This window comes from Salvelinus fontinalis, chromosome 2 (genome assembly GCF_029448725.1).
Source record: "Salvelinus fontinalis isolate EN_2023a chromosome 2, ASM2944872v1, whole genome shotgun sequence".
NCBI lineage: Eukaryota > Metazoa > Chordata > Actinopteri > Salmoniformes > Salmonidae > Salvelinus > Salvelinus fontinalis.
Genome location: NC_074666.1, coordinates 59,493,091 through 59,546,762, shown reverse-complemented (window position 1 = coordinate 59,546,762; position 53,672 = coordinate 59,493,091). Strand labels below are relative to the sequence as shown.

Genomic DNA, 53,672 nt, shown 5'->3' with positions numbered 1-53,672 from the left:
AATATGAGAAGCATATTGAAAACCATGGTAGCAATTGGAACACTTTGGAGATTATGGGTAAAGTATTAGACCAATGGTAAGGACAACAGTTCACCTGACAAGACTGAATCCAAACATTACTCTTGATTTTATGTGCATTTTACATTTACTGCACTTTGGATTCATTTCGTTATCGACAAACGCTGCAAACTCTGGAAACATTCAGTAGAATAATAATTAATGGAAAATTTGGGGGTAGGTGCAACATAAGATGAAAAAATTACAAGGGTTTGAGTAAGAAGTTTAACTGGTGTCTCCAAGTGGCCACACACACACACCTCTCCAAAGTGTGCACAGTTTAAGTAATTTTAATGCAAGGAAGAGCTCGAAATGGTTGTGCTTCTATAAGCTCTCCTAGCTGTGCTGTTGAGGAACTGAAGCAAGAACACTTTGTTTGGAACCCAGCCCTGCATCCCCACCCACCATCACACAATACTGTTGCTTACGCAATCCAAAAACAGTCTACTATAAATCGCAATCTGGGTCAGGTGGGCATAATTTGATAAAATAGGCTATAGCCAATATGGAATATGAAAGTTATGAAATCTGATCTTACACGGTCTTCACAAGGCACTTCAGAGAATAAGATTGCAATTTTGGTGCACATAAAATGGAGCTGAGTGTATTCAGGTGTGTGTTCCACCGCAAATTGTCTTCAGAATGGAGGAAGACAGGTTTGTGTCAATGACGTGAGGCCCATTGTTTAGTGGGCTCACAAGTGGCACAGCATTCTAAGGTACTGCATCTTAGTGCAAGAGGCGTCACAGCCTGGATACGAAAAAGGGACTGTAGTATCACATCCGGCCGGGATTGGGAATCCTATAGGTCGGCGCACAATTGGCTCAGTGTCGTCCGGGTTCGCCCATCATTGTAAATAAAAATTTGTTCTTAACGGACTTGCCTAGTTAAATAAAGGTAAAATGAAAAAAATAAAAATAAGTTTAGCTTAGCAATGACCATGAAGGGTAGAGAAAGTTTCAAACGTTGGAAAACCCATTCACTTACATGTGTTTTTCTTGAAATTAACATGCTATATTTTTTAGTTTAAAATCATATTCATTCAACTTGAAGAATGTATTTTCTGTACTAGAATTAGCTACCTAGCTGATTAGATGGGCAGCTAGGCAGGTTGGTACTGCATAGTTAACTAGCATTACAGCTCAAACAACAAGGCAAAAAGTGTAATGCAGGCTAGATAAAGCAAACTTAGCTAGATGGGTTATGAAAGAAATGCCCAATTTGAAAATAGTTAGCTAGCTTGCTTGAAAGTTCTCACGTTCAAAATGCTCAATAGCTAGATCACTCACTTTAAGCTGCGCAAACCTGATCGGTCAACGACGACAACTAGCTGGCTCGGGTCTTCGAATTGCACAAAGTGGTGCTGTCGTTTTCACATAAATATTTTTTGATTGATGCTGATGAAGAGTAACACTGCTTCTGCCTTGACTCAAGCTATATAGTAGGGTGCCCAATCAAAAATACATTTTGACCAATGTGTAAAAATGTTAAGTGTAGATAATCCTGTAAGAAATCCTATAAGAAAACCAATGGTACATACGTCTATCATAATCCATAACAAATGTATTGAAGTTTTTACCCTTTAAAATTAGGTGGACTAAATCAATGGATTCCAGATGGAGAAAAAAAAGTGATCAGAAAACTATAATGCAGTAAATTGTCAAAATGAGCACAGTGTACCGCACGGTTTATTTTCAAAGCCTTTAACATTTAAGTCAGTTCAAAAATGTACATTTTTGCGACCGCGGAAACAACTTAGAAGACGACCATAAAATGTGAAATCCACAAAGGTTTCGTCAAGAATGCTACACCGTCAATAGAGCTTGGTGTTTTATTATCAGATTACTTTTTGAACAAAAGGTTAATGATATGTTAGAGAAAGACCCCACTGAATGAGTCAGAAAATTAACCATATTTGTCTTGTTAAGATGTATTTCATAACATAAGGAAGTGAAATGTTATCAAAGTGCATTTTTCGCCAACGCTTGGCAGAGTGGGTGGACACCCTAAATATAGCTAGGTATACATAACATGCATGAGTCATGACACTTGATGAACGTTCCTCTTTTTATAGTTTTGCCTCATCGACATTAGCTAGGGAAAGTTCAATTTACTGGGTGGGAGGGTTGGTCCAAAATATGGGCAGTTTAACAAGCTATATTTTTTGCTTTGGGGAGGGTTGTGTTTAAAAAAAATAATAAAGGCACGGGAGGGTAGGGTGTTTTTTCCTCTGGTTAACATGAGCTTTTACTATATAATTTTCTCCATCCTAGCCAAATTTCCTCATCAGCTTGCATGCGCTTCCCCTATATCAAGGTGCTTTGGTACTTCCCTTCGCACACGGAAAAGCATAGTGTATAACTTTTACTATACCACAGGTCAGTATAGTCTCAGTCTAACGGTCTATCCTGCCCTCTATCCACCATTCATAGTAACAATTGTGGATAGTTTGTCCAGATATGCAATAGGCTAACTACCAATTATACCACACAAAAGCATTCAAAGCTGCATCAATTTTCAATTTGAACCGACAAGATCAAATAGGAATAGCTGATAGGCAGAGGAGAGTCCAGGTGATCATTGTGCAAGAAAGAACAGTGAAGACGTGACACACTGCTCAAAAATCTGGGGCAGTTATCCTACAACACCACATTGCATTATTGTTTAAGGGAGTACGAAATGTTACTCTAGGCTGCAGTGAAAATGTCGACAAAAGCCCTGTGATTTGAATGTTTCATTCGATTTCAATCAGTTGTGGGGCAACAGTGTTAAGTCTAGAAAGGCACAGTAGCAGGCCAGTCAGGCTGTACTTAAGTCACTGAATGCACTGGCTGTTTTAGATCATAATTTCTCCCAAGTTGTCCTATAATAAATAATATGTAAGGCCAAATATGCACCCAGCAGGCCCAGTTATTAGGGAAGGATTAACATGCGCTCTGGCTCATCTTCAATCCGAGCAGCTATTCTTCGCGCACCTAGAACCTAACACTTAAATATTGCCTAAATAATTATAATTTATATTTGAAATGCATTACATTTTATACACTACCGTCAAAAGTTTTAGAACACCTACTCATCCAAGGGTTTCTTTTATTTTTTACCATTTTCTATATTGTAGAATAATAGTGAAGACAATACTATGAAATAGCACATATAAGGAGACATGGACAATCCACATTTTTCTGCGTCTTCCCCCCCCCCCCAACGCAGTTAAGGAAAAACCACGCCGGTTATTCCGAGAGGCATTCTACTACGCTCCCATTGGCTAGCTAGCATTGTCTCACTCACAGGTGATCAGCACAGAGACAGTGACCTTCCAAGGTAAGGATGGAAAATGTCATTTAACAATTAGCTGCCTACCGTAATGCAGGCCTATTATTATCATGTTTGGCAACATAATTATTATTTTTTTCACCTTTATTTAACCAGGTAGGCCAGTTGAGAACAAGTTCTCATTTACAACTGCGACCTGGCCAAGATAAAGCAAAGCAGTGCGACAGAAACACAGAGTTCCACATAAACAAACGTACAGTCAATAACACAAAAGAAAAGAAAAATAGAAAAATCTTTGTACAGTGATTAGGGAATTAGGCAATAAATAGGCCCTAGAGTCAAAAATTATTGCAATTTAGCATTAATACTGGAGTGATAGATGTGCAAGTAGAGATACTGTGGTGCAAAAGAGCAAGAAGGTAAGTAATACTATGGGATGAGGTGTGCTATTTACAGATTGGCTCTGTACAGGTAGTGATCGGTAAGCTGCTCAGACAGCTGATGCTTAAAAAGTTAAAGGGGGAGATAAGACTCCAGCTTCAGAGATTTTTGCAATTCGTTCCAGTCATTGGCAGCAGAGAACTGGAAGGAAAGGCGGCCAAAGGAAGTGTTGGCTTTGGGGATGACCAGCGCAATATACCTGCAGGAGCGTGTCCTATGGGTGGGTGTTGCTATGGTGACCAGTGAGCTGAGATAAGGCGGGGCTTTACCTAGCAAAGACTTGTAGATGATCTGGAGCCAGTGGGTTTGACGACGGATATGTAGTGAGGACCAGCCAACGATAGCATACAGGTCGCAGTGGTGGGAAGTATATGGGGCTTTGGTGATAAAACGGATGGCACTGTGATAGACTACATGCAGTTTGCTCAGTAGAGTGTTGGGGGCTATTTTGTAAATTACATCGCCGAAGTCAAGGATCGGTAGGATAGTCAGTTTTACGAGGGTATGTTTGGCGGCATGAGTGAAGGAGGCTTTGTTGCGAAATAGGAAGCCGATTCTAGATTTAGTTTTGGATTGGAGATGCTTAATGTGAGTCTGGAAGGACAGTTTATAGTCTAACCAGACACCTAGGTATTTGTAGTTGTCCACATATTCTAGGTCAGAACCGTCCAGAGTAGTGATGCTAGTCGGGCGGGAGGGTGTGGGCAGCAATCGGTTGAAGAGCATGCACTTAGTTTTACTTGCATTTAAACGCCGTTGGAGGCCACGGAAGGAGTGTTGTATTGCGTTGAAGCTCGTTTGGAGGTTTGTTAGCACAGTGTTCAAATAAGGGCCAGACTACTCTGAGAAGTAGTTGGTGAACCAGGCAAGGCAGTCATTTGAGAAGCCAAGGCTATTGCGTCTACCGATAAGAATGTGATGATTGACAGAGTCAAAAGCCTTGGCCAGGTCGATTAAGATGGCTGCACAGGTCGGTCTTTTATCGATGGCGGTTATGATATCGTTTAGGACCTTGAGCGTGGCTGAGGTGCACCCATGACCAACTCAGAAGCCAGATTGCATAGTGGAGAAGGTACGGTGGGATTCGAAATGGTTGGTGATCTGTTTATTAACTTGGCTTTCGAAGATTTTAGAAAGGCAGGGCAGGATGGATATAGGTCTTTAACAGTTTGGGTCTAGTGTCTCCCCCTTTGAAGAGGGGGATGACCGCGGCAGCTTTCGAATCTTTGGGGATCTCAGACGATACGAAAGAGAGGTTGAATAGGCTAGTAATAGGGGTTTCAACAATTTCGGCTGATAATTTTAGAAAGCGAGGGTCCAGATTGTCAAGCCCAGCTGCCCATGTATTTATTTTCAGTTTCAAAAACAAATGTCTCAGAAATCTACTGAATTCCCTCAATTGAAGGTCAGCTACGTTAACCTAGGCTACTTAACGTTACTAGCTCAGTATTTGAAGTTATATGCTTATGCATATGCTTATTATTCATAATTTCTCAAATATTTATTAGCTAATTATTCTGTCGAATACGCTATGCTACAGCCATTGAATCTGTCTTTGAGCGTTAAGTGATGTTAATGGCTAGCTCGGGCCACGACATTGTTATATAAAATTAATATATATATTTTTAAATCGCACTACGTGATATTCACTTCCGGACTTGGAAAGAGCTCAGGTGCGCCTCATACGTTAGAAGAAGAGAAGCCCAGTGGAAAAATGGCTTTTTCCCAACGCAGTTAAGCCAAAACCATGCCCCGTTAGCCAAAACCACGCGGTTTTGGCTGCAGCTAACAGTTCAAATGTCTGCCCCTAGTTGTAGCGCTACATAAATGTTGTCAACAAACTTTAACTTCAAAATATGGAAATGTATAGAATCTATCACAGTACATGTTTTGTAGTTATAAGAGTAATAATAAGCCAGATAGGCCTATCACGTACATGACCATATGTCAGTTATAAGTCCCAAAGAGGGGGTTTTGTCCTGCTCCTGCATTAATCAGCGACAAACCATTGGGCTCGGCCCATATTTGACATCAATGTGTTTACAATTACAACAGTAAAAAAATTGCCAATTTTAGTAAGTGTTATATAACATACTATTTACACGTAGAATGGAATGGTTTGCCTTGTGTATGATTTGTTGTCTTTGACACTCATAACCAGCCAGAAAATATTAGAATATATATCACAATGCGTATAAATGTGTCATGAGAGTGTTGTGACTTATATATTATGGCATGGTTATGACCGTGTTATGCTAGGAATCAAATAAAGTGTTACCAAAAGTAAAAAAGGCCTGCTGGAGGTCATTTTGCAGGGCTCTGGCAGTGCACCTCCTTGCACTAAGGCGGAGGTAGCGGTCCTGCTGCTGGGTTGTTGCCCTCCTACGGCCTCCTCCACGTCTCCTGATGTACTGGCCTGTCTCCTGGTAGCGCCTCCATGCTCTGGACACTACACTGACAGACACAGCAAACCTTCTTGCCACAGCTCGCATTGATGTGCCATCCTGGATGAGCTGCACTACCTGAGCCACTTGTGTAGGTTGTAGACTCCATCTCATGCTACCACTAGAGGGAAAGAACCGCCAGCATTCAAAAGTGACCAAAACATCAGCCAGGAAGCATAGGAACTGAGAAGTGGTCTGTGGTCACCACCTGCAGAACCACTCCTTTATTGGGGGTGTCTTGCTAATTGCCTATAATTTCCACCTTTTGTCTATTCCATTTGCACAACAGCATGTGAAATTTATTGTCAATCAGTGTTGCTTCCTAAGTGGACAGTTTGATTTCACAGAAGTGTGATTGACTTGGAGTTACATTGTGTTGTTTAAGTGTTCCCTTTATTTTTTTGAGCAGTGTGTGTATATATATATATATATATATATATATATATATATATATATATATATATATATATACACACATATATATACATATATATACACACACACACACACACACATATATATATATATATATATATATACACACACACACAGTGGGGAGAACAGGTTTTGGATACATTGCCGATTTTGCAGGTTTTCCTACTTACAAAGCATGTAGACGTCTGTAATTTTTATCACAGGTACACTTCAACTGTGAGAGACGGAATCTAAAACAAAAATCCAGAAAATTACATTACTTAAAAATCATACAATTAATTTGCATTTTATTGCATGACATAAGTATTTGATACATCAGAAAAGCAGAACTTAATATTTGGTACAGAAACCTTTGTTTGCAATTACAGAGATCATACATTTCCTGTAGTTCTTGACCAGGTTTGCACACACTGCAGCAGGGATTTTGGCCCACTCCTCCATACACACCTTCTCCAGATCCTTCAGGTTTCGGGGCTGTCGCTGGGCAATACGGACTTTCAGCTCCCTCCAAAGATTTTCAATTGGGTTCAGGTCTGGAGACTGGTTAGGCCACTCCATGACCTTGAGATGCTTTTTACGGAGCCACTCCTTAGTTGCCCTGGCTGTGTGTTTCGGGTCGTTGTCATGCTGGAAGACCCAGCCACGACCCATCTTCAATGCTCTTACTGAGGGAAGGAGGTTGTTGGCCAAGATCTCGCGATACATGGCCCCATCCATCCTCCCCTCAATACGGTGCAGTCGTCCTGTCCCCTTTGCAGAAAAGCTTCCCCAAAGAATGATGTTTCCACCTCAGTGCTTCACGGTTGGGATGGTGTTCTTGGGGTTGTACTCATCCTTCTTCTTCCTCCAAACACGGTGAGTGGAGTTTAGACCAAAAAGCTCTATTTTTGTCTCATCAGACCACATGACCTTCTCCCATTCCTCCTCTGGATCATCCAGATGGTCATTGGCAAACTTCAGACGGGCCTGGACATGTGTTGGCTTGAGCAGGGGGACCTTGCGTGCGCTGCAGGATTTTAATCCATGACGGCGTAGTGTGTTACTAATGGTTTTCTTTGAGACTGTGGTCCCAGCTCTCTTCAGGTCATTGACCAGGTCCTGTCGTGCAGTTCTAGGCTGATCCCTCATCTTCCTCATGATCATTGATGCCCCACGAGGTGAGATCTTGCATGTAGCCCCAGACCTAGGGTGATTGACCGTCATCTTGAACTTCTTCCATTTTCTAATAATTGTGCCTTCTCACCAAGCTGCTTGCCTATTGTCCTGTAGCCCATCACAGCCTTGTGCAGGACTACCATTTTATCCCTGATGTCCTTACACAGCTCTCTGGTCTTGGCCATTGTGGAGAGGTTGGAGTCTGTTTGAGTGTGTGGACAAGTGTTTTTTATACAGGTAACAAGTTCAAACAGGTGCAGTTAATACAGGTAATGAGTGGAGAACAGAGGGCTTCTTAAAGAAAAACTAACAGGTCTGTGAGAGCCGGAATTCTTACTGGTTGGTAGGTGATCAAATACTTATGTCATGCAATAAAAGGCAAATTAATTACTTAAAAATGATACAGTGATTTTCTGGATTTTTGTTTTAGATTCCGTCTCTCACAGTTGAAGTGTACCTATGATAAAAATTACAGACCTCTACATGCTTTGTAAGTAGGAAAACCTGCAAAATCGGCAGTGTATCAAATACTTGTTCCCCCCACTGTGTGTATATATATATATATATATACACACACAAAATAAATAAAACAATAATATTTATTGATTAGAGAAGTATTCAACTCCCTGAGTCAATACATGTTAGAATCACCTTTGGTATTGATTACAGTTGTGAGTCTTTCTGGATAAGTCTAAGATCTTTCCATACCTGGATTGTGCAACAATTTCCAATTATTTTAAAAATTCAAATTGTTTGTCAATCATTGCTAGATAACCATTTTCAGGACTTTCCATAGATTTTCAAGCATATTTAAGTCAAAACTCTAACTTGGTCACTCTAACTTCGCAACCCAGATGTTGGTTTGTGTTTAAGGTTATTGTCCTGCTGAAATGTGAATTCATCTCACAGTGTCTGGTGGAAAGCAGACTGAACCAGGTTTTCAATTTTTTTTATCCTGGATAAACTCCTCTGTCCTTAACGATTACAAGCATACCTAAACTCAGCAAAAAAATAAACGTCCCTTTGTCAGGACTCTGTCTTTCAAAGATATTTGGATTTTTACAAATTAACTTCACAGATCTTCATTGTGAAGTGTTTAAACACTGTTTCCCATGCTTGTTCAATGAACCCTAAACAATTAATGAAAATGCAGTTGTGGAACGGTCGGGTCGTTAAAGATACTAACAGCTTTCAGACGGTAGGCAATTAAGGTCAGTTAAGAAAACTTAGGACATGAAAGAGGCCTTTCTACTGACTCTGAAAAACACAGAAAGAAAGATGCCAAGGGTCCCTGCTCATCTGCGTGTTAGGCATGCCGCAAGGAGCATGAGGACTGCAGATGTGGCCAGGGCAATAAATTGCAATGGCCGTACTGTGAGATTTTTTATTTTATTTTTTATTTTACCATTATTTTACCAGGTAAGTTGACTGAGAACACGTTCTCATTTGCAGCAACGACCTGGGGAATAGTTACAGGGGAGAGGAGGGGGATGAATGAGCCAATTGTAAACTGGGGATTATTAGGTGACCATGATGGTTTGAGGGTCAGATTGGGAATTTAGCCAGGACACCGGGGTTAACACCCCTACTCTTACGATAAGTGCCATGGGATCTTTAATGACTTCAGAGAGTCAGTACACCCGTTTAACGTCCCATCCGAAAGACGGCACCCTACACAGGGCAGTGTCCCCAATCACTGCCCTGGGGCATTGGGATATTTTAGATTTTTTTTTTTTAGACCAGAGGAAAGAGTGCCTCCTACTGGCCCTCCAACACCACTTCCAGCAGCATCTGGTCTCCCATCCAGGGACTGACCAGGACCAACCCTGCTTAGCTTCAGAAGCAAGCCAGCAGTGGTATGCAGGGTGGTATGGTGCTGGCAAAGATGCCTAAGACAGCGCTACAGTGAGACAGGACGGACAGCTGATCGTGTGTAAGACTATGTGTAACACCTGCACAGGATCGGTACATCCGAACATCACACCTGCGGGACAGGTACAGGATGGCAACAACCGCCCGAGTTACACCGGGAACGCACAATCCCTCCATTAGTACTCAAACTGTCTGCAATAGGCTGGACTGAGGGCTTGTAGGCCTGTTGGAAGGCAGGTCCCCTATGGGCACAAACCCACCGTCGCTGGACCAGACAGGACTGGCAAAAAGTGCTCTTCACTGACGAGTCGTGATGTTGTCTCACCAGGGGTGATGGTCAGATTCGCGTTTATTGTTGAAGGAATGAGCGTTACACCGAGGCCTGTACTCTGGAGCGGGATCGATTTGGAGGTGGAGGGTCCGTCATGGTCTGGGGCGGTGTGTCACAGCATCATCGGACTGAGCCGGTTGTCATTGCAGGCAATCTCAATGCTGTGCGTTACAGGGAAGACATCCTCCTCCCTCATGTGGTACACTTCCTGCAGGCTCATCCTGACATGACCCTCCAGCATGACAATGCCACACAGCATGATTTCTTACAAGACAGGAATGTCAGTGTTCTGCCATGGCCAGCGATGAGCCCGGATCTCAATCCCATTGAGCACGTCTGGGACCTGTTGGATCGGAGGTTGAGGGCTAGGGCCATGCCCCACAGAAATGTCCGGGAACTTGCAGGTGTGTTGGTGGAAGAGCGGGGTAACATCTCACAGCAAGAACTGGCAAATCTGGTGCAGTCCACAAGGAGGAGATTCACAGCAGTACTTAATGCAGCTGGTGGCCACACCAGATACTGACTGTTACTATTGATTTTGACCTCCCCTTTGTTCAGGGACACATTATTCAATTTCTGTTAGTCACATGTCTGTGGAACTTGTTCAGTTTATGTCTCAGTTGTTGAATCTTGTTATGTTCATACAAATATTTACACAGTGAGAGGACGTTTCCTTTTTTTGCTGAGTTTCTCGTTTTGAAGAGTTAGTGAGGAAGACAGTAATGAGGGAAGAAATCAGCCCAGCACAGAGATGGTCAGTCACCTTGAGATTTTTGTCCCCCAGGGAGACATTCATCTCCCTGTCCAACATGTTTAGAATCAGCCGGCAAGCCATTCTGAAATAGTGATGGGAACATGCACTAGTGCAAAGTGCTAAAAGGTAGCTAGCTAAGTATGAGGAGCTTAGGCAATTTCAACACTGCATAGGATCTTTGGACAGGAAACACATCAACATCCAAACCCCCAAGCACAGTGGATCCCAGTACCACAATTACAAGGGCAATGCTAGGGACACTCACACACAAACAGTGCTTTTAACATGGTGTTTTCAACTTATATACAGTATATCACAAAAGTGAGTACACCCCTCATATTTTTGTAAATATTTGAGTATATCTTTTCATGTGACAACACTGAAGAAATGACACTTTGCTACAATGTAAAGTAGTGAGTGTACAGCTTGTATAACAGTGTAAATTTGCTGTCCCCTCAAAATAACTCAACACACAGCCATTAATGTCTAAACCGCTGGCAACAAAATTGAGTACACCCCTTCCTCATACACCCCTTTGTCATCCTGACATGACCCTCCATCCAGCATGACAATGCCACCTGCCATACTGCTCATTCTGTGCGTGATTTCTTGCAAGACAGGAATGTCAATGTTCTGCCATGGCCAGCGAAGATCCCGGATCTCAATCCCATTGAGCATGTCTGGTACCTGTCGGATCGGAGGGGGAGGGCTAGGGCCATTCCCCCCAGAATTGTCCGGGAACTTGTAGGTGCCTTGGTGGAAGAGTGGGGGTAACATCTCGTAGTAAGAACTGGCAAATCTGGTGCAGTCCATGAAGAGGAGATGCACTGCAGTACTTAATGCAGCTGGTGGCCACACCAGATACTGACTTACTTTTGATTTTGACCCCCCCCCCTTTGTTCAGGGACACATTCCATTTCTGTTAGTCAGATATCTGTGGAACTTGTTCAGTTGCTGAATATTAATGTTCATACAAATATTTACACGTTAAATTTGCTGAAATAAACGCACTTGACAGTGAGCGGACATTTATTTTTTTGCTGAGTTTATAACATGATGCAGCCACCACTATAATTGAAAATATGGAGTGGTACTCAGTAATGTGTTGTATTTGCCTGCGCTTAGCTCCATTCCATGTTTACCCTGAAAAACTCCCCAGTCCTTAACAATTACAAGCATACCCATAACACAGTGCAGCCACCACGATGCTTGACAATATTTTTTAGAGTGGTACTCAGTAATATGTTGCATTAGATTTGTCCCAAGCTGACCACTTTCTATTCAGGACAAAAACATAATATTTTAGCAATTTTTGGGCATTATTACTCTTTAGTGTCTTGTTGCAAACAGGATAAATGTTTTGTAAAAAAAAAAAATTCTGTGCAGGCTTCCTTTTTACTCTGTCAATTAGGTTAGTATTGTGGAGTGACTACAATGTTGATCCCGGCTCAGTTCTCCCATCACAGCCATGAAACTATAACTGCTTTTGATCACCATTAGGCCTCATGGTGAAATCTCTGAGCGGTTTCCTTCCTCCCCGGCAACCGAGTTAGGAAGGACGCCTGTATCTTTGTAGTGACTGGGTGTATTGATACACCATCCAAAGTATAATGAATAATTTCACCACGCTAAAAGGGATATTCAATGTCTGCTTTTTTTTTTTTTTTTTACCCATCTACCATAGGTGCCCTTTGTGAGGCATTGGAAAACCTCCCTGGTCTTTGTGGTTGAATCCATTTGAAATTCACTGCTTGACTGAGGGACCTTACAGATAATTGCATGTGTTGGGTACAGAGATGCAGTAGTCATTCAAAAATCATGTTAAACACTATTGCAGAGTGAGTCCATGCAACCTGTGACTTGATATGCACATTTTTACTTCTGAACTCATTTAGGCTTGCCATAACAAAATGGGTTAAATACTTGACTGAAGACATTTCAGCTTTTAATTTGTAACAATTTCTAAAAACATAATTCCACTTTGACATTATGGGTTATTGTGTCAAGGCCAGGGATTTTTTTTTATTGAATCCATTTTAAATTCAGGCTGTAACAACAATCTGGAAAAAGTCAAATGGGTGAAGTCTTAACATTGAGCCAGCAAGCATTCTAAGAAAAATCTACATACATTTTTCATACATCACATTCCCATTCATTTGATACAGAACATCATCATGATTTACATTCATGCATAAAATGGGGTTGATTCCTGAATTAAAAACAGAGGAAGACAAATACTCAGCCAAGATCCAGTGAGGTTGGTTCTGGTAATAATCTGATGTGGTCTTCTGAGCATTGTAGTTGTCATAAGACACAGTTCTGAGTTGTGGGTTTGTCCCCCATACAGGGTTGTGTTCATTAGGTACCAAACAGAACAAAACAGAAGGACTACCTGGACTTGTCCAATAGCTAAAATGTTTTGTTACGAAGTGAGTGTATTTGCACTAATGAATACGACCCAGGTGCATCAGGGGTACCTAGCTCAGAAGGGCAGTAGGCCCGTCTCATTGGCCAGCCTCCAGTACCTCTCTCTCAGGAGGAAGGCGCCAGCTTTGGGGTGTCTGTGCCGACTGAAGATGCCCTTCTTGTTGCCCACCACACGGGTCACCGCTGCAGAGATGGGAAGAGAAAAGGTTAATTTCCTGAACAAAATGTGTATGTTTGTTTCAGCCGTTTAAAAGTATAAAGCCTATAGATCTGTACATTACTTTCTTACGGTCGCCAAATCCAACACCATTGTTGTATTAGGTGGAAAAGGAACAGACAGCTTCTGCTTTCTCTTGGAGATTGTCTACACGGGATAAGGTCTTGCTTCAAACAGTACATTATGTTCACTCCCCTGTATACACATGGTGCCAGACCAGCATGTAAAGTGAGGAGTGGGTGGGTAATATGTTTAAGACCAGCAGTGTCAACATGGTATTCTTGAATGCTGGTCTAACTTGGCACTGGGGTAGTGGCATGTTGATGTTTATGGTCATGATTCTTGTCCTGGAAGCATAACTGATTGGTTTCCACTAGATGGGCCAGCTACAAAGTCAAAACTGTCTATACAGTAAAAATTCATGAAAACAAAATAGCTTTTTGGTCCTCATTTAAGGTTAGGGATTGGCATTAGGGTTAGCCGTGTCCTTAAAGTTAGGGTTAGGTTTAAAATCAGATGTTATGACTTTGTGGAAGTGCCAGCTAGTGACCACTCTGTAGAGCTGCCTCCAGTACACGAGTCAACCCAATATTATTTTTATTTATTTTCACCTTGATTTAGCCAGGTAGGCAAGTTGAGAACAAGTTCTCATTTACAACTGCGACCTGGCCAAGAATAAAGCAAAGCAGTTCGACATATACAACACAGTTACACATGGAATAAACAAAACATACAGTCAATAACACAGTTGAAGAAAATCTATATACAGTGTGGGGGGAGTGGCCTGTCTAAGTAAGAATGAACCCTCCTGGTGTGCTACACCCACTCCTGCTGGCTGAACTTACCCAACACTGGGAGCTTTAAATACATTTCACATAAATACTAGCACCTTTTCAAGCACTGGCCTACTTTCAGCATTCTATTACCCCACCATCACATTACTAACCATTTGTGCTACTGCTCCCTTTTTCCTTACCTAGTCATGAAGGAGTTTGTCATTTCTGTTCAATATACACAAAACTAAACAAGCAAAGGTATGACAACCAGCTTCAATTGTATATTTAACAAGAATGGTTGTTCTGACAATTTCAATAAACTCTACTACTATAGATTTGTACTGATTCCTCCTTACTTTGTGCTGTCATGAAGTCAGCAAAGTTCCAGATGAGCTCTCCAATGACATACTCCTTCCTCTTTTGGTCAAAGACATCATGGTAGTTCTGTAAGACCATCTTCTGGTACTCCTCAGTAAACATCATGGGAGGATCCTGTGGGGAACATAAAAATGTGGCTTTTCATTTAACTTTTGTTTCTACAGGTTCTCATTGAGACAAAGTATATTTTACAAAAGAGATGTGGGTTGATCATTCAAGCTCAACCACTTAGGTTTCAACTTGTGTTCTAGCCTGGGTAGGTGTTTGACAAATTGTTCAAGCATATTTGAAAAACTGGTATCCAGACCATTGTTCGCCTCAGAGGCCATGAAATCTCAGCAAATTCACACGTGTTTACCTTATACCTTACGTCCTTTTAAGTCTGTTTCTGTCCTGTGAGGAAATTACATGGAAGAGGTTCTGCAAGAACAAAGAAGTTCTGGAACACTCACCGTGTGTAGTCCTGGAACCACGTCGGCTCCATATTCACTCTGGATGATGGGTTTCTGGTACTTCCCGTACCAGTTCTCAAACTGGGTGTTGAGCTGGAAGGGGATGACCTCCAGATGACCTGGGTCGTGGTACCAGGAGAAGTAACTGTTAACACAGATCACATCCACATAGGGAGCCTGGGGAAAGACCGGGCTCAATATGAGAAGAGCAGAAATACAGGGTAAACCGTGTTCAATACATTTTCATTGTAATGTATGACATTTAAATGTCATAGTTGATGGATGGAGCCTGGGTATGAAATCAGGTTTCAATGTGAGGAGAAATAAGCCTAAAAAGCTAGATACAATGTTGGTGTTACAAAATACATTTTCATTGAATTCCCATTGTAATGAATGGAATTTGAATGATAATTGATGTGCTTAGCTTAGTCACAAAGTGGCACCACTGATCAACTACTGTCTGGATAGTTGGAGTAGAACTTCCCCAGAAATTCTGTTAAATTCCTCTTAGACTTTGCAGCAGGGAGTCACTGTGGCTGCAGAGTCAGACCTCAGTAAGCAGTAAGACAATATTGAATCAGGGCATGGGTATGCCTTCAAAATAACCCTACATATATTCCAACAAGGGCTTTAGTCTCCCTTTTTGACTGTGCTTGATTCTAAAGACTGACTTTTTTTCAGTTGGTCTTTCATCAATTCCTTGCATCCTCTTCTCAAAGAGCATTGGAGGAAAAGGTCCAAAATTCTCCCTCTGACCTCCTCAAATGTGTTTTGAGAAGGAAGTGAGAGGATGCGAGGAAAAATGAATTGAGAGAGCCATAGTTCTATGAAGAAAGAATCCTTCATAAACATAACACAGAAACAGTGAAGTCTCACCCCTTTGTCCCTGGCAAAGTTACTGTCTGTGATAAAGGTGACAGGTCGAGTCGGGTCCAGAGATTTGGTATGCGCTATCAGTGTCCTGAAAAGACACAAAAACATAAACAGAGAGCAATTGTTCACTGTTCCAAGATGGGGTAAGGGATCAGAGGGTTGAGGTAGGGATACAGAGACGGATGAGTACAGGAGAAAGGACTAGGAAGAAGGAAATAATTTTAAACAAGTATAAAATGACTCCATCTCATCGCATCAGGCTCTCTTTGTTGACTATGACCACAACACATAGTTAATAAGTATTGTAAATGGCAATGAACTGTATGAGGAAATTCCTGCTGTGTGCCCGTCCATTTCTGCCAGTCACTCCCTGGCCTGAGCTACACCTGTTAGTGCTCTGTTAAGTACTACTCTGATGCATTCCACAGGGCCAGTAATGGCATTCTACCAAGACATGCTCAGACTCATAAAAATCCATCTCTACCATCTAATGAACAAGCATGCACAATGCACACATACCCACCACCGACTTAGTTTGTTTACTTGGGTTTTCTAGATGTAAAGCAAATACCAAAAAATACTTGGGTAATTGTAGCCTTCCCTCCATTCTAAAAGCTGCTCCACAATAAGAACACATCGCCTACAATATATACATTATGCTCCTTTTCCCTTCCCTTATGACTTCACTATTAACCCTTTACACTCAGGGAACTTTGACCATGTTGAAATGTTTTTAACAGGAGAAATATGAGAAGCATATTCAAAACCATGGTAGCAATTGGAACACTTTGGAGATTATGGGTAAAGTATTAGACCAATGGTGAGGACAACAGTTCACCTGACAAGACTGAATCCAAACATTACTGTTGATTTTATGTGCATCTTACATTTACTGCACTTTGGTTTTATTTCGTTATCGAAAAACGCTGCAAACATTCAGTAGAATAATAATTCATGGAAAATTTGGGGGTAGGTGCAACATAAGATGAAAAAATTACAAGGGTTTGAGTAAGAAGTTTAACTGGTGTCTCCAAGTGGCCACACACACACACACACCTCTCCAAAGTGTGCACAGTTTAAGTAATTTTAATGCAAGAAAGAGCTCGAAATGGTTGTGCTTCTATAAGCTCTCCTAGCTGTGCTGTTGAGGAACTGAAGCAAGAACACTTTGTTTGGAACCCAGCCCTGCATCCCCACCCACCATCACACAATACTGTTGCTTACGCAATCCAAAAACAGTCTACTATAATTCGCAATCTGGGTCAGGTGGGCATAATTTGATAAAATAGGCTATAGCCAATATGGAATATGAAAGTTATGAAATCTGATCTTACACGGTTTTCACAAGGCACTTCAGAGAATAAGATTGCAATTTTGGTGCACATAAAATGGAGCTGAGTGTATTCAGGTGTGTGTTCCACCGCAAATTTTCTTCAGAATGGAGGAAGACAGGTTTGTGTCAATGACGTGAGGCCCATTGTTTAGTGGGCTCACAAGTGGCACAGCATTCTAAGGTACTGCATCTTAGTGCAAGAGGCGTCACAGCCTGGATACGAAAAAGGGACTGTAGTATCACATCCGGCCGGGATTGGGAATCCTATAGGTCGGCGCACAATTGGCTCAGTGTCGTCCGGGTTCGCCCATCATTGTAAATAAAAATTTGTTCTTAACGGACTTGCCTAGTTAAATAAAGGTAAAATGAAAAAAATAAAAATAAGTTTAGCTTAGCAATGACCATGAAGGGTAGAGAAAGTTTCAAACGTTGGAAAACCCATTCACTTACATGTGTTTTTCTTGAAATTAACATGCTATATTTTTTAGTTTAAAATCATATTCATTCAACTTGAAGAATGTATTTTCTGTACTAGAATTAGCTACCTAGCTGATTAGATGGGCAGCTAGGCAGGTTGGTACTGCATAGTTAACTAGCATTACAGCTCAAACAACAAGGCAAAAAGTGTAATGCAGGCTAGATAAAGCAAACTTAGCTAGATGGGTTATGAAAGAAATGCCCAATTTGAAAATAGTTAGCTAGCTTGCTTGAAAGTTCTCACGTTCAAAATGCTCAATAGCTAGATCACTCACTTTAAGCTGCGCAAACCTGATCGGTCAACGACGACAACTAGCTGGCTCGGGTCTTCGAATTGCACAAAGTGGTGCTGTCGTTTTCACATAAATATTTTTCGATTGATGCTGATGAAGAGTAACACTGCTTCTGCCTTGACTCAAGCTATATAGTAGGGTGCCCAATCAAAAATACATTTTGACCAATGTGTAAAAATGTTAAGTGTAGATAATCCTATAAGAAATCCTATAAGAAAACCAATGGTACATACGTCTATCATAATCCATTCCAAATGTATTGGAGTTTTTACCCTTTAAAATTAGGGGGACTAAATCAATGGATTCCAGATGGAGAAAAAAAAGTGATCAGAAAACTATAATGCAGTGAATTGTCAAAATGAGCACAGTGTACCGCACGGTTTATTTTCAAAGCCTTTAACATTTAAGTCAGTTCAAAAATGTACATTTTTGCGACCGCGGAAACAACTTAGAAGACGACCATAAAATGTGAAATCCACAAAGGTTTCGTCAAGAATGCTACACCGTCAATAGAGCTTGGTGTTTATTATCAGATGTATTAGGTTATGAAACATTACTTTTTGAACAAAAGGTTAATGATATGTTAGAGAAAGACCCCACTGAATGAGTCAGAAAATTAACCATATTTGTCTTGTTAAGATGTATTTCATAACATAAGGAAGTGAAGTGTTATCAAAGTGCATTTTTCGCCAACTCTTGACAGAGTGGGTGGACACCCTAAATATAGCTAGGTATACATAACATGCATGAGTCATGACACTTGATGAACGTTCCTCTTTTTATAGTTTTGCCTCATCGACATTAGCTAGGGAAAGTTCAATTTACTGGGTAGGAGGGTTGGTCCAAAATATGGGCAGTTTAACAAGCTATATTTTTTTGCTTTGGGGAGGGTTGTGTTTAAAAAAAATAATAAAGGCACGGGAGGGTAGGGTGTTTTTCCCCCTGGTTAACATGAGCTTTTACTATATAATTTTCTCCATCCTAGCCAAATTTCCTCATCAGCTTGCATGCGCTTCCCCTATATCAAGGTGCTTTGGTACTTCCCTTCGCACACGGAAAAGCATAGTGTATAACTTTTACTATACCACAGGTCAGTATAGTCTCAGTCTAACGGTCTATCCTGCCCTCTATCCACCATTCATAGTAACAATTGTGGATAGTTTGTCCAGATATGCAATAGGCTAACTACCAATTATACCACACAAAAGCATTCAAAGCTGCATCAATTTTCAATTTGAACCGACAAGATCAAATAGGAATAGCTGATAGGCAGAGGAGAGTCCAGGTGATCATTGTGCAAGAAAGAACAGTGAAGACGTGACACACTGCTCAAAAATCTGGGGCAGTTATCCTACAACACCACATTGCATTATTGTTTAACTTCTCTAGGGTAGGGGGCAGCATTTTCACATTTGGATGAAAAGCATACCCAAATTCAACTGCCAGTTACTCATCCCCAGGAGATAAGATATGCATACTATGAGTAGATTTGGATAGAAACATCAGGGTGTTTTCTAAAACTGTTTGAATCATGTCTGAGTATAACAGAACTTATTTGGCAGGCAAAACCCAGAGGACAAATCATTCAGATTTTTTGTTGTTGAGGTCACTGTCTTTTCAATGAGGATTCATTGAGAAACCAGATTTCTAAGCAAATTGCTTGCAGTTCCTACGGCTTCCACTGGATGTCAACAGTCCTGAGAAATAGGTTGAGGTTATTCCTTTGTGTAATGAATAAATACGGCCATCTTGAAGTCGAGGCACTCCAGGTGGCCTGGACATGCGCTTCAATCAAACAGAAGACATGCTACATATCGATTTAATCCTGTATTGAAAACACATCATCCCGTCTTCAAATTTATCGATCATTAACGTGAAAAAATACCTAAAGTTGTATTACAAAAGTAGTATGACATTTTTTGGCAAAGTTTACAGGTAACCTTTGAGATATTTTCGTCACGTTTGAGCAAGTTGGAACCGGTGTTATTCTGGATCAAACGCGCCAAATAACTGGACATTTTGGATATATAGACGGAATTAATCGAACAAAAGGACCATTTGTGATGTTTATGGGACATATTGGAGTGCCAACAACAGAAGCTCGTCAAAGGTAAGGCATGAATTATATTTTTATTTCTGCGTTGTGTCGCGCGAGCAGGGTTGAAATGTTCTCTCTTTTGTTTAATATGGTGCTATGCTCAGATAATAGCATCGTATGCTTTCGCTGAAAAGCCTATTTGAATTCTGACTTGTTGGCTGGATTCACAACCAGTGTAGCTTTAATTGGGTATCTTTCATGTGTGATTTAATGAAAGTTTGATTTTTATAGTAATTTTCATAGTAATGAATTTTAATTTGGCGCTCTGCATTTTCTCAGTCTTTTTGCCAAGTGATACAGTAGCGTCTTGTCTAAACTCAGATTTTTGGATATAAATATGAACTTTACCGAACAAAAAATACATGTATTGTGTAACATGAAGTCCTATGAGTGTCACCTGATGAAGATTATCAAAGGTTAGTGATTAATTCTCTCTATTTCTGCTTTTTGTTACTGGTCTCTTTGGCTGGAAAAATGGCTGTCTTTTTCTGTGACTTGGCTCATACCTAACAATCGTTTGGTGTGCTTTCGTCGTAAAACCTTTTTGAAATTGGACACTTTGGCTGGATTTACAACAAGTGTAGCTTTAAAATGGTGTAAAACACTTGTATGTTTGAGGAATTTAAATTATGGGATTTCTGTTTGGAATTTGGCACCCTGCAGTTTTACTGGCTGTTGACAGAACAGCTACATCTGGCAAGGGGAGGTGGTGTGTGTTTTTGTCCATAACAGCTGGTGCGCAATGTCTAATATTAAGGAGTTCTTGAGGTATTGCTCACCTGAAGTAGAGTACCTCATGATACACTGTAGACCACACCATCTATATTTTACGTAGCTGTCTATAAGCAAACAAGAAAATGCTCATCCAGAAGCGGCGCTCCTACTGGCCAGGGACTAATTCAGGGAAACTTGAAATCTGTGTTACTACATTTCTAGCAGCATGTCAAAAGTGCAACCAGAGAGGATTTTTATTATTTTTATTATATATACACACAGACCAGCTTTACTCCACACAGAGACACGTAAAAAGCTCTCCTTCACCCTCTATTTAGCAAATCTGACCATAATTATTTCCTCCCGGTTCCTGCTTACCAGCAAAAACTAAAGCAGGAAATACCAGTGACTCACTCAATAAGGAAGTGGTCAGATGATGCGGACGCTACAGGACTGTTTTGCTAGCACAGACTGGAAGAACCACGGTGCATATTCCAATGGCATTGAGGAGTATACCACCTCAGACACCGGTTTCATCAATAAGTGCATCAACGATGTACCCAATTACCATACGCACATATCCCAAACAGAAGCCATGGATTACAGGCAACATCCGCACCAAGCTAAAGGGTAGAGCTGCCACTTTCAAGGAGCAGGACACTAATCCGGACGCTTATAAGAAATCCTGCTATGCCCTCAGACAAACCATCAAACATGCAAAGCACCAATACAGGACTAAGATTGAATCCTACTACACTGGCTCTGACTCTCGGATGTGGAGGGCTTGCGAACTATTACGGACTACAAAGGGAAACCCAGCCGCAAGCTGCCCAGTGACGCGAGCCTACCAGATGAGCTAAGTGCCTTTTATGCTCGCATTGAGGCAAGCAACACTGAAGCATGCAAGAGAGCACCAGCTGTTCCGGACGACTGTGTGATCACGCTCCCCGTAGCCGATGTGAGCAAGACCTTTAAAACAGGTCAACATTCACAGATTACCAGGACCGAGTCTACAATACCTACATGTTTCAAGCAGACCACCATAGTCCCTGTGCCCAAGAAAGCGAAGGTAACCTGCCTAAACGACCAACGGTAGCCATGAAGTGCTTTTAAAAAGGCTGGTCATGGCTCACAACACCATCATCCCGGAAACCCTAGACCCACTTCAATTCGCATACCGCCCCTACAGATTCACAGATGACGCAACCTCAGTCGCACTCCACACTGCCCTTTCCCACCTGGACAAAAGGAACACCTATGTAAGAACACTGTTCATTGACTACAGCTCAGAGATCAACACCATAGTGCTCACAAAGCTCACCACTAACCTAAGGACCCTGGGACTAAACACCTCCCTCTGCAACTGGATGCTGGACTTCATGACAGGCCACCCCCAGGTGGCAAGGTTAGGCAACAACACCCTGATCCTCAATATGGGGGTCCCTCAGGGGTGTGTGCTTAGTACCTTTCTGTACTCCCAGTTCACACACACGACTGATTGGCAAAGCACGACTCCAACACCATCATTAACTCTGCCGATGACACAATTGTGGTAGGCTTGATCTACAATAACGATGAAACCGCCTATAGGGAGAAGGTCAGAAACCTGGCAGTGTGGTTCCAACAAAACAACCCCTCCCGCAACGTGATCAAGACTCAGGATCTGATAGCGGACTACAGGAAAAGGAAGGCCGAGCACGTCCCCATTGACGTCGACAGGGCTGTAGCACCAAGTTCCTTTGTGTCCACATCAACAAAATATCATGGTCCAAATACCTATTCCTCCTCAGGAGACTTAGATTTGTTATGGGTCCTCAGATCCTCCAAAGGTTCTACAGCGGCACCATCCTGACTGGTTGCATAGTCGCCTGGTATAGTCGCCCAGTACATCACTTGGGCCAAGCTTCCTGCCACCCAGGACCTCTATGCCAGGCGGTGTCAGAGAAAGACTTGCTTTGGGCATTACTGACTCGAACAGAGTCAAAAGATGTATTGTCACTGAATGAGTCAAGAAGAGCAGAGCCAGTAAAAATATATTCAATTCATCATAATGTTCACCCACACTAGATACAGACAAGCTTGCTGCATACGTTTTTACAGAGTGCATGCAGTTATTGCCAATGAATTAGCATTTTACCATCTCGACTTTGTAACTTAAAATAAGTTGTAAAAGTATATACATTTTTTTTTTAATTATTTGACTTGCTGGCTAAACACATCACAGATCAGGCATAAACTCTTATAAACATAACATATGAAGTAATTTAGCGCAGTACTAAAATAAATGTATTTCACTGAGAGATGACTTTTTTTTTTACCCTTTGTGGGCAGGGCTGAATCTGTTGCTAGGGACTTGTGGCATTCTGTTCAGAACAACCTAGGGTATGACACCATGTCATCCTTGTAACTGTACATCTAGCACAACGATTATAATACTTTGATACTGTAAATGACATGAGTTTTATAATATGGAAATGTGAAGAGCACATTTGGACTCACGGATGTGTGGTTCACTTGTATGACATGAAAGCGGTGTTTATTATAATCCTCAACGTCTAATCTTTCAGAACACTGTCTTCCTGATTTACAGCACTCCTCACTCAGAATTATTTTTCAAAAGTAACCCAATTAACAGGAGGGGGCATCTTTCTGGTTGTGTGTGGTGCGCACATTTAAAATGTATGTAAGTTGAATCCCATACAGTGCTGTAAAGCTGACACTGACATTTATAATGTTACTGTACATTCATCGTGTTCCAATTTAGGTCCTTATTATTGACCAAATATGCAATTGTCATACTGTAAACAGGCTGGGCTGTAAGCGTAAAGGGCTACCTCGTTTGGAAATGTGAGAACTAAGAGTTTCAGTGTAACTAACCATCCTTGTTCACTACAATGTCACTCTTGCATGACGTGAATGTTAATTTTAAGTAACAAGGACGCACATTTATGGAATGTGAATGAATGCTAACATTCTCTTACTTGAAATAGAATCCAGCAGGGGGCATCTCAGCGGCCGGCTCATTGGCTACAGACCACATGACCACGGAGGCATGGTTCTTGTCCCTCCTAACCAGTTCATCCATGACCGCCAGGTGATGCGACAGGGAGGCATTCCCAAAACTACGGCTGGGGGACAAGAGACAGGATTAGGATGTCCCAGAGACACAGAAGACCTGACTTGATGCTAGACTAATGATGATGTATTGGCAGAGCATTGATAATATTTTAAAAGTTCAATGCTGTATATAAACTTGCCAATAATGGTCCATTTGAAACAGAGTAGTTAATGGTTTAGACTTGCAAGCAAAAAAAGGACAGGCTTAAATAAAAGTATCTTAAAAAATGACTGGCACACTCATTGTGCGAAAGAACACCTTGAGGTTCTCAAACGTTGCTGACACCTGGTGACCGTGTAACCTTTAACTGACCCTTCAGAGAGGTCACAGGAACCGCAACTATCACTATGACGATGACTTACATATCTTTGATGCCCACCCCGGGACACTCGTCGATGACCACGATGCCATGGCGGTCTGCCATCTGCAATATCTCCTCAGCGTAGGGGTAGTGGCTGGTCCTGAACGAGTTGGCACCCAGCCACTTCAACAGGTTGAAATCCTTCACCATCAGCGGCCAGTCCAGGCCTTTGCCTCGGATCTGACACACACGGCAAGCAATGAGAACAGACAGTTGACACAGACCAATTTCTATTGAATTACAGAGTCCCATACGCATAAAAACAGATAACAAAAAAAGTGTTTATTCTAAACACTGAGAACCTAATCAGATGATAAGAACGTATATGCCACTTCAACCTTCTTTATTGCTTAAATTCCTTGGCAAATATGACTGAACACCTGCTGGAAGTCAGTTGCATACACAATACAAAACTGACACACTGCCCACTTTTCTGGTTCAGAGTTCGCTGCCCTCTAATGGTACTACTCAGTACTCACATCAGCATCCTCATGTTTGTTGACTCCATGGAAATAGAAGGGTTTGTTGTTGATGAGGAATTGTGTGTTGGTGACCTGCACAGTGCGGATGCCCACAGGCAGAGCATACACATCCTCATAGACAGAACCCTCACCACTTGTTGTCATGTGAACCTGGCAATGAGGGATGTAACAGTGCATTTGGAAAATATTCAGACCTCGACTTTACCCACATTTTGTTACGTTACAGCCTTATTTTAAAATGGATTAAATAGTCCCGTCCCCCCCTTATCAATCTACACACAATACCCCATAGTGAAAGCAAAAACACATTTAGAAATTTTGGCAAATGTATTAAAAATAAAACTGAAATATCACATTTACATAAAAGTATTCAGACCCTTTACTCCATACTTTGTTGAAGCACATTTGGCAACGATTACACCCTCGAGTCTTCTTGGGTAGGAGCGACAAGCTTGGCACACCTGTGTTTGGGTGGTTCTTCCCATTCTTCTTTGCAGAATCTCTCAAGCTCTGTCCGGTTGGATGAGGAACGTCGCTCCAGAGATGTTTGATCAGGATCAAGTCCGGGCTATTGTCCTGAAGCCACTCCTGCGTTGTCTTGGCTGTGTGATTAGGATCGTTTTCCTGTTGGAAGGTGAACCTTCGCCTCAGTCTGAGGTCCTGAGCAGGTTTTCGTCAAGGACCTCTGTACATCTTTCCCTCGATTCTGACTAGTCTCCCAGTCCCTGAAAGATATATCTCCACCGCATGATGGTCTTCATCGTGGGATGGTGCCAGGTTTCCTCAAGACGTGATGCTTGGCATTCAAAGAGTTCAAGCTTGGTTTCATCAGACCAGAGAATCGTGTTTCTCATGGTGTAATTGTTTCCAAAGGTGCTTCAACAAAGTACTGAGTAAAGGGTCCTTTAGGTAGCTTTTGGCAAATTCCAAGTGGGCTGTCATGTGCCTTTAATGAGGAGCGACTTCTGTCTGGCCACTACCATAAAGGCCTGATTGGTGGAGTGCTCCAGAGATGGTTGTCCTTCTGGAAGGTTCTCCCATCTCCACAGAGGAACTCTGGAGCTTGTCAGATTGACAATCGGGTTCTTGGTCACCTCCCTGACCAAGGCCCTTCTCCCCCGATTGCTCTAGGAAGAGTCTTGTTAGAGACTTCTTCCATTTAAGAATGATGGAGGCCACGGTTTTCATGATAATTTTTGGGTACCCTTCCCCAGATCTGTGGCTCGACACAATCCTGTCTCGGAGCTCTACGGACTATTCCGTCACCGTAATAATGGCTTGGTTTTTGCTCTGCCATGACTGTCAACTGTGGGACCTTTATATAGACAGGTGTGTGCCTTTCCAAATCATGTCCAATCAATAGAATTTACCACAGGTGGAGTCCAATCATGTTGTAGAAACATCAAGGATGACCGATGGAAACAGGATGCACCTGAACTCAATCTCAGTCTCATAGCAAAGCGTCTGAATACTTATTTATATAAAAGTAATTTATTTTATTTTTAATAAATTAGCAAATATTTCTAAAAACCCGTTTTTCCTTTGTCATTATGGGTATTGTGTATATATTGATGAGGGGGATAAAAAAACAATGTAATCAATTTGAGAATAAGGCTGTACTTAACACAATGTGGAAAAGGTCAAAGGGTCTGAATACACTAATCAGGTGAAACGTTCAGATTCGGGACGTTGCAAATAGAAATGTAATAGAGCTTACACAACTTAAAATTCTATGAGTCAGATTTATTTTACTAATCAGGTCAATTAAGAACAAATTCTTATTTACAATGACAGCCAGATAATTATATCTGCTGTACAAGACATTTCGAACATTCTGTAATTTTGCAACTTTCTGAAAAGGCTACAAAATATTTTTTGTAGCCTTTGTTACAAAAATACAGGAAGTGGATGTGTGGGTGGTGTGATTGAGTTGTCAAACTGATGCTATGTTCATGTGAGCTGTGAATCAGTCATCACACGGATAGGGTGATACATGAGTAAAAACTGTGCGAATACTTTTATTTCTGCATATAATAAATTTGAAGTAGTTTGCATTGATAAAAGGTTTGACAAAAAAGACCATAAAGGAACAGTGAGACTCTAATTAAATACAACTATGAATGCAGCCCAACTCACCCCCATAGAATACAGATAACCTGGATTCTTATGCATTAGATACGGCCACCACAGGTTGGCGTCCGTTACTTTGAGGACCCCAGAGGGTCCAGTGGAAGAGGCCACACAACGGCCATCTTTGTCTGAGAGAGTCACCGTCACCGTGGGGTTGGGACTGCCCAGCACCGACACCTTGTAGGAGAGCAGACCTAGGCCACAGAACAGAAGAGACCAACACCTTAGTACGTTCCATTTTCACACTATTCAATAGTTGATGGAATCATGCAGAAAAGGACAATGTGAAAAGGAAATATCCGAGTCAGTACAGTTTTGATCAGAACGATAGTGTGAAAAGGGTATGGATGAACAGGCCTAAATAATTGAATGAGAAAATCTGTTGTTTTCTTCTTTTGCACTCACCAATGTTGTCAACAAAGGTTGTCAGCACTGTGATGTCATCCACATACGCCTTAGGAGTGGTATACAACATTACAGGCCGATGTAAACCAGCATAGTTGAAGAAGTCAAAGTTTGTGTTTTGCACAACATAGTCAGCAGGATACCTGTAGACAATAGACATACATTTTCCTCCATTTGTAATCCAAAACATGATTTCCCCTCCTAACACCAGAAAAGGAATCGAAAGATAGTTAGCCTCGACCTGTCATTTTAGGTTTGGTCTGTAGAAAATCTTAAAATGTGTGTCTGGCAATGTGAGATTAGTCCCAACTTAAAAATGATAACATAACGCAGCGTTTCCCAGACTCTGTCCTGGGACTAGTGACGACTCATCAATAGAGCAGCAGGATTAAATTCAGGATCTCTCCATACATTAATTTTGTGGGGGGGGGGGGGGGCTAGTGGGTGTGGCTTTTGGCCAGAGCAATATGGATCTACATTTTGTTTTTGGACCTAGCATTACTCAGCTGATACAAATAATCAACTCAAACGTAAGAGGATTTGATTCAGCTATGTAGTGTTAGGGCAAAAAACTAAATGTGCACCCCTTGGGGTCCCCAGGACCGGGTTTGGGAAATGCTGACAATGCTAAATATATATATATAAAATCTCTTCATCACGTCACCTGGTGGGGTCGTCTATATGTTGGATAGTCCCTGGGGGCAGGGTTTGGAGAGTCAGGGTGTTGTTGACAGCTATGGTGATCCTGCAGGCCCCACCTAGGTTGTTACGGAGGACCTCCACTATCTCAGCCTCAAAGGGAAGATGGCCGCCCTCGTGCTCCATCACTTTGATCCCATTCACCCACTGGTAGGGAAGAAATACTGTTATTCCTATGTAGCCAGAGTGACAGTCTTTACACAATATCATACCTTTTTCAATGAGGGATGTGCATGTACATTGCAGATGAACTCATGTGAGAGGAGGTTGTGGAGTTATCCTACGAGCAAACCAGAATGGCAACTTAAGCAGAAGTGTTAGAACATTTGTGAGATACTCACGACCACTGAGTAGTAGTGTGCACTCCCAACTCTCAGCACAACTCTGGTTCCCTCAGACACCCATCCAGAGGGTACCAACACTTCTCTCTCGTACCACACCCAGCCAATGAAATCCCTCAGCCGTGGGTCCTGGGTGATGTCATTGTAGCTGGCGGGCACTGGCATGTCAATCACTGGACCACTCTACATAAACAAATACAGGTAAAGAGCGAGAGAAAAAAAAAAAGGAGGAATTGAGCAAATTATTTGAAACAGGCTATCCCTTTAAAATCATGTTGAATTATTGAGTTTACAAAGCATTAGCTAAAATACTAGCTATACATTAAGCGGCGATGTGTGAATTATTCCATAGTAACCATTATACTTTGGCTAGTAGGTCGGTTTTTGACAATACTTTTTTTGTTCTCGAGTCAGAAGTGTATTTTAAAAATGTCCGTGTTCAATTGCCGGTGGTTCTCCAAAAACCAGAGAATATTCAGAAAAACAGTTCCCTCGCCATTTTAGCTACCAAACATCTTGCATTTCTAGTCGTTTCTATGCGACGCGGCCACGTGTAGAAGTAAATGACAGCCATAGAGATTAGTGTTGCACCGATATTTTCCATGCCAAAACATAACCGATATTTAAAGTCTGTGGCCTTTTAAGCATTCTAGTACAGTTAAATAGTTAACACACACACACCGCGGTCTAAGGCACTGCATGAGGCGTTACTACAGTCCCTGTTTTGAATCTAGGCTGTATCACATCCGGCCGTGATTGGGAGTCCAATAGGGCAGCGCACAATTGGCCCAGCGTCGTCGCCGGGGTAGGCTGTCATTGTAAATAAGAATTTGTTCTTAACCGACTCGCATAGTTAAATAAAAAAAGGTTGCGCACACACATTATTTTGTTGGCATTTACGTATGTCCCCATTACCAGTAAAACAATCAAAACCTATTTCTTTCACTTACTTGCTGTGCTGTTTCGTTGTTCATTTGTTCAGTCGTTTCATTCTTAACTAGGATTTCATCATACATGTCAAGCAGTGAAGTTTCAGCTGTCTGTCCGTGGCCTCTCTTCCTCTGTGCGCACTGTCACTGTGTATGTAACATTTCACGTAAACCCTGTTTCTTGTCTGCATCGAGGTAGCGGTCCTTGTATGGTGTCAAGCATGGTGGCGACACATTAAAGAGAACGCCAACGAATCCCTTGTTCACAGCCTGTGTTGGCAGTTTTGTTGACCAGGTGTTTCAATGCCATGATAGAGGGTATCACATCTGCTGCAGGCGCAGTTGATGAGCTTTTTTCTCAAGTCAGTTGTTCGAATGGCGCTAGCTAGCATGTTCATGTTTCAAACATGTTCTCAAATGCCATTGAAATGGCAGCAGCGATATGACAACCAGCACATTCATGAGCATGCAATGCGACTTTCCTCAGTACGAAATCCTTGACAACCCACTGTTCTGTCAGACTCCGCATGCTCATGGGGCTGAAATTGCTGGTCCAAATGTCAGTGGTGAAGCTAATTGCAGTGATGTTATTACTGTGCAACTCTGGTAGTGCAGGATCCGAAAAATAGTGCACTAGGTAGTGCGTACCAGTGCTCGACCAGTCGGCGAAAACCAACATTACCCACGACAGAACGGGTAATGAATTCCATCATCTTGGCGTTAATGGATTTTGCCTTTGGGTAGTCTCGCTGACATTTTCTTACTCTTTCAAATGACTGCTCGATCCACACAGCAGACGTTGTGGGTTAGGTTAGGAATGCGGTGTTGCACATGTAACGGAAAATTTTACTTGGCGTCATATTAGGTATGCACGTCAGCTTTGACATCAGTACTGCACGTCGGCGCTAAACTAGACATCGGGCCGATGGCGGCATTTTTAGCTAATATCGGTCCATTCCGATACGTTCAACGATATCGTGCATGCCTAATAGAGATTAGAGGACCCAACAGTATATGTCCCATTATGGCATCTGAGAGAATGGGCAGCGCCATTGAGGCCATCTCCATTTTGAAGTAGGCCTGGTCAATTTTCTTCTACGAGTTTGTACACCAACTGAAATGTTTCATACTGCCACCTATAATGTGTTGTCTCAACAGGTATAAAGCCAAGGTTGGCGATTTACTGCCACCTGCAATTACGGAATGTTTTCCCACGACTATAATTCATTGGCTGATCCCTCCTGATGACTTGGATGGAATTATGTGATCCTTTGTTAACCCATAGGAAGTCCCACCCTGTTGACTACTTCAAAATGGTCTAAGTCCAATGGCGCTGCCCATGCTAAAAAAATGGGCTTTTGGGCCCCAGAGTCATCTCTGTGATGACAGTGCGTCAGTGTGACAAACAAAAAACTACACACATGCAAGACGCATTTCTCACGTGATACAAAACATGGATTTTTACCATCTTTCTGAATATTCTCTGGTTTTTGGAGAACCGCCTGCAACTGAACAGGGACATTTACAAGATACCTTCTTTGTTATCGATTCGGTAGAAAGGTGTATCTGCAAGAACCAGGTTAGTTGAAAAATTGCCTCCGACAAGGTGTGCACGACAGACGACCGCGGAACTGCAGGAATTGTGAGCGGAAAACAGGATCCCCATTACAGTGGATGGAGAATTTTTTATATTTGTAGTCAATCTTCATGTAAATATTTTTTGGGGGGGGAAGACAATCATGATACTAGCAACGTGCACGCCCCGCCCACCTGAGGATCTGTCTTTTTCCAGCCACCCATTTCCTGAGTTTGAGGCATGCAAAATTCACTTAAATCTCTCTGGATTGATTGCTTTAAATTTTACTTTCATACTCTTTCCGGTGCCTTTCATTTCTCGTTTTAACATTACGACCGTAGAAATGTTTAAAATGACCTGTCAAACATACCCCTGTAATGGCTGAAATGTTTTCGATGGAATACTTTGGCTTTCTGTTGAATCTATAAGAACGCTAATTAAAGCTCCAGTGGTGATTTAACGCAAAGTCTTGACACTTGCATCACAAGAAAGAGAAAATAACTTTATTTTGATGGTGTTAATTTGTGGAAGAAAAAAAGTAATAATTTAGAGCCAAGCGTGTTGATTTTTTATCCGAGGGTATCCTGCTATTGACACACACTTGTTGAATTAGGCAACAGAACTTGACAAGACAGTGCAGGTAGGCATAGACGGAGTAAGTGTTTGGTGGTTACAGCCCTGTTCCACCCCTTTAAGTTAATATACTCATATGCAAATAGGCTTGGTTTATTTATGCAAATGTCCTTATTTTAAACAAAATATTGCATAAAATAAGAAAATGTGTTCAATAAATATCCCTCTCTACACATACATAGATTCTCTGGCAGGGCTTGCAAACTATTACGGACTACAAAGGGAAACCCAACCGCAAGCTACCAGACGGGTTAAATGCCTTCTATGCTCGCGTCGAGGCAAGCAACACTGAAGCATACATGAGAGCACCAGCTGTTCCGGACAACTGTGTGATAACGCTCCCCGTAGCCGATGTGAGCAAGACCTTTAAAACAGGTCAACATTCACAAGGCTGCGGAGCCAGACAGATTACCAGGACGTGTACTCAGAGCACACGTGGACCAACTGGCAAGTGTCTACACTGACATTTTCAACTTCTCCCTGACCGAATCTGTAATACCTACATGTTTCAAGCAGACCACCATAGTCCCTGCGCCAAGGAAAGCAAAAAGGTAACCTGCCTAAATGACAACCGCCCCATAGCACTAACGTTGGTAGCCATGAAGTGCTTTGAAAGGCTGGTCATGGCTCACAACACCATCATCCCAGAAACCTTAGACCCACTCCAATTAGCATACCATCCCTACAGAGCCACAGATGATGCAAGCTCAATCACACTCCACACTGCCCTTTCCCACCTGGACAAAAGGAACACCTATGTGAGAATGCTGTTCATTGACTACAGCTCAGCATTCAACACCATAGTGCTCATAATTAAGCTAAGAACCCTGGGACTAAACAACTCCCTCTGCAACTGGATCATGGACTTCCAGACAGGCCTCACCTAGGTGGTAAGGGTAGGCAGCAACACATCTGCCACGCTGATCCTCAACACAGGGCCCCCTCAGGGGTGCGTGCTTAGTCTCCTCCTGTACTCCCTTCTCACCCAGGACTGCGTGGCGAAGCACAACTCCAACTCCATCATTAAGTTTGCTGACGACAACAGTGGTAGGCCTGATCACCGACAATGATGAGACTGCCAGGTCTCTGACCTCCTCCCTATAGGCTGTGTGGTGCCAGGACAACAAGACAAAGGAGCCACATTTTATAACTAAACCAAGAGAACTAAACCAACCTGTCGTTTCTAATTGGAACAAATTTGTCATGGTGGGCAAAACAAGCAAGTAGGGGTGTGTTCTTAAACTTGAACTTCATTAACTTCACCTTTATTTAACTAGTCAAGTCAGTTAATAAGAACAACTTCTTATTTACAATGACGGCCAAGGAACAGTGGGTTTTCTGCCTGCAGAATGACAGATTTTTACCTTATCAGCTCCAGGATTCGATCAAGCAACCTTTCTGTTACTGGCCCAATACTAACCACTAGGCTACCTGCCACACCATGTAGGATTACAGTCATTGCTTTTGACCCTTTCAAACTAGCCATGGTATATCGCCGTTATAATGTATAACTACTCAAATACATGCAACTACTTGGCGAAACAAACAGTTCTAGTTGTGAATGTCAACTTATTTATTGGACTAAAATGTATTTACCCTATGTAGTTGCAACAGACTACTAAACAGTTTTTTTTGCATACTAAAGATAAATCATTCTGCAAATAAAAGTTTAATTCAAATTTCCCAAACAGACCGACCACTCATTGAAGGGAATTTATAGCGACCCATAACTAACTAACTATGCACAAGCAAGACCCGTAGTCCACCTGCACATACTTTTGAGCACGATTAACGACAATATCCATGTTAAATAGTTATGGTCTATTTAGATAATGCCAATTGATGTTTACATACCTCTGCAAGGCGACTTGTGTACCATGCTTGTTCAAAGCCCAAGTTCCTGTTGAGCGAGAGGTCGGCCCTGAAGTTCCATAGTCCATTCAGCTCTTTGATCTCTCGCGACGACGACTCTCGAGGAAAGAGCATCCCACTGTCCTTGAAATGACCGACGTTCCATACTGAAGATAGGGATAAAAAATACTTTACTAGCCGTCTAAAGCCCTCCATTTTTTTTTTTGAGCTCTCACATTAGCTAACAAGAGCTTTATGCTTGCAGAAGAGACGTCACGCGACCAGCCATAAGTCACGTGATCATAGTCTGATTTAAATGTTCCCAAAACATGCTAACATTCTCAAACTATTTCTTTACCATTGTAATTTTCTAAGCATTAATCCACAAATATTTGTTTTTGTGGATTTTTTTGTTGTTGTAATAATCCCGATGCATCAACAAAATTGCAATGCTTAGCTCTGGCCACTACGCAGAGCCTCACACAGGCGATGAATGATGCTCCTCATAAAGATCAAGAAATGTGTGTGCAAAATGGAGAAGTCTAAACCGGGATCGTTGTGAAGGCCAACGTCACCCCCTTTGAAGTTTAAATTTAAAACGGTTAAAGAACGTCTGCCACTAAAAACGAACAAATCCCGTTGAAAACGGCCTATGTGACGATATCGATATGAGTCAGAAACATTTATTCAAAATTTACTAAGAAGTGTAAATAGGATAAATTTGGTCATCAAGTCAGTCTCGTCTTAATAAACGGAGTTTGGATCCTGAGTGTATCACAACTAGTAAATGAAGGTTGGGTTAGGATAACTCCAGGTGCAAAGAAATCGTCCCTCAGTTACCCTTCATTGAATATGGCTCTGTTGTTATCGCCCCCAACCCATTCCGTCTGAGACTGAAAAGCCCTATATGGATTAACCATGCATGCTTCCAGGTATTTTATTTTATTGATTTAACTAGGCAAGTCAGTTAAGGACACATTCTTATGTCAATGACGGCCTAGTGGGAACAGTGGGTTAACTGCCTTGTTCAGGGACAGAACGACAGATGATTATTATTATTATTATATATATGTTTTACCTTGCCAGTAGACTGCCGCCCCTGTAATCACAGCCAACTATGGTATACATTCCCTGCTGAAGGACCTTCCTTACAGAATAGATGGTTGGAGATCGTTGCTCCCCATTGGTGGTGAGTATACCGATAGCTAGACCGTAGACTGCTGGTTATGTATATTTTGAAAATCATTCACTATCATTGCTAGCATAGCTAATGTTAGCTAGCTATAGTACCTAGCTAGGTAACTGGCTGACTTTAGCCTACCTCAATACAACTGGGATTTGGCTTGGAAATGTGTCAACATTTCAAAAGAATGCAAATAATTAGTAATAAAACCTTTTTTTTTTAGGATTGTGATGTCGCCAGACTTTAGATGCAGTCCAACTTTGGCCAGCTAACTAAAATTGAGAGAACCACCCAGCAATGCTAGCCATTTTTAATGAACTTTACTAGTAACAGTAATGGCACCATTGCCATCTCTAAAGTACATTTGACTACATAATATGGCAAAGTTGTTTCCTACTAATTATTAGCATACTTTAGCAATGTCTTCGTATTTCTGACACTAACGTTATAAGTTAGTGTAATTTAGACGAAACAATCACATTAACCTACGGAGTGCAACCCATGTCTAGGGCACAAATAAATATTGGATTGCAGCTATGGTGGTAATTTACTAGCTAACTTTTGTATGACAACAACAGTGTACTAACTAGAAGCAACAAACTCAAATCAACCCGGGGCCCTAGCAAAACATGTCACTGTTGATGTCACGGCGTCATCGGCCTGAATCCAATCTTAAGTAAAGTCTTCAACTGTAAAGCATAGAATGGCCGTGACTTACCAGAAGGAGCAAAGGTGGATATCATAACATGTTTAGCGAGCTCCAAAAAAATATTTAATTCACTCTTGATTTGCTATTTTTAGTTTCAGGCAAGACCTCAGAATAAATGTGTGTCGTGCAACACAAGTAGCTTTGTGACACGGCCTCTGTTGTTGCCAGTCTCGACTCCTATGAAAAGGACATGCTATCACGTGCACTAGCTAGTTAACGCTAAGTTACAAGAGGTTGTTATTATAGCTAGCTAGCTAACCATTTTGGCCAGACAAACAATCTAAGTTATATGCGTTTTGAAAAATAAATGTGTAAATATTAGCCATGTTACCTCCACTTCCTGGCTAGCTACATCCTGCACCAAACGAGGCTCAAATTGATCACACTAGGTCACCCCAATTAACACCATGCACCTGCTGCACCACTAATGTTTGTTGGCCTCGTGAACTCAACACACACATGGTTGAAATCACCTAACGGTACAGCCTGACTCTGATACTTCTGGATTTCGTTTCATTTTCTTAAATCGAATAGTTTGCAAACTACTGAAGTTGAGATAAAGTTTCCCGCTAACATTTAGCTAGATAGCTCATTAATCTAGCGCCAACATTAACACGCTAGCTAGCTAACGTTATATCTACAAACAAAGATCTCACCCATTCACTTAGCCGATATAACAAATAAGTTTGGCCACCAGCTAACATATAAAAAAAAATGACACCCATCTACAACATTGATGTAGGCAAAACTAGAGCGTGATAGATTTGAAGACAAACTTTTTTCATTGGTATCTCATTTGAGAATTGAGCATAGCTTCTATCCCTCCACCAAGATGGTTGTAGACGGCAGTTTTCAACATACTCAGGTTTCAGAAAATATTTCAATAGTATTCATATGGATATTGGTCAAGTAGTTGATGCATTTTAAGCTTAGAAGGACCCTCATGTTGCTGATTCTCCAGTCCAGTCAGAAGCTCAGCAAATGGGTAGCGACATTGGTGTCCCACATGATAACACTCAAATTGATTGTTTTGAGAAGAATGGACAGTCTTGCTAAAGATATGTGTGCCTCCATCATTGCCAAAATTGCAAGCTAGTGGCGTTGCAAATAGTGTTGTCAACAGTAGTGTGTGATTTAGAAGAGCTTACTACTGGGCTGCACTCCCAAATTAACAAGATGTTCTGACAGTTATGCATAGGGATAACCCCTCAACATCTGTTGTAAAGGATAGTTTTGAGAACTTTGAAGACCCATTTGCCAGTTTTAACACAGAAACCAAGAGAACAAAGTACTTCAACCTAAAATGGGGTGTTGTGAAGCCAGTAGAAGTAGTGTTGGGATTTAGATATGATAGCAGGCGAAATACACAAACAGGCATGTATGAGTCCAGTGAAAGATACTTTTGTATATATTCCTATACTGGAAGCATTGACATTCATGTCTCGCAATTCTGAAATCTGTAAGTTACTGGAAAATGCACCTAGAGATACATCTATGGAAGACACTTTTGTGATGGAAAGTTACTTTAAGATTCATCCCTTGTTGTCAAAACATAGAAATGCTGTACAGATCCAATTGTACTATGATGACTTTGAAACTGCCAACCCGCTTGGATCCAAGTGTGGTGTCACAAGATTTATTCTGTCCTCAGGAATCTGCCACCCAAGTTTAACTCTGCTGTGATGAATATTCATTTAGTGTCATTATTTCATTATCAAGATCTAAAGAAATATGGCTTTGATGCCATTCTAGAGCCCTTGGTTAATGATGTTAAAAAACTGGAGAGTGATGGTGTAAATTTGCCTTTTTTAACTGATAGTGCTGTTGTATTAGTTAATGTGGCGACTGTTGCTCATCGACTGATTACAAGTTTCTAATTACGTGATTAACTGAATCAAGCAATTATTAACTCATTAACCTGGGGCACCATGGGAAAACTAGTTTATATTGAGTTTCTCTTTCCCAAATTAACTCAAAGAATTTCATAATATCGATTTTAACACAGCCGCTAATTAACCAGTTGCCTCTAACAGTCTCGTTCTGAACGTCGTATAGCCCGGGATTCTGCACGGACCCGGGTCTCACTAATGAATTCGCACCACAACAATCTTAGTTGAATGTTTATTTACTAAAAAGCTAAAATGATAAAAGATACACACACACAAAAACACATTCTAGGCTATTGATTAGAACTTAGTATAACGGGCCAACACACTAGGGCGCGTGTTACCCTAAATGGGGATTTAAAAGAGAGAGAAAGAGAGAAAGTACACAAGAGGAATATACATTTGGGTGAAATTGTCAACTATGCTCATTCTAACCCTAGCCTTGCGCCAAACTGCCGCTGTTATGAGTCAGAATATAATGATGTTATTACTTGTGGAAGGTCTCCGTGGATTTTCCTGCGTGGACCGTTCAAGCTGCTCAATGACGCACTTCTCCTGCGCACCTCTCTAGGTGTCCTCACAACACGATGTCCGTGTCCTTTGCCTTTACTGGCCTGTTCCTTTGTCCTCGCTCTGGAAGGGGTCTTCGGAGGACAAATAGCTCTGTAGCTCACAGCGTAAAGATGAAAGAGTGTAGATACCACGATTCGATGGGGAGTGGAGGCTAGGTGGTTCGGCTTGAATACACCCGCTTAGACACGCTACTCATCCGTAGCTTGGGTAAAAAAATATTTCTTTGCCTTCAACTTGTTGCGTTTTGGATTCGTTGACCTTTGGCTGCAGCTCGGGTCACTTAGTCATGTATGTTAATTCTGCACTCACAGGTTCTATACCCTCGGGTCAGAAGTGGGCGTTACCGCATTCAGGACAATTCTCTGGGCGTACCAAGTTTGAGTGGCAAGGTATAGATTTTACTCAAATCCAATTTTAGACAACTAACTTCACATTTCATCTCTACCGAAACATTCTCTTTGATTTGGACATTTTCCACACAATGTACAATGTATAAACATCAAGCATATACGAGGAAAACTCTTAACGTTACAATGTTTTCATAATAACGTCATCTATTAACCTTTTTAACAAAACAAAAATGACATACATTTTCATATTCCATCTATCGTCATGACCACCATTGTAGTTGACGGAAACCATTGTTCCAAAGTCCCTTTATTGCATGTTTAAAGTTCTGAGGCTGGTTCTCCATAGTGAGAGGGAATGTTTTCTGTGGCCTCAGAATTACCATGGGTGTGAGGGGTCATAAAACCCCCACATCTTCAGACCCTTAGATCTCTCCTCATCTGTTGGGGTTGAGAGATAAGCTGGAGGGTTGTGGTCTCCTGTAACCTGACCTGATCAGGACAGTCATGACAGTGCCATAAACTATCTGCCAAATAACTGGAGACAATTTGGGGATGCATGCAGTCCTTGGTTTCACAGAGTCCTTTAGTGGTCATTACTTTTGCCGGTTCTATTTGATAGAAAAGTCTAATGCTCAGACGGTTTACAGTGAGAATGACCCTAAGATTGTCTTGCGTGGGAAAGATGCATTTGAAACAGTTGCAATCAGACCCACAGCTTCCAAACCCACAGCAATCAGACCCACTGTTGTTCCACAAGGAAATGAGAACTGAAATTTGCTGCTCATCTTACTGCAAATAATCAACATTGTTTTTTCCCATTTTCTTAGCCAGGGCATGACTGTATCTGAAGCATTTGATAATTGAACATCACACACTTTTCTCAAACCGTTGTACCCATGTAAAAACTTGATACCCAAACATCACTTTATGATACATTACCCAGCATGCATGAGACAAATTGGTCCTTTATTTCATGAAGCAAAGCACAAACTCTTTAAGAACACCCTTGAAAAAACTTCAAGAACATTACTACAAGTCCCTTGCCAAAAATATTAATTTGCTATAGGCCATTACTGGGAGACATCACCATTGCGACATACTGAGTATGGACCGATGAAAGCATTTTCCTGAGTGATTGTACCGGTGGTGAGGAGTTGGCAGCATCACTTCAGGTCACTATGTAGAAAGCCATTTACTTTACCAGCTGGGTTAAGATGGATGGCACGGAGTACAGAGAGGGACTGTTAGTTTGCAGTAAGATGGAACATGAAATGCCAGTCTTTTGTAAAATAACTACACTGTAAAAAAAGATTGTACCCCTTTAACTTAAAAACTATGTTTAACTATTTGCATCAGCTTTTTAAGTAAATCCAACCAGGAGGATAATTTGAGTATAATATACTTCGCTTAAAGTGTATTACAAACTCAAATATATGAAGTACAAACAACTAACTGGATCTCAAAAATTTATTTCATTCAACTTAATTTGATCAGGTTCAGAACAGTTTTTTTTGTTTGACCTGCTTAAATCCTTCAAGTCCCAGAACTAATGTTATACGTTTGATATACTTCATGTAATCGGTTACAGAACTAATATTGTACTATTTACTTGCTGAATTTACTCAGTATCGTAATTGATATTCTAAGTTTTATCTACAAATGTTTTTTGCTCAGTTACTTATGGTATTCAGGTTACTAAACTGTTTTTAAACTTGGTTTTTACTACTCAAATTTATAGTCACAGCTATACTTAAAAAGCTGATGCAAATAGTTACCTCAATATACTTGGGATAATTTACAAAAAAGTATTATTTCTATACAAAGGAATATGCTAAATGAAACAACAGTGTTCAGCTTCAAACTTCTACACCTTTATTTTGAATAAAATAAATGTTAGAATTTCTTCAAACTTCAATCTCAAATTGCCCCTTAAACCCTACTCCTTTTGTATTTTGTAATCTGTAAGCATTCTGGGTATAACTACACCTTGCCTCCTTAGGTAAAGTTACATCCAGATAGCTTGCAGCTGACTACAAATAATTTTAGATTTTCACAACTGCATAAAGTTTAGGTGATAGTTTGGGATTAGCACTTTGACCTCACATCTTGGGGGTCTGTGTGCCCCTTAACAACAAAGCAATATTTTAACGGAAATGTAAATTAACCATTTGTCTTAATAGACTTTATGTTACACCCCTGAAAAAGGGGAGAAAGAATCACGAGTGTGATACGGAATGTTTACTCATTAAAACTTTTAGTGCAATCATTTTACATAAGTAACACATTTTACAGAATAACAGATCTACAGGAAATAGATAGTTTTGTAGGGTACAAGGCTTATTCAAGTCACAACAGTATACACTGTACATCACTGAAACAAATACTATTTTCAATATAACTGTCAAGCACAAAGCTTTAACTCAGTAAACCATAACTCAATTTATCAACAGGCAATAAAGTGTTTGAAAAACCATTACACAAATAACACCGCAAAATATCTTATTAACAACGCACATGTTCATTCACAATCGACATAAAATGGCAGCTACGTAGCAGGACCTAGCAGTACGAAGCTAGCTGCAACCTAGCAGGGCTCATATTACTCTCTGCAAACTTAACTAACTTCCTCAATATGTTACTAAGACACATCTTAAACACTCTTGACATGTTAGCGAGTTATTACATTTAAATTACTCTTTTTTTATCATCAATAACGTACCTGAAAAAGGGGAGGAAAAATCACGAGTGTGAAACGGAATGTTTACTCATTAAAACTTTTAGTGCAATGAGAAAAAGACCGCGATTTCTCCGTGAACTTGAGTGGAGACCAGAGCAATCGATCTCAGGCTCATAGATTAAGAGCATTTAGTAGATCGCAGATGAACACTTTTACCCATGACAAAATAAAGTAATCAACATAACGTTTACACATTCCTCTTACCATTCGTACCCTTTGTATGCTTGACGGATTTGAACACAATTATATAAATGTTATCAATCTATCAACTAATACTGAATGCATGATCTTCTTAACCTTAGATGTTTTAAGATCCTCACATACTATGAACTTACTAATACTTTTTAATGTATAACAGGCTATTAGTATTTCCTTTAACCTGTCACATTTACACAAAGCACAATATGAACTTTAGCTCAAATACAACCTCATTCAAACTGTTTTAGATTAATCAAAACATGGGTTTTCAAACTATACATTGCACATATTGTTTCATTACATTTACATTTAAGTCATTTAGCAGACGCTCTTATCCAGAGCGACTTACAAATTGGTGCATTCACCTTATGACATCCAGTGGAACAGCCACTTTACAATAGTGCATCTAAATCTTTTAAGGGGGGGGGGGGGGGGGTGTCTGAAGGATTGCTTTATCCTATCCTAGGTATTCCTTAAAGAGGTGGGGTTTCAGGTGTCTCCGGAAGGTGGTGATTGACTCCGCTGTCCTGGCGTCGTGAGGGAGTTTGTTCCACCATTGGGGTGCCAGAGCAGCGAACAGTTTTGACTGGGCTGAGCGGGAACTGTACTTCCTCAGTGGTAGGGAGGCGAGCAGGCCAGAGGTGGATGAACGCAGTGCCCTTGTTTGGGTGTAGGGCCTGATCAGAGCCTGAAGGTACTGAGGTGCCGTTCCCCTCACAGCTCCGTAGGCAAGCACCATGGTCTTGTAGCGGATGCGAGCTTCAACTGGAAGCCAGTGGAGAGAGCGGAGGAGCGGGGTGACGTGAGAGAACTTGGGAAGGTTGAACACCAGACGTGCTGCGGCGTTCTGGATGAGTTGTAGGGGTTTAATGGCACAGGCAGGGAGCCCAGCCAACAGCGAGTTGCAGTAATCCAGACGGGAGATGACAAGTGCCTGGATTAGGACCTGCGCCGCTTCCTGTGTGAGGCAGGGTCGTACTCTGCGGATGTTGTAGAGCATGAACCTACAGGAACGGGCCACCGCCTTGATGTTAGTTGAGAACGACAGGGTGTTGTCCAGGATCACGCCAAGGTTCTTAGCGCTCTGGGAGGAGGACACAATGGAGTTGTCAACCGTGATGGCGAGATCATGGAACGGGCAGTCCTTCCCCGGGAGGAAGAGCAGCTCCGTCTTGCCGAGGTTCAGCTTGAGGTGGTGATCCGTCATCCACACTGATATGTCTGCCAGACATGCAGAGATGCGATTCGCCACCTGGTCTTCAGAAGGGGGAAAGGAGAAGATTAATTGTGTGTCGTCTGCATAGCAATGATAGAGAGACCATGTGAGGTTATGACAGAGCCAAGTGACTTGGTGTATAGCGAGAATAGGAGAGGGCCTAGAACAGATCCCTGGGGGACACCAGTGGTGAGAGCGCGTGGTGAGGAGACAGATTCTCGCCACGCCACCTGGTAGGAGCGACCTGTCAGGTAGGACGCAATCCAAGCGTGGGCCGCGCCGGAGATGCCCAACTCGGAGAGTATATGCCAAATTGTCCCTTAAACCTGACACCATATTCACTAGTGAAGCCCATATGGGCATATTATTTTGACAGGTATAAGCATTCTGGGTATAACTCCACCTTGCTTCCTTAGGTAAAGTTACATCCAGATAGCTTGCACCTGACAAATAATCTCAAATATCCACTAGTGCATATGGAGTAAGTTTTAAACCAAAGCTGTTTTTTTAAACAGGAATTGACAATGTCTCTTATGACTTCACCTGACAAAGAGCATAATGTGAACTGTAGCTCCTATACCATCTAGCAACTAGCTTTTCAGCTTATTGAGTAGGGTTTAGACCACAGTTTTTGAGTGACCCTTTGAGAGTTCTCATATATATCTTTAGATATCTCTGAAAACAAGTAACTTCATCTTTAGAGCTTGGGGAGGTCCTGAGATCATCAAGTTCCAATAATACTTTTTGGAACACCTCAAAGGTATATTTCAGTTCTTTGGGGTACCTTAGATTTAAGCCATAGATGAGGTCCATAAGCAACGTATATGACTGTAACACTGGGAATATCAGCCAGGACCTCTACTCCTTCAATGCAGATCCCATGCTCTATATTCTGGTGCAGATCCTTTCCAGTGAACACTTTCATCACATGCTGAACGAGGTCCTCTCGAATCATGGTGTCATCAGCATCCTGAGTGAAAAAATTAAGAAATAACAGACTAGGTTACTAGATTAACTGTGCAATTTGAGGGGAGAGAGAGGGAACCAAAGGAAGATACTTAATTTAGAGATAAATAAAGATACACAAATAAAACCCTTTACCTTGTATTCTGTGATCAGGTCTTCAACCCTCTCGCCAAGGTATATGATCAGGCCACGGATCACACTGTCTCTTCTTTCCTGGATGGTGTTGCACTGTAATATGATGTTATACAAATAATTGCATTTAACACCGGCAAATAAATACACAGTATAACCTATATACTATTGTGAAGGTGTTACTGTGCATACCCCGTACAGAACTTCAAGGATTTTCTGCATGTCCGCCTTTACAGCACCTCCTTTTGACTTAAACAAGTCCAATAGTTTTGGTGTAAATTCGTCCAGCTTCTGCATAAAGGTGGACTCAAGAGCAACAGTTGTAATTCTTCTGCACTCTTCCTTAATCTGAGTAAGAGAGTTACAGAATTCTGAACAGATAACAGATGATCTGAGAGCCAGAATGGTATTGGGAAAGCCCTCCCAAAGCATGTGCAGAGTGAGAATGTTCAGACTAATCTTTAATGCATATTTAATTGTAGATTAGAATATTAGGTCAAAACAACACAAAATATTGAAATCAATATACATTTTTTACCTACATTGACTATTCTTATTCAGCTGTATTTTGTACCTGAGTCGGCTCAAACAGGGTTGGCCATCTTTCTTTGAAGTCCTTCACAGGAAGGGCCTGAATGACATCTTGTCTTCGATGTGAGAAGATCTTTGCCATTTTGGCACTCACAATGTTGTGGTTGTCACATATTTGTATTTCTCCCAGTAGCTCCGCAGAGGACAGTTCCGTGTTTCTTTAGATGGCTAGGTTTTCAAAAAATATTTTTCTGTTGAGAAACTGCAAGCTTTGCAAATTTCACATTTAAAAGAAAAGACCTCTCCTGGCCTTACTGACTTGTCAGTTGCGTGTTGCCTTGACAAATGTACCTTATGGGAACCCCATGTTTTGAAGGAACAGATGCAATCTGGGTGGAGGCAGGGCAGTGGTTGATTATGTCCATGCTATAGTGTTTCAAAAGTTATGTTTGTTTGAATGCAGAAAAACTGCAGTTCTTACATTGCATGTGCCACCTGATCCCTACAGAATTAAGATAAATCTATTATTTCTGTGTGTATATAAGCTTAAAATATTATTACTAACATCCCCTATGCTATCTCATTCTAAAATAAGGAAGACACACATTGTTAATACCTGCCTGGGCAACAAAGCATTGTGTAAAACACTAATAGGGCCCGTGTTAAATTTTTGTTGCCTAACTTGTTCAATCCATTTGGTTGATTTAAAAAAATACAGTATATACTGTATCTAATACCTATTATTCACACTCATGTTGGGTTACTGTAATAAAAATATCCTGCGTATCCTGTCCAAGGGGTATTCCGTTTTAAATTTCTGGATTCCATCTGAGTTTTCCGCATTGCGGAAATCATAGGGCCCTATAAGCCCTAATGTGAGTAACAATCAAAACACACAGACATTTGAATATATTTACAAACCTTGTCATTGTATTCTGGAAAATATGGTCTGTCCAGTACTCAGGAACATCTGAATACGTAAATACCTATAACGTTACCTAAAGAAGAAGTGTTGTATTAAAATCTATGACAATGTTAGGAAAATAAAACTCTACTTCAGCTTTAGATAGCTAGCAGAAACATCGCAATCCTTGCTGACTTGGAAGACCTGCTTGTTATCTTACTAGCCAGCCCAGTTATTTAATTTACCTAGTTTGGCTGTTAGATTATTGACTAGATACACAAGGTCAACGTCAAGGTCAATGTTTGCAGTGCTGCCTTGAACATGTTGTGAATACGTGAACAACAAGGTTTCTGCAAGGACAGGTGTAGCTGGATAGCTCGGTGTAGCTGGATAGCTCGGTGTAGCTGGATAGCTCGGTGTAGCTGGATAGCTCGGTGTAGCTGGATAGCTCGGTGTAGCTGGATAGCTCGGTGTAGCTGGATAGCTCGGTGTAGCTGGATAGCTCGGTGTAGCTGGATAGCTAGCTACATATTGTTCGTTCCTGTCTCTGCCTGGCTAGCTTGCCTAGCAGGTTAACATTAAATTGCAGGGGCACCATGTGTTCAGTTCTACTGTAATGTTTACTGACGATGCATTTTTTGGTAAGCTAGGTAGATAATATGTTACATAGCTATTTCGGTTAATATAAAACGTACACAAAAATGACAAAGGTTAGAAACAGCGCGAAGGCGATTAAATGCACTGCTAACTTACTAGCTAACTATACAGACATCACGGCCTTTAACTAGCTAGCTTATCAACGTGCAAATATAACGTTCTCTGGCAAGCTTGAAGAATATTATCTCACGTTTTCCACAAATATTTTCAAAATTTCGTCGTGAAGAGAGATCCAACTACATTCCAAGTTATAATTTGGTCCTTACCTGCCGCATAGCCATTCCAGAGGAGACAAATCAAGACGAAGTTTGTTGAAATGTTCCAAGCACAATTGACATTCAGAACTAGATTTAGCATGTCAGTCCAACATAATAATTATACTTTGAATATCATATTTTTAAGTTGTTGGTTGTTACTTAGAAATATTAGTTCTAATTTAGCAGCATATTACCTTGGATTTTTATTTGCAAATGCCAGTCTTTTTCAACCCATATAAATTAAGTATTATATTCCAAAATGTAAGTAAAACCAAAAACCTATTATTTTAAGTAAAAATCAACAATTTTCTTTTGCAATATTTACTAAGCCCGTGGGTAATTTTTTACAGTGTATGATCATTGTGGTTTACAATATTGTATACCTATTGCTGGACAAGTTGCATACTGATAAGTTCAGTGAACATTAACATGCATTCATTGTGTTTGATAGTGTTGATGACAAAGTTGTTGTAAAAGTTGAGGATCTGACATTTTAAAAAGCCGTTTGTCCTTCAAAGTGCTTATGGTGCTGATGAGAGCCTTTATGTTGTTCATTTGTTTGACATGATTGATTATTGTCAACTTTGTCAAGAAAATTGCATACGTAGTCTTAGGAGGACTTCCACTTGTTAAATAACAACTCTGCAAATACTAGTGTTCTCGTATGTATTGAGGCACCTGTGATGCACTGTTTTCATTCTGAGGAGCCTGTGATGCACTGTTTTCACTGTGGTGTGCCTGTGATGCACTGTTTTCACTGTGATACACTGTTTTTACTTTGGCCTAAATAAATGAAACAAAGCAGAGTCACTACTCTTGTAAGGAATCCTTTATTGCTCCTGTTTAACTCACCTATAACTTGCAGGCGTGATTTATGAGTGGGAAAGAACCATACAAATAATGGTTATTTCCTAGTGTGAATATTTAGCACTTCCTGGTGTCAATTCAGATACAGGATGCATTCTCTAGAGTTGATCCTCATCACTGAAATGTGTTGCTGCTTAATACTGAGGGTGTTGAAAAAACACTCCCATGGGTCATTTGAACAATATCAGAGAGTGTTTCAATATTAACACTACAAAAATGGTTAAAATAACACTGATGAGAGTGGACCTATATTAACACTGCACAACTGTTACAATGAACACGCTTGGTGTTAAATTAACACGTTCAAATTTGCTGTGTACCCAAGAATACTCAAAGCTGTAATCGCTGCCAAGGGTGCTTCAACAAATTATTGAGTAAATGGTCTGAATACTTATGGAAATGTGATATTTCAGTTTTATTTTTAATACATTTATGAAAATAAAATAAAAAACTGTTTTTACTTTGTCATTATAGGGTATTGTGTATAGATTGATAAGGGAAAAAACTATTTAATACATTTTAAAATAAGGCTGTAACATAACAAAATTTGGAAATAGTATGGTTTAAATTACACCAATATGGTTTAAATTAATCTAGGATTAGAGTTAATCTAGGTTTTGTAAATCTAGGTTTATAATTAATCAGAGATGTGTTGCACCACTTAATTTTAAATCTGGATCAGTAAATCTATGATTAACGGTTTTAAACTATGATTAGTGATATTTTACACCAATATCTGAGGTATTTCGTGAGTTGAAACGAAGTAGCTAGCCTACTTCATAAATGAGGCCACAAAGTTGCTGTTCCTTGATAAAATAATAACAATGTAACGTTAGAACTACTGCAACTCCATCGTGAAAGGTTCTCATGGGTTGGCTGATTTGAAATAAAATCCGTTATTTGACAGTACTAGACAGAAAACAAATTCGTTAGCTTACGTTAGCTACTATAGCTAGCTAGTTTATAAACCAAGCTAGCTAGCATACAATATTATTTAGTGTCATTACTTAATGTTATTTAGCCATTTATTATTTGTCCGGTAGCCACCTGATTACGGCACGTCAAAGAAGTTCAGATTTCTTAGTTTATGAAAAAATACTCTTGTCGGAGCTGATGGAGGAATATTGTAACGTACTGAAGGATAAATAGACAGACAACATGACTGACAAAAAGAAGCAAGACACCTGGGCCATTTTATGCGACACTTGTAATGGATTGACACGGATTAAAGAGAAGAGGGACCCAAATCGGATGAAAGCGTGCTGGAAAAAATGTAAAGCCAAAGCCAAAAAGGATGCGGCAGAGGAGAGGCGGGGGCTATTTCTGACCGGAGCTGGAGGGGGGCCTCCATCCAAGAGAATTGATCCTATATCACCCAGAAGATATACGAGATGATTCCCCAGCAGTTTGCCGCTCTCCATAACCCCTATGATGACGACGGACAACTTGACCCACCAATATTTAGTAAGCATAAATAACTGGTAAATATCAATGCCTAGAATGCACGTTAAAACAAACGTTAATGTTTCATCCCTCTCCAACAAATGTCTGTTCACTTGGGTGTGGCAACTGAGTGAGCATAAGTTTACTTATGAAAGCAATTCTCCCATTTAGAAGCTAAAATCACATTTTATCTTCTCACAAATAATTTCATATTTAATCATTTAAATTGCTCAACAATCCCATGTGAATCTGATAACTAGAATGTGTAGACTTTCCAAGATACAATTTATGTTGCCCTATCATCAGATATAATTTCCCAGACAACAACTGATCTAACATCATATTCTTTAAGTACCAACAGACACTTTCAACTGGTTGAGAAAGGGAATTATTGTTCCATTCCCCAACCTTTTGATGTTGCCGTACTTTCTCTGTGGTAACAAAGGGCTTTCCAAGAGTCCAGTCCGTAGAGTGGAGGAAAAAGGGGTAGAGGTATTTATGGGGGGGGGGGGTTATAAACCTCACCCAACAGGGCAACGTCATGACAGTCCCTCTTTGTTGGGTTCGATCTTGTAGTTATCCTGCAAGTTGCAAACCAACATAAAAATGACTGTGGGTTGTGTCTGGTTGTGGACCATCGTTGTGGTCCACCTCTGGTGGTTGACATGGGTAGGGTTTATGCCAATGAAGCAGACCGCTCCAATGCTGGGCAGCGGATGTCCAGTTGGTGATTGCTGTTGCGGTCCCCCTTGGTAGGTTTTCTGGAAGCTGCAAAGCACCACAGGAATGGCCAGGGGATGTCCGAGTTGGGGATAGCCATTCCTGTCGTCTGGTCATCCAGACTGGAAGATCTGGGCAGTAACTTAGGCAGATGTTAACAATGCACACACACACTCACAAAATATGTAAATTACGTTTCCTCCCAAATGAGCAGCATTGTGGCACTAACTGATGGCTGTATGGGGAAGTTGTTTATGGCTCTATCACTTCCTAGTGTCAAAGAAAATGAATAAAAGCATAAACAAAAGATAACTATATTTTATAGTTATCACACCTTAATCATCTAATTAGACTGTATTCTATATACGTCCAAGGTCTTGTTGTCTTGTAGTGGTGTTCTTAATTAGCGGTGTGTTGCTTAGGGCACTATCCTAAGTTGATAACTACATGATAAGTCTACAGCTGTAAGGAACTTTTTGGGGGCAGTCTAGGGAGGACCTATGGACTTCTGGGGAGAAACTGGTGAGTACGGTAGCTGTAGGGTCAAAGGTCGCAGGGTACATTTTCAATTTTACCCAAGCTGGCATTTTTGCTCTGACCCTTAAGTGATCCTAGCATGAATCCTCATTGAATGATCCGTTGTACATGTGCGTTTATGCTTACACAAACGCGCATGCAAAGGGAAGAAAACCAAGTATCCTGGTAGACCACAACTTGTTCAGAATGAGTCTGACGTAATTAGGTAATTTTCAGGTCAATGCCTGGAGGTCAGTCAGAATTGGTGGCGAGGGAGTCTGTAGTGGTTTTACTACAAGTAACAAGGGATTTGTTCTTCCACTATTGTAGTGGCGATGGGTATGAAGAAGTCTATTTCATAGCTATGTTATCCACGGAGGAGCTAACCTCACGACGGAAGTACTCTCTAAGCCACAGGTGTCAAACTCATTCCATGGAGGGCCGAGTGTCTGCGGGTTTTCGCTCCACCCTTGTACTTGATTGATGAATTAACATCACTAATTAGTTAGGAACTCCCCACACCTGGTTGTCTAGGGCTTTATTGAAAGGAAAGACCAAAAACCTGCAGACACAAGGCCCTCCGTGGAATGAGTTTGACACCCCTGCTCTAAGCACTGAACCAGTTGTACAAGGTGTGATCATGGTTCATGACTTCTAATACCTTTCCTCTTGAATGGAGGGATTTATTTATTAGTGGCATGTGTTTACCATCAGAAGATTGTTCTGGAGATTCACTTACATGTATTGCAATCTGAGTGACTTCTAACTCTGTCGCTATTATCAATAGCAATTTGACTTGGGAGGTCTCTAATCCTCTTACGGATTGTTGCTGGACTGACTGTGGTATTGGTACTGGTACTCAAGGGGACCAGTTATCCTACTGATTTATTCTGAAATCTTATCCTACAGGAACACATGATTAGAGCATTTTACTATTTGTATTGTAATTGAACCTACACATGGCAAGGCATGACTATTTTTGCCATTTGTTTTGGAGGTAGGAGTCCACTGGACTTCTTTTACGACCAGTGTGGTACACCTCAGTAATATCTCAGATGTGTTCTAAGATAATCCCTGCCTAGGGGCCTGTCTGCTTCTCACTGTTCTCATAGGGGAGTTTACAATTAGATTTGTTTTCTGCTCTGGCGGCCTCGTACGTTGTTGCACGTGGTCTCGCCCCCCCCCCCCCCCCCCCCCCCCCCCCACTGGCCTCATGGGTCTGTGCTAGTATTCCCTCCCTTTGTGTCCCAGGACCCCCACCAGCGGGTGGTGTTGGTCCGAGGCACAAACGAAAAGGTCGGACCCTATGTACGAGTTGTCAGCGAATGCGTTATGAGAATGGCTGTAACCTTTCAACCAAATCTCCTGGTGTTTGTGTTTCAAAACGCTCAGTGGCTATCGAGGCCTGTCAGTTACCACAGCGTCCTCGTGTGGCAACCTCTTCAGTACCTGCGAACTGAGATGAGGATATCTGTCTTTAAAATTGCAAAGTGTTTCGTCAGTGGGAGTCATCGGGTCAGTAGCTGGACTGACACCATTAGTGTCATTGTAAGGGGTGGCAATTACCCACAAATTGGAAGATGTATCATCAGAAGCAGAGTACACTCTGCGCATCAATGTTTTTCTTGCTAAGATGGCCGCTGTGCTTGCGGAAGTGTCCGAAGGGCAAGAGAAGTTCATCTCAACTACAGTGTTGTACTACTTCAAGGAGGAGGGAAGTTGCTCATTCACAGAGACTGCAGGCCCGATATTATGAAAAGAATGGTCAATCAGGTTTGCTGATGTAATCTGTCGAGATATCGTAATATCTCCTTCGATCGGATTCTGCACCAAGAGGTTTAGAAACGTCTTTTTCCCAAGGGGTGCTTTTGACAGATACCCCTAGTGGATGACGGCATGGCAGCTAGCGTTATGGGAAGACAATGTGGTCAGTGGAGAAGGCACTGTGACCTGTGACCATACATGATTGGTTTTCCAATCCATCAGGTCTGCAGGGAGTTGCAGGGGTTCAGATTCGAGGCTGGTAACATACACAGGGTGAACGAGCAATACATCCTGGAAGTGTAGTTTCAGCATGACTCTCAATGTGAGAGGCGAGGTAGTCTGAGTGAAACCTCAAAGTGTAGTGTTGCATCATTCCACTTTTAACCAACGTTTATTTGGCTTCAAATCCCTTTTGACATCATTGAACAATGTTTGAGAGATGAGCGATAGGGTTGCACCCGAATCAATTAGCGCATGACAAGTTAAGCAGTCCTCCAGGACAGTTTCCAGGTATGGCCATTTAATAGTCGCGTTTAGTGGACATATTCCCCACAAAGTGGGAAGATATATTGGCAGAAGTAATGACATGTACGGTTCAGGAATGATAAGGTACAGGAAAAATATATAGGAAGAGGTAATGACATGTACAGTTAAGGAATGATAAGGTAAACTCTCCAAAACAAAACTGAGTGCAGTTTTGTTCTCCAACCATGTCTTGTCTCATCAAATGTATTTAATCTTATCCAGCAAAGGCAAGTGTGGGGCCAACCAGATACACCCAATGATGCATATAATAAAGGTATTGGGTCAGAATATGATTAATTTAATCCGTGTGGCATTTTTATATATAAATTCCTAGATCCACACGGTCTTCTTGAATAATGTTTAACCCTGCCATGACAAAATCCCTCTATGGATAAGATTGTTTACCCCAGTTGAAGACAGCTAAATTGTGTAATTAGGGCCAAACAAGTGAACATGACAATCAATTGTGAGACTACAATATATTAAGTTTCCCGGGGAAGCTGTGACGCGTGATTGTGTTTATGAGTCTGTTATTAAAGAATTTGAAACAATGTGTATGTTTAATGCTTTTTATTAAATCATGTAAGGCTATAAATATTGTGTGTATATATATATATATATATAAACTGAATAAAAATATAAGTCTGTTATTAAAGAATTTGAAACAATGTGTATGTTTACTGCTTTTTATTAAATCATGTAAGGCTATAAATATTGTGTATATATATACTGAATAAAAATATAAACGCAACATGCAATAATTTCTAACAATTTACTGAGCTAGAGTTCATGTAAGTAAATCAGTCAATTGAAATAAATAGATTAGAACCTAATCTATGGATCTCACTTGGGAGCCAGGCCTAGCCAATCAGAATGAGTTTTTCCCAACAAAAGGGCTTTATTACTGAAATAATCCTCAGTTTCATCAGCTGTCCAGGTAGCTGGTCTCAGACGATCCCGCAGATGAAGAAGCCGGATGTGGAGGTCCTGGGCTGGCGTGGTTACACGTGGTCTGCAGTTGTGAGGCCGGTTGAATGTACTGCCAAATTCTTAAAAACAATGGCTTATGGTAGAGAAATGAATATTAAATTATCTGGCAACAGGTCTGGTGGACATTGCTGCAGTCAGCATGCCAATTGCACGCTCCCTCAAAACTTGACATCTGTGACATTGTGTTGTGTGAAAAAACTGCACATTTTAGAGTGGCCTTTTATTTCTTGATATGACAAACCTGTCAGGTGGATGGATTATCTTGGCAAAGGAGAAATGTTCACTAACAGGGATGTAAACATATTTGTGCAAACAATTTGAGAGAAATAAGCTTTTGGTGCGTATGGAAAAATTATGGGATCTTTTATTTCACCGCATGAAACATGGTACCAAAACTTTACATGTTGCATGTACATTTATTCATATGGGCAGAATATTTTATATATAGCCTACAGAAATTGGTTCAGTTATGGAATAAAATACATTTGTTAATGTAGGCTGTTGATGGAATTTATAGGTTTAAATGAATGACTAGAATATTCCACCCTGAAGCTATATAATTGTATGAAATTGATTAGAATCATAAAATTATAATCAATTACGTGTGTAGTGCTAGTCAGTAAAATTATAATAAATGATGTGTGTAGTTTTAGTCAGAATTAGGGTAAAACAATATAACTGTAACAATGTCTATTATAGTATCTTTAAAGCAGACTGTCTGAGCAAGATTCGGTGCCGACCTTGGCTGGGGGGCCACTGAGAGTACTTCCCAGGGTCTCCCTATCTTGAGGGAGGATGGGGAGTGATTCTCACGGACTCCCCTAATCTTTGTCGGCTGGGTAGTAGGACAATGTGTGCGTAGGATACCTAATGTTTGTGTGTGAAAGTGTGTGCGTAAGAAGCCAGTATAAAATTAATGGTTTTGTACAACTAACCAGCGCTCTCGTGAATAAACCTTATTGACTATTTTAGCTGGGCCTCCGTCTGGTTCATTTCAATCAGTATCTCACAAATCCTGGTTAGCAGACTGAGTAGTTAATTGAAGTTCAGTTTATGAACATCGAGAACATAATTCTCGTGACATAGACATACATACATTTGTTAATATGTTTACAGTATATAAAGGCTGAAGGCTAAAAACAGCCTATACTATATCTAGGTCTGTCAATGTAAATAATCTAGTGCCATTTGGTTAATTGTTCAGCAGTCTTATGGCTTGGGGA

The 53,672-nt window shown here is 41.1% G+C and overlaps 1 protein-coding gene across 1 annotated transcript; it reads right to left on the bottom strand.

Annotated features, from left to right (window-relative positions):
* Positions 1 to 12,690: 12,690 nt before the first annotated feature.
* LOC129822208 (beta-glucuronidase-like) lies at positions 12,691 to 33,649 on the bottom strand. The gene is made up of 12 exons (XM_055880297.1): positions 33,329 to 33,649; positions 28,337 to 28,519; positions 27,961 to 28,142; positions 27,297 to 27,439; positions 26,898 to 27,085; positions 24,759 to 24,911; positions 24,281 to 24,459; positions 23,782 to 23,928; positions 15,889 to 15,973; positions 15,013 to 15,189; positions 14,539 to 14,674; positions 12,691 to 13,372 (listed from the first exon to the last, which is right to left on the bottom strand). The coding sequence occupies exons 1-12, from the start codon at positions 33,539 to 33,541 to the stop codon at positions 13,245 to 13,247; spliced, it is 1,914 nt and encodes a 637-aa protein (XP_055736272.1). The 5' UTR covers positions 33,542 to 33,649; the 3' UTR covers positions 12,691 to 13,244.
* Positions 33,650 to 53,672: the final 20,023 nt, after the last annotated feature.

What these genes read in the sequence shown, in the direction of transcription:
- LOC129822208 (XM_055880297.1), bottom strand. Translation starts at nt 33,541, where the DNA reads ATGGAGGGCTTTAGACGGCTAGTAAAGTATTTTTTATCCCTATCTTCA. An exon ending in ACACAAGTCGCCTTGCAGAG is followed by an intron (nt 28,520 to 33,328) that starts GTATGTAAACAT and finishes TTGTTTATGTAG; the next exon opens with AGTGGTCCAGTGATTGACAT. An exon ending in ACAAACATGAGGATGCTGAT is followed by an intron (nt 24,460 to 24,758) that starts GTGAGTACTGAG and finishes CGTGTGTGTCAG; the next exon opens with ATCCGAGGCAAAGGCCTGGA.